Source organism: Micropterus salmoides, unplaced genomic scaffold (genome assembly GCF_014851395.1).
Source record: "Micropterus salmoides isolate LMB-PRFRI ecotype aquatic unplaced genomic scaffold, ASM1485139v1 Ms_hic_scaffold_9, whole genome shotgun sequence".
In the NCBI taxonomy this organism is placed as follows: domain Eukaryota; kingdom Metazoa; phylum Chordata; class Actinopteri; order Centrarchiformes; family Centrarchidae; genus Micropterus; species Micropterus salmoides.
This window is the reverse complement of record NW_024044681.1, coordinates 5,776,879-5,842,773: the sequence shown is the minus strand read 5'-3', so window position 1 is coordinate 5,842,773 and position 65,895 is coordinate 5,776,879. Positions and strand designations below refer to the sequence as shown.

At 46.6% G+C, this 65,895-nt stretch overlaps 4 protein-coding genes across 5 annotated transcripts in view; 1 reads left to right on the top strand and 3 right to left on the bottom strand.

Annotated features, from left to right (window-relative positions):
• The window catches only part of nhp2 (NHP2 ribonucleoprotein homolog (yeast)), a 5,693-nt gene extending 924 nt beyond the window's left edge, over positions 1-4,769 (bottom strand). The window contains exons 1-3 of the mRNA XM_038708250.1: positions 4,485-4,769; positions 3,419-3,488; positions 3,196-3,301 (exon numbers count right to left, since the gene is read on the bottom strand). Coding sequence (XP_038564178.1) covers positions 3,196-3,301; positions 3,419-3,488; positions 4,485-4,665 — 357 coding nt within the window. The 5' untranslated portion in view covers positions 4,666-4,769. The remainder of the gene's footprint in view (positions 1-3,195; positions 3,302-3,418; positions 3,489-4,484) is intronic.
• Positions 4,770-7,696: 2,927 nt separating this feature from the next.
• LOC119895266 (T-cell immunoglobulin and mucin domain-containing protein 4-like) lies at positions 7,697-18,992 on the bottom strand. 2 transcript variants are annotated; one of them, XM_038708248.1, is made up of 7 exons: positions 18,838-18,992; positions 17,745-18,083; positions 16,399-16,473; positions 16,228-16,289; positions 15,973-16,069; positions 13,990-14,017; positions 7,697-9,241 (listed from the first exon to the last, which is right to left on the bottom strand). In XM_038708248.1, exons 1-7 carry the CDS (start codon positions 18,869-18,871, stop codon positions 9,043-9,045), a joined length of 834 nt encoding a protein of 277 aa, XP_038564176.1. In that variant the 5' UTR covers positions 18,872-18,992; the 3' UTR covers positions 7,697-9,042. The 2 variants fall into 2 exon arrangements, with proteins under 2 accessions (XP_038564176.1, XP_038564177.1); XM_038708249.1 differs by having other exon boundaries at positions 16,399-16,470.
• A 6,051-nt stretch (positions 18,993-25,043) lies between these two features.
• On the bottom strand, positions 25,044-30,496 carry LOC119896195 (hepatitis A virus cellular receptor 1 homolog). Its single transcript, XM_038709699.1, has 8 exons — positions 30,317-30,496; positions 30,189-30,245; positions 28,155-28,338; positions 27,915-28,051; positions 27,731-27,787; positions 27,568-27,650; positions 26,570-26,681; positions 25,044-26,048 (listed from the first exon to the last, which is right to left on the bottom strand). Exons 2-8 carry the CDS (start codon positions 30,235-30,237, stop codon positions 25,966-25,968), a joined length of 705 nt encoding a protein of 234 aa, XP_038565627.1. The 5' UTR covers positions 30,238-30,245; positions 30,317-30,496; the 3' UTR covers positions 25,044-25,965.
• Positions 30,497-58,261: 27,765 nt separating this feature from the next.
• Positions 58,262-64,150, top strand: LOC119895461 (keratin-associated protein 5-5-like). Its single transcript, XM_038708609.1, has 3 exons — positions 58,262-58,322; positions 59,971-60,013; positions 63,499-64,150. The coding sequence occupies exons 1-3, from the start codon at positions 58,262-58,264 to the stop codon at positions 64,148-64,150; spliced, it is 756 nt and encodes a 251-aa protein (XP_038564537.1).
• The last annotated feature ends 1,745 nt before the right edge of the window (positions 64,151-65,895 follow it).

Genomic DNA, 65,895 nt, shown 5'->3' with positions numbered 1-65,895 from the left:
GAACAAACGTCCAGAGAGACGCTGCAGAACAAGTTTTTACCTCAGTATCACAGCGAGAGCGGTCAAACATCCATGCTAACGGCTAACGGGAGCGAGCTGGCTACCAGGAGCGAGGTGGCTACCAGGAGCGAGCTACCAGCTAAGTTAACTACTTTAATACTTTTAACAGTGTGACTAAATGTAAGCCAACCTGAGGACGTCCTGACAAAAACTCAGATAATTAACTATTTTCCATAAAAATGGTGTTTGAGCCAGCGGGGAAGAGCAAAACTACTGGAGACAGATAAAAATACTAAGACTTCCCTTTAGTGTCATCACAGCGGTTTACATTTAAACGGTTTGCAAATGCAGCGCTCCTGTACGGGCTCAGAGAAAAGAGCCGTGTTTCGCTGGTGAAAACAGAAAGTCGGGGACACACGTGAGCTAACGTGAGGTGGCTACCAGGAGCCACGCTGGTGAAAACAGAAAGTCGGGGACACACGCGAGCTAACGTGAGGTGGCTACCAGGAGCCACGCTGGTGAAAATAGAAAGTCGGGGACACACGTGAGCTAACGTGAAGTGGCTACCAGCAGCGAGCGGGCTACCAGGAGCCACGCTGGTGAAAATAGAAAGTCGGGGACACACGCGAGCTAACGTGAGGTGGCTACCAGTAGCGAGCGGGCTACCAGGAGCCACGCTGGTGAAAATAGAAAGTCGGGGACACACGCGAGCTAACGTGAGGTGGCTACCAGGAGCCACGCTGGTGAAAACAGAAAGTCGGGGACACACGTGAGCTAACGTGAGGTGGCTACCAGCAGCGAGCGGGCTACCAGGAGCCACGCTGGTGAGAATAGAAAGTCGGGGACACACTCGAGCTAACGTGAGGTGGCTACCAGGAGCGAGGTGGTGAAAACAGAAAGTCGGGGACACACGCGAGCTAACGTGAGGTGGCTACCAGGAGCCACGCTGGTGAAAACAGAAAGTCGGGGACACACGCGAGCTAACGTGAGGTGGCTACCAGGAGCGAGCTACCAGCTAAGTTAACTACTTTAATACTTTTAACAGTGTGACTAAATGTAAACCAACCTGAGGACGTCCTGACAAAAACTCAGATAATTAACTATTTTCCATAAAAATGGTGTTTGAGCCAGCGGGGAAGAGCAAAACTACTGGAGACAGATAAAAATACTAAGACTTCCCTTTAGTGTCATCACAGCGGTTTACATTTAAACGGTTTGCAAATGCAGCGCTCCTGTACGGGCTCAGAGAAAAGAGCCGTGTTTCGCTGGTGAAAACAGAAAGTCGGGGACACACGTGAGCTAACGTGAGGTGGCTACCAGGAGCCACGCTGGTGAAAACAGAAAGTCGGGGACACACGCGAGCTAACGTGAGGTGGCTACCAGGAGCCACGCTGGTGAAAATAGAAAGTCGGGGAAACACGTGAGCTAACGTGAAGTGGCTACCAGCAGCGAGCGGGCTACCAGGAGCCACGCTGGTGAAAATAGAAAGTCGGGGACACACGCGAGCTAACGTGAGGTGGCTACCAGTAGCGAGCGGGCTACCAGGAGCCACGCTGGTGAAAATAGAAAGTCGGGGACACACGCGAGCTAACGTGAGGTGGCTACCAGGAGCCACGCTGGTGAAAACAGAAAGTCGGGGACACACGTGAGCTAACGTGAAGTGGCTACCAGGAGCCACGCTGGTGAAAACAGAAAGTCGGGGACACACGCGAGCTAACGTGAGGTGGCTACCAGGAGCCACGCTGGTGAAAACAGAAAGTCGGGGACACACGCGAGCTAACGTGAGGTGGCTACCAGGAGCCACGCTGGTGAAAACAGAAAGTCGGGGACACACGCGAGCTAACGTGAGGTGGCTACCAGGAGCGAGCTACCAGCTAAGTTAACTACTTTAATACTTTTAACAGTGTGACTAAATGTAAACCAACCTGAGGACGTCCTGACAAAAACTCAGATAATTAACTATTTTCCATAAAAATGGTGTTTGAACCAGCGGGGAAGAGCAAAACTACTGGAGACAGATAAAAATACTTCCCTTTAGTGTCATCACAGCGGTTTACATTTAAACGGTTTGCAAATGCAGCGCTCCTGTACGGGCTCAGAGAAAAGAGCCGTGTTTCGCTGGTGAAAACAGAAAGTCGGGGACACACGTGAGCTAACGTGAGGTGGCTACCAGGAGCCACGCTGGTGAAAACAGAAAGTCGGGGACACACGCGAGCTAACGTGAGGTGGCTACCAGTAGCGAGCGGGCTACCAGGAGCCACGCTGGTGAAAATAGAAAGTCGGGGACACACGCGAGCTAACGTGAGGTGGCTACCAGTAGCGAGCGGGCTACCAGGAGCCACGCTGGTGAAAATAGAAAGTCGGGGACACACGCGAGCTAACGTGAGGTGGCTACCAGGAGCGAGCGGGCTACCAGGAGCCACGCTGGTGAAAATAGAAAGTCGGGGACACACGCGAGCTAACGTGAGGTGGCTACCAGGAGCCACGCTGGTGAAAACAGAAAGTCGGGGACACACGTGAGCTAACGTGAGGTGGCTACCAGGAGCCTCGCTGGTGAAAACAGAAAGTCGGGGACACACGTGAGCTAACGTGAGGTGGCTACCAGGAGCCACGCTGGTGAAAACAGAAAGTCGGGGACACACGCGAGCTAACGTGAGGTGGCTACCAGGAGCCACGCTGGTGAAAACAGAAAGTCGGGGACACTTCCTACATGCGACACGTCGGTCCCTGCAGGTTTGTTCCCGTCGCAGAGCACAAATCCTTTTTCACTCATCAGTTTATTTGCGGCAGCGAGCTAACGCCTTAGCCTCCGCTGGTTTCAACCAAAGTCCTCATAGGCAAGTCCTGCAACTTGGCGGCCATCTTGGCAACAGGACATAAAACCTGCATGTAGAAAATCAGCAGGAAAACCCGAGACCGTTTGAGGACTTTACCCCAAAACAAGATTTCAAAACCGTTTGCACAAGCTTTCACCACGCCGCCTTCATTTACGGCTGTATGCAGAGCGCCGGGGACGGGACGCCGTCAGCTCCTTCTGCAGCATCAAAGGCATCTGAAACTGAAGCTCAGCTGTTCATACAAGGCGTTACAGGGTTTCCCAGTAGAGCTCTATTCAGGACTCTTTACGTGGCGTCTCCGCTTCGCCTCCTCACTTCTTGAGAGCGCGTCTCTCCGGGATCAGGGCGCCACACTCACCATTTTAGAGGGGATGTAGGCGTACGGCAGGTTTCTGTCCTCACACATGACGGGCAGGTGACAGTAGACGTCGATGGGCAGCGTGTCGCCGGCCAACACCACGATGCTGCGGAGACAGGGCGGGGAAATAAATAAATCTACATCAAAGCTGCGTTCAGGTCAGCGTGCTCGACCTGAAAGTCCTTTAACGTGTGATGAAGAGGTAGAAACACGGCGGGCTCACCCTTTCTCCCCTTTGTTGATGAACTTCTGAACTTCTTTTACTCCTCGGCGGATGTTTTTCACTTTGGCAGCTGGAACGACAGAAAAGAGCGTTTAGATCCTGATCCAGTTTTATAGCAACACACACAGGAGGATGATTTTAATCTGAGCAGGAAATAAACTTCTTGTTTCTAAGACCGACACATTTTACAGATTTATTTATTTCTTGCAGAAGGCAGGACCCTCAGCCACCAATCCGTTCAAACCATTTCTGACAACATGAGGAGAAAAACTCCAAACAACAGATGTTTTAATGATGGGATGTTTGCCGAAATTATCACAAGAATCCAACGACTTGTAAAAGATCCAAGTGCACGACATACGACACATTTAACATCTGCTGACACGCGAGACAGCGTTAAAAAGGTCAGATTTTTAACAGAGTTTGGCATCATTTCCTTAAAAACACAAGACGTGTTAGAAATCCGTCACGGATCAGCACCAAATTGAATTCAGCGACACTGGCAGATAAAACACGACACGGGAAGAGTTTTAATATTTCCCTCTGCTGCCTGCACGAGGCAGGACCCTGAACTAACCATCAATTACAACGTTGCCTGAAACCATGAAAAGAGACGCTGCTTCCCGGAGAAAATGACCCAATAGTGGATCGCTGTGCACATTTCAATAACCTATCGTATGCCGAATTAATCAGAAGAAGCAGACGATGAGGAAAAGATCTAATTTTACAACACACAACGTCAGGAATATTTAGCGACACGCAAGACAGCGTTAAAACGTTCAGATTTTTAACCTAGTTTGGCATCATTTCCTTAAAAACACAGCGAATTCAGCGACACTGGCAAATAAAACGCGATACAGGAAGAGTTTCAATATTTTCAATAACCTGTCGTATGCCGAATTAATCAGAAGGAGCCAACGGTTCGTCCAGGACTCAACGTTACTCATAAGAAGTCAGTAGAGTCTGTAAACAAACACGAGAACTTTAAAACCTTTAAATGTTTAATGGAGTTCCGCAGGTCCTACATTAAAACAGAGGCCGGCTGTTCGCAGCTCTGTGCTTTTACCCTTTTTGACGCATTTGTAGAGCTTCTTGCTGAGCTTCTTGGAGGCCAGCGGCTGAGCGATGGGGTTCACGTTGGCGACCAGCTCGTGGTAGGACTTCTCGGACTTCTCGGACTTCTCGGGCCCTTCGGCCGCGGCCTCCTCCGCCTCCGCCGGAACCTTCTCCTTCTTCGTCTTCGTCATTTTCTGATCCAACTAAACGATCGATACCGGGTCCGTCGTGTTCTGATCGGACTTCTACCTGCAGCGGACTCACACGTGTTTGGCTTTCTTCTTCTTCGCCTGTTTGTGTGAAGTGTGCAGCCTGCAGCGCCCCCAGCGGCCCGGAGTTTTAGTGCATTATACCGCCACCTGCCGTGGAGGACTGATTCTGACCAGAAGAGACATAAATACAGAAATAAAGAAATGCTCAGTAAACAAATAAGCATCCGATCAAAGTACAAAAAAGACAGTAAATAAATAAATGTAGGCTGTAATTAAATTACACAATGAGACATAAATAAAGTAGATATCTCAGAGAAATGTAGCAGGCAGAAATATATAACTGTTGTGGAAATAAATAGGGTAGAAATACAAAGACAGACAAAAATGAATGTCCAAGAAATCCTACCTGGACCCACCTGGACTTACCTGCTGTTTGCTCTCCTGCAGATGGACGACGGCGGAAATTCACGACGAGAAATTAACGCAAGACGATTTCAGACGGTTTAGTTTCATTGGTTTGTAGTTTCGTTATGTACCTTTAACCGAGGTTTGGTCCCACGTCTCCGGGTCACCGGACGGCGTCCTTCTCCACTGGACCATCTTCAGCGCTGAAGAAGAGGACGGACCAGAGAGAGGAAGGAGATCAGGCGGAGGGAGGAACCTGCAGGAACTTCATCAGTCTGGTCTGAGGGACTTTTATAATACTCCTGTTGCTGAGCTGCCGGTCTCATCGTGTTCAGGTGGAACCAGGTGCTGCACAGGTCAGGAGTCCTGGATTCTGTCCAGGCGACCTGGGTTCAGGTCCAGCTCAGGGAGGAGGTGAAACTGCTCTTTCAGTTTCACAGAGGAACCCAGAACATGGACCGCAGAGTCCTGCCAGAGGGGGCAGCCTGAGACAGTCTTCTTCTGCTCAGAGTCCTGGTGGTTTACATTTGGTATTCTCACCTTCTCACAGACAGACTGACCCTTTACAGAAACACACTATAAACGTTTGTCACATGGAAACCTGAAATCTGATGTAAATATTTAGCTTTCACTGCTCAAACTGCCAGTTCCACACGTTCTTTATTGTTCTTTTCTATTTTTATATGCTGTCAGTTAGAGCGGCAGGTGGTTTACTGTCCCAGTACAACAAGTTAAAGAGAGAAACTGAGTTTTGTAGCTCCCTTCTGCTACGTAGCAGACAGTAAACATTAATACAGAAATAAACTGTGATCAGTGGAGCAGCAGGGATCGTCTGAGCTACAGAGAGCTGGAGGGGAGGAAGAAGGGCTCGTCAGTCGGCCGACTCCTCCAGATATCTGGCTGGCGTCAGCGATGTGTCAGAAATGTGTCGGCCACTAGATGGAGACAAACGTTGACCTCTGCTCAGATTTCAGCAGCTGCTTTAAGTCCTGCTGAATTTAATCCTCATCATCTGAAATAGTTTTTACACCGAGTAGAAACTCAGCCGCTGTCAGTCAGACAGCGAGCGACCAGAGCTCTCAGTACTCTGTGAAATATATTGTTTGTTTACAGTGAATTACTGACTAATAACTGCAGTAAATCCTCAGTAGTACAGAAAATCAGACAATAGTACTATAAAATAACAATATGTTGGATTAATCATATCAGCAATATTACATGAACGCACAGTTTTCACAGTAACACAACTGTAAAACTACATTATTTTACAGGATGGTGCTGCACATTAATCACAGTCATTACTTGTCTCACTTGGCCAGTAAATTCCTATAAATGTAGAGTCTGTGTACATTAAAACATATAAACTGTATTTTTACAGCGAGGCGTTGGCCCATATTTTCCTGTAGATTTAAAGAGGTGGTGTTCTGCTTTTTGGCTCTTTCCCTCTCCTTTGTTGAGTTTATATCTTTTTTGTGCATGTACCAGGTCTGCAAAGTGAAAAAGCGATGTTATTGCGATTTTAAATATATTGAGATATATTGCCATTTATTACCTTTTTCCAACTTCTAATTAGGTCCCTAAAGTCAAACTCTGTCAACATCTGTTTATCTAAAAAGATACATTTCTCTGTTTGTTCACTTTTTCAGTCCTTTATATGGTCCTGTTTCTAGTTTTCTAGTGGACTAAAAAAGCAATAGATTTTATTTTTCTAGTAATAAAAGTTCAAACTCCCATCTGCAATTTATATAATAAAATATCGATACTTGGCGTCCGTGTATCGATACAGTATTGCCATGGCAAATATCACGATACTGTGCTGTATGGATCCCCCCCCCCCCAGTAAATACCGCACAATGTGCTTTTTTAATCAACCGGCGTATCAATAGCTAACCTGGCTAGTTGTAAACAAACAGCTGGCTGAGGTTTTCCCACTTGTTCACTGGAACTGGTAAATAGAACGCAGCGTTTCTCTGGGTTCTATCTGCAGTGGAAAACGCAGCAGGGCCGAGTAGAGTCGAGTCTGTCGATTTGCGCTATGGTAGCGTTTTTCGGCAAGGCAGCAGAGATCGTCAGAACACCGGCAACAGTTCAGCGTTCAGTCATAAAAGACGATGCAGCTCCTGGAAATTCACAATCACAACCTGTAAGTTTTCTTGCCAAACGTTGGCTCACACAGCTAAAGTTACAGCTGTAATGCTGATGTTACACCTGATGTGAAAGCTACTGAGCAAACGTTCAAATTGTTCTAGTTTTTATGTAAAATTGAGTTGAAACATGGTGATTTCTGTAGAGGTTTATGGTCAGATGTGGAACAATGATGTTGTGTAACTTCTGCCACCTGCTAGGTTACGGCGTTGACTTGGATCTCACTACCTTCTCTGCTTGTGATTGGCTAGAAGTCCTTACCTGGGAACTGCGCATGTGCAACTCCCAACAAAGATTTTGTACAAGTAAGATGCATCACTCTGTAGCTCAAGAGCGGAGCGTCCAGCTGCAGCAATGTGAGGAATATATATGATATATGAGGAAAATAAACCATGTAAACGTGTTCTGGTACAACCTCTAATTAAGATCCAGAACCTGGAAATGAGCAGAGTACCTCCTCTTTAAAGAATACAATTCAATCTTTATTGTCCCACCAGGGGAAATGTGATTTGCAGAAGGGTTAAAACAAACATACATGAGACATGAACAAAGATAAGAACAGCTGTTACTGTTTACATCTAGTTGAAGTGGCAAAACTCAAAAAAAGTCTCTCCCGACTTTTTAACTAACATCATATTCATAACAGCAGCAAGGAGGCTGCTTTTTACAGAGCATATAGGCCATAAACGTTTCTTAACGCCACCGGCTGAAATAAAAAAATCCCACTTTTGTTTATAAGAGCAGGGTTCAGTTAACGCCGCTCTCTCCCGACAGGTCCAGCATCAGGGACAGCAGCTGCAGGAGTTTCTGTCTGTAAGTTTCACGTTGCTGCGCAGAGTTTACGACGTGTTCTTTGCATCTTAGACTGTGACACAGTAACGGCAGAAGCTGCTTCCAGCTGTGGACAGAACGCCTCTCTTCCTTTAGTGTTTGGCTCTCAGCTGACACGAACATCAGAAGGTCCGGAGCCGCTGAGGAGCCGTCGTGGATTCATTAACGCAGCGTTAGTAACTGTAATAATATTACTGTTTTAGAAAAGTAATTAGTTACACTACTGGGAAAAGTAATATTATTACAGCAAACTGACGCACATAACAAAGTATTTTAACCCAAAGCATCGTGCTGCCTAAACCTGACCAAACGGCAGCGTTTCAAAGTTAACACGCACTTTTATCAAGTCCGAGCGGACGTTGCAGATTTATTGTTGCTGACTTGAACGCGGAGCTCCAAAAGTCGAAAACGTTAAAAAGCCTCAGCGGGAGGTTCAGACCAAGTGTGACGAGAAGCAGAGGGAAACTCAGTCGAGCCAGAATTTAAAGTGAACCGATTCAAGCTGCAGAACGTGTTTTTAGTTTCCTCAATCACTCTGCTCAGTGCACCCTGGGAGTTTCTTATGTACACAAACTTGTGTCTTTTCATCCAAGAACCAGCTCTTCATCTTTAGTACTGAGGACTGAACCAGGCTGATCCGAGCCGCCTACGGGTCATGTGACGTTCTCTATGGGAACAATGAATGGGACTTTTTACTGCAGGGACCTGGGGCGCCACAGAATAGCTCCTCCAACGCTGTGCACACGGCCAGCCCCGAAAAATCAAACCGTCGTCTTCAACACATGAACATCAGCAAGTGAAAACACGGGACTCAGGACATTTCCATGTCCTCCGCGCTGCCCCTTTGAGAAGTCGTCCTGGTGGCGGTCTGAGCGACAGCAGGAGCCCTGAATGCTTCCTAAAATTGACATGGCGAGTTCATGTTTTATTGTCCAGGGCTTGTCGTCCTGCAAGTCTCCGGGGCAGCTCTGGGGCTCAGGGGCAGTACTCGTACTCGCCTCCGTCGTCGCCTCTGTCATTGTTTCTGTCGGCGCCTGCGTCACCGCCTGCGTCGCCGCCTGCGTCGCCGTCTATCTGGTAGATGTTTTCCACCGCCGAGCCTCCACTGTGGAGCTCCAGAGTGGGCGACGTTGAATAATACTGGATCGAACTGACGACCTGCTGCTGCTGAGGGCTGAAAACAGAGAAAGAACATTTTCATTCATCTTTTAATCGATTCTGTCGTTTCTTTGGGAACAATACTAGGTGATTTTCTAGGATGATTCCTGCAGGTATTAAATTAGCAGACAGAACACCGTAAGTACAAACTCATTTATTAGAACCAGCGCTTCTGGATCTCCAGGACAAAGATCAGAACCACGACTCACATATGAACCTTCGGACGCACAAGTTTTTTCATATATATATATTTCAAGCGTGTCTGTTCATCAGATGAAAGTGGGTCATGAGTATACTGTGGTTCAGGTTAACCAAAGTAAGAGGCATCTCGTGCGTGTGGTCACGTGATGCTGATTTTGGCATTTCCGTCCGAACATCTCCAGCGAGGTCTTTGAATGTCACATCAGTCAGAGAGGAAACCTCAGAGGTTTCCTTTGTCTTCGCTTCCAAGTCAGTTTTACAGTTTCTGTTTCTGGTAAAAAGAAAACCTGCTGCAGACGTCCAGCTTATTAAACTCTGGGGGGCTTTAGGCTGAGAGTCAGGTCCCATTCTGTGAGCCCAAATAATTAATAATACTATAAACGACGACAAAGTGACGTCTATGGAGAATCTCTGCAGACCGCAAACAGTAAGGAACTTTATTTACACAGCAGCTGTCACGGACTAGAAGAGTTCTGCACAGTAAAAATACACTAATAATAAATAAAACAACATGCAGTCTTCAAAAAGCACAGAAAGCTCATTCACCCTAAATGAAAACCATAATGCTAGTTGAAAGCTCGTCTAAAAGACGTGTCTGCAGGAGTTCTTTAAGGTTTCCGCAGAGTCCTCCAGGCTCTCGAGGCTAAAGGGAGACAGTTCAAGGCTCTCGAGGCTAAAGGGAGACAGTTCCAGGCTCTGGAGGCTAAAGGGAGACAGTTCAAGGCTCTGGAGGCTAAAGGGAGACAGTTCAAGGCTCTCGAGGCTAAAGGGAGACAGTTCCAGGCTATCGAGGCTAAATGGAGACAGTTCCAGGCTCTGGAGGCTAAAGGGAGACAGTTCCAGGCTCTGGAGGCTAAAGGGAGACAGTTCCAGGCTCTGGAGGCTAAAGGGAGACAGTTCCAGGCTCTCGAAGCTAAAGGGAGACAGTTCCAGGCTCTGGAGGCTAAAGGGAGACAGTTCCAGGCTCTGGAGGCTAAAGGGAGACAGTTCAAGGCTCTGGAGGCTAAAGGGAGACAGTTCCAGGCTCTGGAGGCTAAAGGGAGACAGTTCCAGGCTCTCGAGGCTAAAGGGAGACAGTTCCAGGCTCTGGAGGCTAAAGGGAGACAGTTCCAGGCTCTGGAGGCTAAAGGGAGACAGTTCCAGGCTCTGGAGGCTAAAGGGAGACAGTTCCAGGCTCTGGAGGCTAAAGGGAGACAGTTCCAGGCTCTCGAAGCTAAAGGGAGACAGTTCCAGGCTCTGGAGGCTAAAGGGAGACAGTTCAAGGCTCTGGAGGCTAAAGGGAGACAGTTCCAGGCTCTGGAGGCTAAAGGGAGACAGTTCCAGGCTCTCGAGGCTAAAGGGAGACAGTTCCAGGCTCTCGAAGCTAAAGGGAGACAGTTCCAGGCTCTGGAGGCTAAAGGGAGACAGTTCCAGGCTCTGGAGGCTAAAGGGAGACAGTTCCAGGCTCTGGAGGCTAAAGGGAGACAGTTCCAGGCTCTGGAGGCTAAATGGAGACAGTTCCAGGCTCTGGAGGCTAAAGGGAGACAGTTCCAGGCTCTCGAGGCTAAAGGGAGACAGTTCCAGGCTCTCGAGGCTAAAGGGAGACAGTTCCAGGCTCTGGAGGCTAAAGGGAGACAGTTCAAGGCTCTGGAGGCTAAAGGGAGACAGTTCCAGGCTCTCGAAGCTAAAGGGAGACAGTTCCAGGCTCTGGAGGCTAAAGGGAGACAGTTCAAGGCTCTGGAGGCTAAAGGGAGACAGTTCCAGGCTCTGGAGGCTAAAGGGAGACAGTTCCAGGCTCTGGAGGCTAAAGGGAGACAGTTCAAGGCTCTGGAGGCTAAAGGGAGACAGTTCCAGGCTCTGGAGGCTAAAGGGAGACAGTTCCAGGCTCTGGAGGCTAAAGGGAGACAGTTCCAGGCTCTGGAGGCTAAATGGAGACAGTTCCAGGCTCTGGAGGCTAAAGGGAGACAGTTCCAGGCTCTCGAGGCTAAAGGGAGACAGTTCCAGGCTCTGGAGGCTAAATGGAGACAGTTCCAGGCTCTCGAGGCTAAAGGGAGACAGTTCCAGGCTCTGGAGGCTAAAGGGAGACAGTTCCAGGCTCTGGAGGCTAAATGGAGACAGTTCCAGGCTCTCGAGGCTAAAGGGAGACAGTTCCAGGCTCTGGAGGCTAAAGGGAGACAGTTCCAGGCTCTCGAGGCTAAAGGGAGACAGTTCCAGGCTCTGGAGGCTAAAGGGAGACAGTTCCAGGCTCTGGAGGCTAAAGGGAGACAGTTCCAGGCTCTGGAGGCTAAAGGGAGACAGTTCCAGGCTCTGGAGGCTAAAGGGAGACAGTTCCAGGCTCTCGAGGCTAAAGGGAGACAGTTCCAGGCTCTGGAGGCTAAAGGGAGACAGTTCAAGGCTCTCGAGGCTAAAGGGAGACAGTTCCAGGCTCTGGAGGCTAAAGGGAGAAAGTTCCAGGCTCTCGAGGCTAAAGGGAGACAGTTCCAGGCTCTCGAGGCTAAAGGGAGACAGTTCCAGGCTCTGGAGGCTAAAGGGAGACAGTTCCAGGCTCTGGAGGCTAAAGGGAGACAGTTCAAGGCTCTGGAGGCTAAAGGGAGACAGTTCCAGGCTCTGGAGGCTAAAGGGAGAAAGTTCCAGGCTCTGGAGGCTAAAGGGAGACAGTTCCAGGCTCTCGAGGCTAAAGGGAGACAGTTCCAGGCTCTGGAGGCTAAAGGGAGACAGTTCAAGGCTCTTGAGGCTAAAGGGAGACAGTTCAAGGCTCTGGAGGCTAAAGGGAGACAGTTCCAGGCTCTGGAGGCTAAATGGAGACAGTTCCAGGCTCTGGAGGCTAAAGGGAGACAGTTCCAGGCTCTGGAGGCTAAATGGAGACAGTTCCAGGCTCTGGAGGCTAAATGGAGACAGTTCCAGGCTCTGGAGGCTAAAGGGAGACAGTTCCAGGCTCTGGAGGCTAAAGGGAGACAGTTCCAGGCTCTGGAGGCTAAAGGGAGACAGTTCCAGGCTCTGGAGGCTAAATGGAGACAGTTCCAGGCTCTGGATGCTAAATGGAGACAGTTCCAGGCTCTGGATGCTAAATGGAGACAGTTCCAGGCTCTGGAGGCTAAAGGGAGACAGTTCCAGGCTCTCGAGGCTAAAGGGAGACAGTTCCAGGCTCTGGAGGCTAAATGGAGACAGTTCCAGGCTCTGGATGCTAAATGGAGACAGTTCCAGGCTCTGGAGGCTAAAGGGAGACAGTTCCAGGCTCTGGAGGCTAAAGGGAGACAGTTCCAGGCTCTGGAGGCTAAAGGGAGACAGTTCCAGGCTCTGGAGGCTAAAGGGAGACAGTTCCAGGCTCTGGAGGCTAAAGGGAGACAGTTCCAGGCTCTGGAGGCTAAAGGGAGACAGTTCCAGGCTCTGGAGGCTAAATGGAGACAGTTCCAGGCTCTGGAGGCTAAAGGGAGACAGTTCCAGGCTCTGGAGGCTAAAGGGAGACAGTTCCAGGCTCTGGAGGCTAAAGGGAGACAGTTCCAGGCTCTGGAGGCTAAAGGGAGACAGTTCCAGGCTCTGGAGGCTAAATGGAGACAGTTCCAGGCTCTGGAGGCTAAAGGGAGACAGTTCCAGGCTCTGGAGGCTAAAGGGAGACAGTTCCAGGCTCTGGAGGCTAAAGGGAGACAGTTCCAGGCTCTGGAGGCTAAAGGGAGACAGTTCCAGGCTCTGGAGGCTAAATGGAGACAGTTCCAGGCTCTGGAGGCTAAAGGGAGACAGTTCCAGGCTCTGGAGGCTAAATGGAGACAGTTCCAGGCTCTGGAGGCTAAAGGGAGACAGTTCCAGGCTCTGGAGGCTAAAGGGAGACAGTTCCAGGCTCTGGAGGCTAAAGGGAGACAGTTCCAGGCTCTGGAGGCTAAAGGGAGACAGTTCCAGGCTCTGGAGGCTAAAGGGAGACAGTTCCAGGCTCTGGAGGCTAAATGGAGACAGTTCCAAGCTCTGGAGGCTAAAGGGAGACAGTTCCAGGCACAGCAGTAAGGTTCGATCTGCTGCTTGTCCCAGTCAAAGGTCTCGCAGCTGCATTCTGTACAACGAGCAGAATATTTCTTAAAACATTACAGGAGGGGAGAAACCTGCACTTATTCATCATATTCCTTTCAAACAGGACCCTCGTTCTGATGACTGCTGGAAATGTTTCATCTGAGTTTTCTCTGAAACTCACATGTGGTTTGTGGTTTTCTTTTTATCACTGAGTTTCAGTGTGAACACACCAACATGTCATCACAAACTGTGAAAACAACGCAGAGAAGAAGGTGGCGATAAGGAAGTGACGACGCAGAGCGTTGCGACCGTTTGCGGGGCGAGGTTCTCGAGGTTCCCGACCCTGAGGTGAAGCTGCCATTTCTCGAGGGCTCGTCTCGGTCGTGATTCATCATCGAGAAAAAGGCAGCTGCGCTTTTTATTTACCACATTTTCCAATCTGCTGATCTGTAAGCTGCATCGACGCTTCGACAGCTGCCAGATGAGAATTCACTTTGACACCACATTTGGAAGAAGTTGATCAACAAACAAAGAAAAAACAGAAGTTAAAAGCTGTTGCCCAATGAGAGTCACATGAACACTCACATTTTGTTGAGTCGCTTCCATCTTCTGCCTGCGGAGACACAAAAACATCAGAAATAACATTAAGGAGAAGTTCTGCTTTATTAAAGACGAGTTCCCAACAGCTTCCAACTTACAGACGTCATTCTGGTTTCACACGACTGATGTCAAACTCGGAAACTCAGACCCACGTTCCAATAGACTGAAATGATCCGTCTGAACTTTTTATTTCCTGTGCTGGGAAGGAAAACTCTGCATTTCACAGTGACAAGATCTGTCTAATAATCTTGAGAAAATGTCCTCATAATTATGAGACGTCTGTCTGATTAGTAAATATGTATCTCACGATGTTTGCAGAGTTAAAGAGATCATTTGTAGGCCTTTCTAACGGAGGCAGAGAAAGAGAAAGACAGACGCTGTGGCGCCTTAGACCACCAGGAACCTTATTATAGAGAGACCACGAAAAAAAAAAACCTCAATCAAAATCCCATTGGTGTAAAAACTCAACACTAAAATCTGAACATCCAGATTAGAAACAGGAACTTTCTCAACAGGATGTCGGGTGGCTCACTTTATGTTCAGATAAGAAGAGTTCAGTCTGTATTAACAGCTGAGTGTCTGTGAACACTTCACATGACCAGACGTGGAAAGTAACAAAGTACAGTTACTCACGTTACTGTAATAGATTAGTTTGTTTGTGTACTAAAGTAGTTTTTTGAACCTGTAATTTTACTTGTCTAAAATATTGTACATTTTCACATCACGTCCGTTACTGAGTAAAAAAACAACAGAACAGCAGCTTTATGATGCTGCGTTAAGTTACTGCTGCTGCAGCTTCACATTAAAAGCATGTAGCTGGCAAGTTGACTTTTATTTTATTTTAGATTTATCTTTATGGATTTAGGGCTGCCATGTTTTTAAGGAGTCTGCTCACATGGAAATAAATATGGCATTTGAAAGTGGGGCCCCCACAGTGTCTGCTTAGAACAAATGTAGTTGACCCCTGATGTAGAGGTCAGTGCTTCATTGGTGGTTAAAAATGAGTTTTCATAGTTTGGTAAGATGCTTTGCTCCAAATAGCCAAAACGACATCAGTGCATGACAATGTTTGTTGGCATCAGCAACCTGCTGCTATCTAGTTCTTTATCATACTAAAGCTCGTGTTGTCCCGTTAAAATGACCACCTGTCTGAATGTAAACAAGGAAATGAAGCAAAAATATTCTCAAACTCTTATATTATTATATTATAACATTAAATTTCATTGTTTTTCGCCATTGATTTGTCAAAGTATCTGTCAAACAAACAAAAACTGAATCAAATCAAAAGACTGCAAATTAATTAAATAAGTATAATACATCTAAATAAGCTATTAAATCAATTTAAATTAGTTATTTTAGGAGGTTAAAAAAGAGTAAATTTTAAATGAGCTACTTTTTACTTTTACTTGAGTAGATTTTGATCCCAGTAACTTTATTTGTACTTAAAGGTTCATCAAAGTAATTGTACTTTTACTTGAGTAGAATATCTTTGTTCTCTTTCCACCTCTGCACATGACTCAAACCAAGGTCAGCTGGTGGTTTGAAAGAGGACATTCAGACCGGAGAGACCATCTCTCAACAGGGAGGACGCTCATCCTCCACCTGCAACGCTGTCCTTTCATCTCTTCACAGGAGGCTGAACAAACGTTCACATTCGGCCTCAGGTGACGACGCCAACGAACCATCATCTTGATAACGACCCCGCCAGCCAGTCAGAACTGAAGTCGTTCTCTTCAACCAAGTCCGGCTGCCTTTGATTTTTATCTAAGTAGGACAACACTGACCTGGATGACTAAGAAACCTTCACAGATAACTTGACCTCCGTCGTGACCACAGGCTCCACTCTGGGTTAAAGCTGAACGCCTGTCTGAAGTCAGCTAAGGCTAAAGACGAAACCGAGTTAAACTTCCCTCGCTGTTGTTGTTGTGGCGACACGCAGACAGCCGCACGTCGTCCTGTGTAACTTACCGATAATGACGGCCCCGGCTGCCGTGACCAAAGCCAGCATCCCGAACAGAACGACCACCAGGACCACAGTCACTCTGCTGCTGCTGCTGCTGTCCTGCTAAACACGCAAACACACACGGAGACACATCAGTGGACGCTACTTCACCTAGCGTGCTAGCGTTAGCAGACACGCCCACCACGCGTTACTGTTTTACAAACGAGAATCATGAATTCATCGTTTCACAGTCAGACTTTGAGCTTCCACTCTGCGCTCACCTCGGCCACGACGCTGCTGCTGATGGAGGGAGTCAGGAGACGCTCTGTGGAGGTCATGTGACCTGCAGGACGAGGAAGTGAAAGCAGATGTTTCCAGCAGCGTTATGTCACAGTGAAGAAATAAACCTGATCTGGGTTCAGAGGTTAACGGGAACAGATCTGCTGAGTTACCTGCTGAGTGCGAGGTTTCTGTCGCCTCTGTAGACGTCTCTGTGCGAGACGCTGCTGACGTGGTCGCCTGTGCTGCTGAAACAGAAATCAGTGTAATATTAAAGTGTTCATCTGATCATCTTACCGTCTGAAACCCCCTTCACGCTGACTTACAGTGAAACCACATGGTGAATGATTCTGGATCTGTTAAACGCATGAAAAGAAAGTACTGCAGTAAACGTACTTCACTTGTCCCTGTTCATGTGGATTTATAGTGTAAATTTATAGTTTTCTTTGTGTGTTGAGAGGAAACAACCTGTGATTCACGAAGCAAAGACAGGCCGCTTCGTGGTTCGCTGTGGTCAGTGTGAAACCGACATAAAGAGCTGGATACTTAATTAAAACTCTGTTTATGTGAAAGTGAGATTCTTTGATTTCCTTCCTGAAACGAACGAGAGGGCTGCGCAGGACTATCTGTGAAAATGAAAAAGAGACTTTAAAGAAAGCAGAAGCTGGTCAGATACGTGAGAACTGAAAGGTGAACGTGCTCCACCTCAGTCCACACAGTCGGCGTGAAAAGTCGTGTTTTCTGCTCTTCTGAACAGACACCTGAAGTAAAGCAGGAACTCTGATTGGACAGAATCTGATTCGGAGCCTCAAACATTTGGCCTCACATGAACCTGCTGACAGCCAACACGTTCTCAGCTCGTCCCCTTGGCGTCACTTGGGTACCTTTAGTTTTGTTTTGCAACAATAAATATGCATCGTCAGGTTTAGCAACCAAAACTTTAGGAAAACTTCATGGTTTAGTTTAAAGTACGTGCCTTTAAGCTGAGTAACGTTACTTCTCTAAAACAGTCAGTGACTTTGAAAATGAAAGTCCAGCTTCTGGCCCACCGTCCCCTCAACCACCTCCTCTCTCTGCTCTTCTGTAATTTTACATCCTACACCTGCTGTTAGCGTTAAGAAACGGCCCTGCAGAGCTTGAGCTGGTTCACCTCTGTGAGCATGACCCAGAGAGGAGGCCCTGTGGGGGTTCAGCCCTTCATTTGCTATCAATGTCCTTTAAATAAAAGGAACAGGTGCCTCCTCACACCTGATGCTGGTGAGTGAGGAGATGAAGTCGGACCTCCGAGGCGTCACTCTCGGTGTTCGTCCTCACATGTCCTCTGACTCATCACACCTCTGAAGAACTGACTGTCTGCTGCATTGCATCATTTTAGGGGTTTGTGAGCCAAAAGCTTCAGTTTGCTTCCTGTTGTTATCTGTGAGATCAGGCTGTAAAACACTAAGATCCTGCTGAGCATCTATTCTGAATAAAAAAACATTTGTGCAACAACCTCAGGGTTTATAAAAGAGTGTCTCACCTCTCTCAACGATCAGATCCAAGTGATGTTTGTCATCATTGAACCATCCAGGTATCTCCACCCTGCACCCGTACCATCCAGCATCTGTCTCTGTGAGGTCCAGTATGGTCAGAGAAACATCACCTGCCTCCAGTCGTCCCAACTGATACCTGCTGGAAGCTCTGGTTATCACTTTATGTCCGTCTGTGGAGACGAGCTGGTCGCTGCAGCCAAACTTTGGTAATTCACCTCGACCCCAGCAGACATGCTGCGCTCCATGTTTGCTGATGTCATATTTACAGGACAGAGTGACGTTCTGACCTGTTTGACCAACAACTGAGCTGCCGTCACTTTCACCGACTGTGGAGGCAGAAAGAAAGACAGAGTTTAACCGCTCAGTTCAGCAGCAGAGACCACAGCAAGTCTTTCTTTAAAATATCTCAGGCGTCAGATCAAAGTGTCAGCTTGTCTCGTTCTGTTAGTTCTGTTTTTAAAGATGCAACAAGCAGACAGCTGCCTGATATTTATCTGAGATTCTTCGCCTGTGACAGGTGGATGCTTCACTCTGTCCGTCTTTGCTGAGCTGCGAATCAAATTTACCACAAGAGAAAATAAAAAATAAAACCCACTATATCTTGGTTTCGTGCTGCTCAGCAGACGACCGCTATCTGATTTTGATCAGCTATTGTGATTCTGACGGGCTGCAGCTGTTCTACTTTTACTATGTCACAGCTGAAAATGACGTTTCCTTCTACATAACTTATTATAACTAATACTAATATTAGAAAATGACAACGAAACAGTTGGTTTGGAGGGAAAATCCGTCCTGAATAACCGACATGAAGAAGAAACACGGTGTTTTTGTAAGTAATAGTTACAGATGCATCAACTAACTGTTGTTCTTTTCCTCAACATTATATTACTATATAATTATTTCTATTACTATTACTATAATACTACTACTGCTACTGCTAATAATAATACTAATACATGCAACATAGAGTGAAAACACACCTCCAGAGGCTCCAGAAGAAATAAATAAACCTGAGTTTAATCTGCTTCATCACTTTAAAAGAAACGTAATAAATAAATAAGGTTTGTAGAGTTTGAGTACCTGCGAGCAGAGCGAGCAGCAGAACGAGCTTCATGATGAACAAAGTCACAATGACAAACTGTGTTCACGCTCACACCACATTTAAACACCACAGCACACTGTAAAAAATGATCCGCTGCTGCTGCTGAACTAAAAACCACAACTTGGCTTGAGAAAATATGCACGTCACACTGAAATAAGAAAGAGTGGCTCACTTCCTGTACAGACAGCAGCTTCATGAAGCCTTCAGGAGGAAGAGGAGAGTTAGCAGCTTCTGTGAGTCATTAAGTAAGAGACGAAAAATTAGAACTGATCATCTGTCATGGTTTTGGGTTCTGTTATTTCCTTTCCATTTGTGTGTTTTCCCACCTGTTGGACTGTCTGACCCGTCCTAAAGAGTTTCACCTGTGTCTTGTTATCCTTTCCTCTCTTGCGTATTGAAGTCGGTGTGCTCCCCTTGTTTGTTGTTATTCATCTTCATAATTTTGCGACTTAAAGCTGCGTCCTCTCTAGCAGCCAGCAGGGGGCGACTTAAACCTGCGTCCTCTCCAGCAGCCAGCAGGGGGCGACTTAAACCTGTGTCCTCTCTAGCAGCCAGCAGGGGGCGACTTAAACCTGCGTCCTCTCTAGCAGCCAGCAGGGGGCGACTTAAACCTGCGTCCTCTCTAGCAGCCAGCAGGGGGCGACTTAAACCTGTGTCCTCTCTAGCAGCCAGCAGGGGGCGACTTAAACCTGCGTCCTCTCCAGCAGCCAGCAGGGGGCGACTTAAACCTGTGTCCTCTCTAGCAGCCAGCAGGGGGCGACTTAAACCTGTGTCCTCTCTAGCAGCCAGCAGGGGGCGCCTTAAACCTGCGTCCTCTCCAGCGGCCAGCAGGGGGCGACTTAAACCTGCGTCCTCTCTAGCGGCCAGCAGGGGGCGACTTAAACCTGTGTCCTCTCTAGCAGCCAGCAGGGGGCGCCTTAAACCTGCGTCCTCTCCAGCAGCCAGCAGGGGGCGACTTAAACCTGTGTCCTCTCTAGCAGCCAGCAGGGGGCGACTTAAACCTGTGTCCTCTCTAGCAGCCAGCAGGGGGCGACTTAAACCTGTGTCCTCTCTAGCGGCCAGCAGGGGGCGACTTAAACCTGCATCCTCTCCAGCAGCCAGCAGGGGGCGACTTAAACCTGCGTCCTCTCCAGCAGCCAGCAGGGGGCGACTTAAACCTGTGTCCTCTCTAGCAGCCAGCAGGGGGCGACTTAAACCTGTGTCCTCTCTAGCAGCCAGCAGGGGGCGCCTTAAACCTGCGTCCTCTCCAGCGGCCAGCAGGGGGCGACTTAAACCTGCGTCCTCTCCAGCGGCCAGCAGGGGGCGACTTAAACCTGTGTCCTCTCTAGCGGCCAGCAGGGGGCGACTTAAACCTGTGTCCTCTCTAGCAGCCAGCAGGGGGCGCCTTAAACCTGCGTCCTCTCCAGCGGCCAGCAGGGGGCGACTTAAACCTGCGTCCTCTCTAGCAGCCAGCAGGGGGCGCCTTAAACCTGCGTCCTCTCCAGCAGCCAGCAGGGGGCGACTTAAACCTGCGTCCTCTCTAACAGCCAGCAGGGGGCGACTTAAACCTGCGTCCTCTCTAGCAGCCAGCAGGGGGCGACTTAAACCTGCGTCCTCTCTAGCAGCCAGCAGGGGGTGACTTAAACCTGCGTCCTCTCCAGCGGCCAGCAGGGGGCGACTTAAACCTGCGTCCTCTCTAACAGCCAGCAGGGGGCGACTTAAACCTGCGTCCTCTCTAGCAGCCAGCAGGGGGCGACTTAAACCTGCGTCCTCTCTAGCAGCCAGCAGGGGGCGACTTAAACCTGCGTCCTCTCCAGCGGCCAGCAGGGGGCGACTTAAACCTGCGTCCTCTCTAGCAGCCAGCAGGGGGCGACTTAAACCTGCGTCCTCTCCAGCAGCCAGCAGGGGGCGACTTAAACCTGCGTCCTCTCTAACAGCCAGCAGGGGGCGACTTAAACCTGCGTCCTCTCTAACAGCCAGCAGGGGCGACTTAAAGCTGCGTCCTCTCCAGCAGCCAGCAGGGGGCGACTTAAACCTGCGTCCTCTCTAACAGCCAGCAGGGGCGACTTAAAGCTGCGTCCTCTCTAACAGCCAGCAGGGGGCGACTTAAACCTGCGTCCTCTCTAACAGCCAGCAGGGGCGACTTAAAGCTGCGTCCTCTCTAGCAGCCAGCAGGGGGCGACTTAAACCTGCGTCCTCTCTAACAGCCAGCAGGGGCGACTTAAAGCTGCGTCCTCTCCAGCAGCCAGCAGGGGGCGACTTAAACCTGCGTCCTCTCTAGCAGCCAGCAGGGGGCGACTTAAACCTGCGTCCTCTCTAACAGCCAGCAGGGGCGACTTAAAGCTGCGTCCTCTCTAGCAGCCAGCAGGGGGCGACTTAAACCTGCGTCCTCTCTAACAGCCAGCAGGGGGCGACTTAAACCTGCGTCCTCTCTAGCAGCCAGCAGGGGGCGACTTAAACCTGCGTCCTCTCCAGCAGCCAGCAGGGGGCGACTTAAACCTGCGTCCTCTCTAGCAGCCAGCAGGGGGCGACTTAAACCTGCGTCCTCTCCAGCGGCCAGCAGGGGGCGACTTAAACCTGCGTCCTCTCTAGCGGCCAGCAGGGGGCGACTTAAACCTGCGTCCTCTCTAGCAGCCAGCAGGGGCGACTTAAACCTGCGTCCTCTCCAGCAGCCAGCAGGGGGCGACTTAAACCTGCGTCCTCTCTAGTGGCCAGCAGGGGGCGACTTAAACCTGCGTCCTCTCTAGCAGCCAGCAGGGGGCGACTTAAACCTGCGTCCTCTCCAGCAGCCAGCAGGGGGCGACTTAAACCTGCGTCCTCTCTAACAGCCAGCAGGGGGCGACTTAAACCTGCGTCCTCTCTAGCAGCCAGCAGGGGGCGACTTAAACCTGCGTCCTCTCTAGCAGCCAGCAGGGGGCGACTTAAACCTGCGTCCTCTCTAACAGCCAGCAGGGGGCGACTTAAACCTGCGTCCTCTCCAGCAGCCAGCAGGGGGCGACTCCAGCGGCTGCAGAAAAAAGTGTGATTGTCTCTGAGAAAATGTTTCTACGCTCCCATGGCGACCTGTCAGTCAGGCTACAGGCGACTCGTATCCGCTGCTCTGTGTACATTTAACCAGCGCCTCTGAAAAAGCTTATCAGGAATCTGCTGCTCATTTTTCAGTAATTACGTTTTGTTTTAAGCCTGTTTGTCGCTAGCTAAAATTTGCATCACAGCTAATGTTACAGATGCACCTTGCTAACCAAGCTAGCTAGCTCCGCCCTCTCGTCCGTTTATGGTCACATCTGCTTCCAAAAAACAAGGTTTTAAAACAGTTGTTCACAAACCAACAGGTGACGTTGAGACGGCCACGTCCACTTCTTTTACACTGTCGGAGGTTCCAGCCCTGTTTCCTGTGTTTTGGCCGATTCTTGAATAATAATTCATTCTAATTATCCTGAAGGTATCTAATATCGTTATCCACCGTGTTATTGCTGCGTCCATTTACATCGTTAAATCCAAATTCTTCCACATTTGTTTCAACGCAGTAAAACTGATTTGCATTTTCTGATTGTGGTTTGCTCAACGTCACACTGCCTCCTAGTGGACTCGTACGTTATTCTCCCTGTAAAAAAAGTGCGTGTAAATGCTCTGTATTTGTATTGCGCCTTTCTAGTCTTTTGTGACCCCTAAAATCGATCAATCAATCCAACACACTACATCGCATTTACCCAGTCATACACTGAGCCTAAGTGCTCAAACTGAACATTCACACACATTCATACACATGCAGTTCAGGGATCAGTATCTGGCCAAGGACACTTTGACATGACAACAGCGCTCTACCTCCTGAGAGGGAGCCGCCCCAACAACAGGAAAGGAACAAACTGAAATGTGTTAATTCAGACTCTTGCAGACCACTGAAACCATCCAGAACACCTTAACCACCATCTAGTAATGCCTTAGCAACCACCCTAACAACTGTTCTACAGACGCTGCAAGAAAACCTAGATCCTAAGTCAAAATTATTACAGATGTGGTTTCTATCATAGAAATCTCATTAGAATATCCTAATTGTGATGAATTAACTCATATTTTAAGGCTATGACTAACTGAGCCTAAATGATAACATTAAGCTCATCCATATATTATTATACTTCCGCTCCAGAGCTTCTTTCTCTGCAGTGTACGGGGCCAACACACGAGGGCCAAATGGTTTTAGGGTGTGATGAGCACACCACTTCCCGTTGGCAGTATTAGTCATCAGCTGCTTGCTGTGTCTGAACCTCGGACTCTTTGAGTTTCACTTCTCCACTTCACCTTCTCCCATCTATCTTTAATCTACTGTAAAAAAAGAAATCCATAGTTTATTCACAATAAATATTCTCCTACAATGTAAAGACTGAATGCATATACAGTCTCCCATATATATATATATATATATATATATATTATATGAGTAAATATAGAAAATATAGAACTATATGTACATATGGGAAAGAACCATAAGTGACTTGGAATAATGTGCAATAAAATCTCAGATTAGAACGTGTATATCAATTGATAAAGTTAAGGGCTTCATAAAGAATGTGGGGAGGGAGGCATGTGGTTGTTTTTCTTGTGTTTGAATAGCTGTATGTGCTTCCTGGTAAAATAAATAATAAAATATTTATATATACATAAACTCAGCAACAAAAAGATATGTCCCTTTTTCAGGACACAGTTTTTAGAAGATAATTCTGTAAACATCCAAATAACTTTACAGAACTTTATTGTAAAGGTTGTAAACAATGTTTTTCATACTTGTTCAATGAACCAAAAACAATCAGTGAACAAGCACCTGTGGAACAGTCGTTTAGACACTAACAGCGTGCAGACGGTGGCCAATTAAGGTCACAGTTCTAAAAACTTAGAACCCTAAAGAGACGCTTCTGAAAAACACAAGAAAGATTCCCAGAGTTCCTGCTCATCTGCATGAACGGGCCTCAGACATGCTGCAAGGTATGTCGTAAGGGTGGTGATGGCGCAACGGATAAGACGTAATAAGACGTAAATGGATAAGAGGCACACGACCTCTGACATGTAGAGAAACTGTAAGTCACTTTGGATAAAAGCGTCAGTTAAATGAATAAATGTAAGGCGGCGTCAGGGCTGCAGATGTGGCCAGGGCAATAAAATGCAATGCCCCTACTGTGAGACGCCTGAGACAGAGAAGACAGCTGATGAAACACCTGCACAGGTTCAGTACATCAGAACATCACCACTGCAGGACAGGATGGCAACAACAGCTGCTCGAGTTTCACCAGGAGTGCACAATCCCTCCATCAGTGCTCAGACTGTCTGCAGCAGGCAGAGAGAGGCTGGACTGAGGGCTGCAGGCCTGTTAAGGCAGCTCCATAACAGATTGCATCACCGGCAACCTCTGGGCACAAACCCACCTTCGCTGGACCAGACAGGACCAGAAAAAAGGGCTCTTGTAGGTCGGACTGAAAGAGAGGGGTAACATCTCACAGCAAGAACTGGCCAATCTGGTGCAGCTGATGAGGAGGAGATGCAGCTGCAGGCCGCAGCAGATCCTGATGGTACTTTAGATTTTGACCTTTCTTTGTTCAGGGACACATTTTCGTTAGTCACACGTCTGTGAAACTTAATTCAGTTTAGTCGTTGAGTCTTTTTATCAACACATGCTGAGATTGCTGAAAATAAAAGCAGTTGAAAGTGAGAGGACCTTTCTTTTTTGCTGAGTTTATATGTCTATCCATCGTCAACCGCTTATCCTGCGTACAGGATCGTGGGGGGCCAGTACCGGTACACCCTGGTCGCCGGTCCATCGCACACCTAAGGACAATTTAGAGCCACCAGTTAATCTAGTCGGCATGTCTTTGGACAGTGGGAGGAAGCCGGAGCAGCCGCAGAGAACAAGAAAGGCTGAGACGACCGGGGTTCAAACCCACGATCTGCTTGCTGTGAGGCGACAGTGCTAACCATATATATATATATGAATGTAACTTTAATCATTTATAAAAGTTTTTAATGATTTAACACTTTGGTCACACTTGTTAATAATAATAGAAGGATGATTTCTGCAGGATGTGAGACTGTTGGTTTGTTATTCTGCAGCTCACAGCGCCCTCTGCTGCCACAGGGCAGAACTGCAGCGGGTCCACAAGGCGATCAATGCTCCTGATTAGAATCATATTCAGGTGATCGAATCCACTTTAGTTTCCTGAAAAATCAAATATTTATTATGTTTCAGTGGAAATCCAAAGTACAAAAAGCCTCCTAAAATATGTTTTAAACGTTCACATGAGAGTAGCAGCCATTAAACACAATGTATTAGTACTGCAGAGTACAACAACACTAGTACTGCAGAGTACAACAACATTAGTACTGCAGAGTACAACAACACTAGTACTGCAGAGTACAACAACATTAGTACTGCAGAGTACAACAACACTAGTACTGCAGAGTACAACAACACTAGTACTGCAGAGTACAACAACATTAGTACTGCAGAGTACAACAACACTAGTACTGCAGAGTACAACAACATTAGTACTGCAGAGTACAACAACATTAGTACTGCAGAGTACAACAACACTAGTACTGCAGAGTACAACAACATTAGTACTGCAGAGTACAACAACACTAGTACTGCAGAGTACAACAACACTAGTACTGCAGAGTACAACAACAAGTAACATATTTGTAACTCATTTATTGTTATTTTCTTTGAAACTGTTCAAGCTGAAGAGGAAAACAGGAAAATATATTTTATAAACACGTCCAGGGGAATAAATTCTCCTTCGGCTTTACTCTGCTGCTTTCAAAAGGCCACACGGAAGCTGTTGGACAGAAACTGAGTACATTTACTCAGCTGTATTTGAGAAACCTTCAACCTGGGTACCGTTTTAAATAAACAATAATAAAAACAAGGAGCACGTGGAGGCAACGTTTGAGATAAGCAGACTTTGTTTCATGTTTGCTTGTTGTTGTTGGATCCTGTTTCTGTTTTCGATCACTGCACCTTCTCTGGATAACTACGACCTGCTGAGAACCTCCACTGTGTAATGTTCAGGATGTGGATCGATGACGTCGTCAGCCGCAGTCCTCCTCGCGCTCTGATTGGTTCAGCCTGCTGTCAGTCTCTACACGGAGCGCTCCTCCTCCTCGCCCTCTGATTGGTTCAGGCTCCCGTCAGTCTCTGACCTCTGCCTGTAGATCCAGACTCCTGCAGACACAAACACACCCGTTACTGGTTCAGGACTCTGAGCTCTGAGCAGCCGATCAGAGTCAGTGTGTGCTGATGCTGATGGAAGGTCATGAGCTCTGATGCTACGATTCACCAGGTAAATAAAGAGCAGAGCCTCCATCTGAAGCCAGTAAGTGTTCTACAGGTGAACGTCTCCTCTTTACATTCCCCCCTTCACTCGCACACCAATGGAGGCACTTTAGGGTTCAGTGTCTTGCCCGAGGACATACAGACTGGGGGAGTCGGGGATTGAACCACCGACCATCGAGCTACAGACCCTCAGTGATGCGAGATGTGTCAGGTGTTTGGTCTCGTTTGGTTTGTGTGCAGAGTTCTGACACAACAAGTCAAATTCTGAAATCTGAACTGAAACCTGAACGCATCATGTCCTGATGGGGACTCTGAGGAACTGAGGTCACCACGAAGGGCCAGAGAAGCTGTTCAGGGGTCAAGACCTGGATGTAGGGTTCAGGTCAGAAGGTGTGTGTGTGTGTACTGACTATAACAGGTGGTCAGCAGCAGTGCAGGTATGAAGACGATGAAGGAGACTCTCACTGTGTTTCCAACGAAGCTCTGCAGACTGTTTAGCTGCTGCTGCTGCTGGACGGACGCCTGTCAACAAACAAACTGTGATCAGCCATCTGATAATAACGCCGATGGTTTTATAAAATGAGTTTCTTAAAGTCCTGCTTTATCTTTTATTGCTTACGTCACAACATTTATATTCTGAACGTCTGTTTCATACGATCGTGTTCCTGTGCATTCAGACCGACACGTATTCAATATTCGTGTCGCTTTTACGAGTTTTATCGCTGGACTTGTTGCAATAAACGGATCAAACTGATGCCGAAACAACGACAACATGATGCAGATTTGTTAAACATATAATTTCATTCTTTGTCAGGTGTGTCAGCAGGACGACAACTGTTAAAATGTTAGTGTTTCGGCTCGATCGGGGCTATGCTATGCTAACGTGCTCACAGTAAAGTACGACGACAGCTGGAATAAAGTTACAGACACATGTTTTCAGAACTCAGCAGGTTGTTCAACCTCCTCGCTTTCTTTTCTCTGATGTCCAGTTCTGTTTTTATACGAACATGAAGTAGTAGTTTCACACTGGGTTTTCACTGACGCTAACAACAACAGTGGAAGTCGGAAACACACAGTGGTGACTTTGTATGTGTGTAACTGCGCCCAACGCTCGCCTCGCGTTTGGTCTGAAAGCACCGTTAGAAACAACCAATAAAAGCACGTGTTTGGGGAGCGCCGTCGTTTAATGTTGTTGCTGTTGTTGATGTTTACCTCCTCAGGCGGTTAACCGCACCTGTCCTCGTCTGCAGGTGTGTAAATGTGGGCGTGGCTTCTGACCTGACCAGGGTCCGAGCAGGATCCTTATTAAACATTTGTGGTCAAAGTTCCCTGAATATCAGTAGTTTGCAGGTAAACAAACTATATCCATCTTTAATAACTGTGTGGAGCCGGAAACCGTCTGTGGTACCTGAACCTGCGCCACCATTGGCCCTGTGGCGCTCTCCCCTGTGACATCATTTCCTGTCTCTGTCAGACGCCCTCTGGTGTAACCTGCAGACAGGTGACAGAGTCTCAGTTAGTACAGAACCGAGCCTGAGGATCCGACTCTGGGTCTGGAAGGTGCTGGTTACCTGCTGTAGTGCGTGGTGCGTTCGGGCTCCCGGAGGTTTCAGAGACCACAGAGCGAGCTGCAGGAGGACAGACAAAGAAACATTAGAACACCAGCTGATCCACATCGCCGGTCTCAAACACACAACCAGAGACCCTGAAGGCCCGGCTCTGGTCTGGTCTGGACTGAAGAGGTTCTGGACGTACGGGTGATGATGATGAGGTGAACGGTGGACGTCTGGTCGTTGAACAGGCCGGGCAGCTGGACTCTGCAGTGATAGAAACCAGAGTCTGACGTTCGAGAGTTAAAGATGTCCAGAGAGGAGGACGAGGACATGGAGTACCTGCAGAGCCGAGACATCACAGTCCTCAATTCACCAAACGCTCAGTGTGTCATGTAGAACTACAGTACCCATGAGCCTCAGCGGCCTGAGTCCGGCCCCTTACCTGTATGACCTCCTGTAGGTGACCTGCTCCCCGGCGGCGTTGATCACGGCGTTGTGGCAGGTGAACAGTGACGGCTTTCCCCTCCCCCAGCACACCTCCACGCCTCCCTGACTCGCCGCCTCCGAGAGACACGGCAGCGTCACCGTCCTCCCGGCCACGCCCACCACTGTCTCCGCGGTGACCACTGACACAAACACACAAATCCCAAAGGTTTCAGGTGCCGAAATCAAGCGGTTCTGCCACCCTTTATAAAAATACTCTGTCACGAGTAAAAGCAGAATTCCCCCGTGTACCCAGAGAGAGAACGAGGTGCAGGAATGGACCTAAATGGGTACAAATACTTTGTCGCTCCAGCTGTACCTCTAAAAGAACATCTGTGCACCCCAGTGTCAAAGTCCTTATAGGCGGGTCCCGCCACTCGGCCGCCATCTTGGCAACGCTCCCTGGCAGCGACTTCGGACTAACAAGACCAGAGAGCTTCACTCTCACTGGTCACGGGACATAAAAACTACATGGACAGAATCAGCAGCAAAATCTGATGGAAATCTCTGGAAGAGACGACTTTGCCCCAAAATAAGGTTTAAAAAGCGTTTTTCACGACCGGTTATACTTCTACTGCGCGTGCGTCACGTCTACCTCGTATGCACAGTAGAAGAATAACAGACCCGTACGTCAGTGGAGCCACACGATTGGCTGAAATATGTTTCCCGCTTTGGCTGTTAAAAGCAGACGATTGGCTTTCTAGCGAGAGGGGCGGGATAACCGCCGGATAACATCTGACTGACTGATGTCACATCCTCAGATGGTGGACGTGTCACCGTGGAGAGCTGAAGCCGGATCTCTCAAACCAAAGGCACGTGTCTTATCCACTGGACCATCACCACCCGTTGCCATCGTGGTGGCGGCGGATCTTGCCTCTACCTGAAGCTTGTTGAAAGTACAGTAATGTAGCCTTTGCTGTCAGCAGTGATTCTGTACCTTAAACAAACGTCCATGGTTAACACCATAAGGACCATTTCCGTACCTTACAGGGTACTTTTTTGGACAAATATACTTTAAGGGAACAGAAATGATGTACAAATACTCTGTCACACTGGCTGGGTATCGCTACTCGATACCTTTAAGATATCGACTTCGAGTATCAAAACCTGTCCAGTCGCACGAGTGCTGCATTCTTTTTGTAATCAGTATATTTGTATAGTGTTGCTTGCAGCCAAACATGCAAGCAACACATGTTTTTGGTGGATTCACCACTAAAGGAAAAAGCAGCTCTTCTTGATTAATTCAAAGTTAACAAAAGTATTCTCCGTGATTTACTCAACAAACAGATCAAAAACTTAATTTAAATTCCTTTTCCACAGCTCACGGTGGTCACTAAACTATTTCACTCCTCCTCTCTCATTCAAATACAAAAACACCTCTCAAGCTGTCGCCCCTGGACTAAATAAGAACAATAAAAATAACAATCAACTACTTTGGCTTCAAAAGGTGGCATTTTACACAAGGTGCTGAATGAAGTACTCTGCTAGTATCAGTCTCAGGGTTTCTGTTACTGGAGTTTTAAGGCTCATGTTCATCAGAAACATCACCTTCCTCACCCGTTTCTTACACTTATTTAAAGGAAAAAGAGGCAGATTTAACCACAGAAACCAAAACACCTGTTCAGCCTTTCACATGTTTCTGAGAGACAAAGACAGCTGGACGAGTTCTGTCATATGGTGCTGTCGTAAACTTTATGTTCACGTATCCAAGAGATGGCTTTTAGTTTATTTCTTCGGCCTCACATTGATGCCAACAAAGAACAGTTGATCAGAAACACCGAGCCTAGACCGATCGGTCCTCCGTGAAGGTTATCATGTTCACGTCACCTGTGGAGGACGCCAGTTGTGCTGACCTATACTGTGTTTCTATTATTTTGTCCAACCCTTCATATGAACAGTAGTGCCCTCGGTCTTTAGTCCAGCCTGTCTCTTGTGTCTCACCGGTTAAACTCTGAACACCTGGCAGGGGGGAAAGCTTCAGGTTCAGACTCACCTGTGACGACGCAGACGGAGGTGAAGGTGTGAAGAAGCAGCGACAGCATGTTGTTTCCTGCAGAGAGAAGACGAGTCAGACAGATGGACAGAGGACAAACCAGACGGACGGACGCAGGGAGGACGTACCAGACGGATGGACGAATCAGACGTACGGAGGGAGGATGAATCAGACGGTGGGGGACGAACCAGACGGACGGACGCAGGACGAGTCAGACAGACGACTCACTGCTGCTACTTCTCTTTTCCACTCATCCTGATATTTATAGACTGAAGTTTCCAAACAGGCTGAAACACAAGGAACAGCAGCGGAGGGAGAAGTACTATCACTGTGTACAAATACTCTGTTACCACTTCAATAGTACTTGAGTAAATGTACTTGGTTACTTTCCAGCGCTGAGAAACACAGAAACATGCTGTTGCTCCAACGGTTCTGATTGGCTGGTGTTTTGTTGGCGTGTTCTGGCAGGAAGTTGTTAGTATAATGTTTGAGTGACGGATCAGGACACGTTGCTGCCGGGTTTCACCTCGTTAACTCTTCCAAGGAAGGCTAAAATCAACTGGACTAAAGATACTCACAGACCTTTTGTCTCTCATCTGAGAGACGTCTTCAGTTCTTCAGTCAGAAGAAGAGAACCTTCACAGAATCATCAACTCACTGTTTCTGAAATTAGCTTTAGCTTCATGTTTCATGTTTAGTTTGCAGATGACACCACCCTCATTGGGCTCGTCTCAGGTGGGGATGAGTCCGCCTACAGGTGGGAGATCGACCATCTGATGACCTGGTGCAGCCAGAACAGTCTGGAGCTCAACGCTCTGAAGACCGTGGAGATGGTCATGGACTTCAGGAAGAGCCCAGCCCCACCCTCCCCCATCATCCCGTGTGACTCCCCCGTCGCCACTGTGGACTCCTTCTGCTTCCTGGGCACCATCATCTCCCAGGACCTCAAGTGGGAGCTGAACATCACCTCCCTCACCAAGAAGGCCCAGCAGAGGATGAACTTCCTGCAGCAGCTGAAGACGTTCAGCCTGCCAAAGACAACGATGGTGCACTTCTACACCGCCATCATTGAGTCCATCCTCACCTCCTCCATCACCATCTGGTACGCTGCTGCCACTGCCAGGGACAAGGGCAGGCTGCAGCGCATCATTCGCTCTGCAGAGAAGGTGATTGGCAGCAATCTTCCTTCTCTTCTGGACCTGTACGCCTCCAGGACCTGAACCCCTCCAGGACCTGAACCCCTCCAGGACCTGTACGCCTCCAGGACCTGAACCCCTCCAGGACCTGAACCCCTACAGGACCTGTACGCCTCCAGGACCTGAACCCCTCCAGGACCTGAACCCCTCCAGGACCTGAACCCCTCCAGGACCTGAACCCCTACAGGACCTGTACGCCTCCAGGACCTGAACCCCTCCAGGACCTGTACGCCTCCAGGACCTGAACCCCTCCAGGACCTGAACCCCTCCAGGACCTGTACGCCTCCAGGACTCTGAGGCGAGCAGGAAAGATTGCAGCTGACTCCTCCCACCCCGGACACAAACTGTTTCAGACTCTCCCCTCTGGCAGGAGGCTGCGGTCCATCAGGACCAAAACCTCTCGCCACAAAAACAGTTTCTTCCCGTCTGCAGCCTCATCAGCAAGACCCGGGTCTCCTACTGACTCTCCCCCCTTTCAAATTATACAAATGTCTCTGCACATGTTAATATTATTTCATTATCATGCACGAACCTGGAACATTGCACATATTTGTTGTTAATTGTTAATTGTTGTTGTTTTGTTTTTTATTATATATATATTTTTTTTATATCGTCAATTTATATATTTATGTACACAACACTCTCTTCCGCTGCAACACGTCTGCACAAAACACACCAGAATAATGCACATGTAAATATTTGCCATGCTGTTCTTTCTCTGCAAATTATTTTTCTCAATTCTTCTATTATTCTTATATAACTTGCATTTGTTTATTCCATATTTATATATTTCTACAAATATTTATGTCAACTGTATGTTTGTCTGCGTGTAGCACCTTATCGGCTAAGCAAATTCCTTGTATGGGTAAAACAGTACTTGGCAATAAAGCTCAATCTGATTCTGATGTAATGGTATTTGTTTAAAGAAGGCTAGTGAGCTAAGAGTTAAGATCTACCTACCTGCCGATGGTGATGACAATAGATTCCACATGTTGTTTTGTGCAGAAACTGGATGTTGTCAATAAAGTTGATTATCATTTATCAAACAAAACTAGAACGTGTGTGAAACCTATTAGCTGTAGCTACTGCTGCAAACTGCTGCTCTATAAGCAATTTTTCAAATCCGTTTTGATATATTTATCTTTACTTCCAGGTCACCTGACCCACCTGTCTCAGTTTCCTTAATGTCTTTCTTCAAGCGGTGAAAAAGAGGAATTTGCAGAAAAAGAAAACTGGTCATTTGAGTTTGGTTTGCTGTAGGTTACCATCATATCAGCTTTAAATCTAACACACTAACCCTCCACTGAGGAAGATGTTGCCTTCTTGAGAGAGAAAAGGCTTGTGGATACTTTTTGATGCCTATTCTGTGCTTATGGAGATGAATATGCACGACTAGGAGCAGGTTAGATTATTTGCCAAAATCTGCCCTCTGCACTCAGCTGGTCATGTGACAAACTGATGAAATCTCCATCAGCTGTAAAACCCTTCACTTTGGAAGAAAATATGTCAGCAGCAATTTTTATTCACAGCATTTTCCTCACATGCCTCACGTAGAACTTGAACCCTCAACCTCTGAGTTTCAAGGGCAAGACCTTAACCACAGGACTATTGAGGCACTGTGAGAACAATACTTCAATGTTTCGTCCTTAACTGATCTGTGTGGAGGACATAAAATGACACTAATGCTCCAGTAGGGGGCAGTCGAGGACCACAAACGGCTGACACACCACTTTGATGCTTATAAAAGTGATTTCTGTGAAGTCTAGTTCAGAGTTGGAGAACGAAATAAAGACAGCAAACCAGAAGTGTGAAGAAACACTGATGTCCATGTAAACATTTCCAGACAGACAATATACAATTTAACTCCAGCAGTCAGCAGGAACTGAACATCGTGTTCAGATAGCATCAAGTTCAAACACCAAACAGCTGCGCAAAACTCTCAAGCTGTGACCAATTACAACTTGCCTGAGGTGGGGATCGAACTCCCGTCTGGCACCATAAAGTCATGCATTTAAGACTGACCCTCTATCAACTGAGCTATAGAAGCTCACTGCTGGTGACGCACTCTAGCTGGTCATGTGACACGCTGATGAAATCTGCAAAAAGCTGTAAAAGCTTCACTTTGGAAGTCAAATCAAAATGCACATCTGCCGTAGCAGAAATCTTTTAAAGTTGAGTAGGTTAGAAGAGAGTTGAGTCTCTGCTCTCAGAGGAACACATTCATTTTAAAATGCTTAAAAATATTAATCTAAAATCAACCATTACAGACATCAGCAATAAAAACAAAAGAACACATCTCATTAGGAAAGATGTACATTTTGAAGGTACAGGAGGAGATAGACGCCAGAAAAAAGGCGGAATAACTAAAGAATAAAGAGCGAAGACAACAGAAAACCAGTCTCGCTAGCTAGCTTTCTTCAAGCTAGCTAGCTGGACCCACCTGGACTTACCTGTTTGTAGATGGTGTTCACTTGGTTGAAGGCGCGAATCCACGTTGAAGCGAAGCGAACGCAAGCGAGCGAGCGGCGGGTTTTAGTTTGATTTTAGAGTTTTTGTTTGAGGTTTTTGAGTTTAGTTTGTTTTTGACCACACAGACACACACACAGAGTTATTTGTTACGCACCTTGAGTGGGATTTGAACCCACGCTGCCGGCGCTTCAAGGCGACGTCGTCCCCACTGGACCATCCTCGCGGTGACGTCAGAAGTCGTCAGAAGTTCAGGGTGAAGGAGGAGGCTGCTGAAACGTCACCTCCATCGACCTGCAGAGGAGCTGACGTCACCAACATGAACCTGAAACACTACGGGGTGACGTAGCGGATTCTCCTCGCCGCCGTGACATCAGCCATCGGCTGGTTTACAAGCTGCTCTGTAGGTCAGAGGTCACGGCTGCTTCTTCACCAGAAGCAGGATGAAGACACCTGAACCTGATTTCAACTTCCAGCCCAGCAGGTGAAGCAGGAAGCTCCAGGGACGCTACTTTGATCCGAGGTCACCAGTGGTCCAGTGGTCCAGCTGAAAAGCAGAACTATGTTTATCAGAAGGTTGGTGGTTTGATTCCCAGCTCCCTTGAGGTGTTTTGATATATTTATCTTTACTTCCAGGTCACCTGACACACCTGTCTCAGTTTTCTTAATGTCTTTCTTCAAGCGGTGAAAAAGAGGAATTTGCAAAAACAGTAAACTGGTCATTTGAGTTTGGTTTTCTGGTTGTTGATTCGACACAAACAGAAACATGGATCTGAGATTCTGTTTTTGTTTTTTGTTTTATTATAAAATGAAGAAACAAACTCTCAAAGCGTCACCGGAGACATGTACTTAAGTATCCTGTAGCGCCTGTGTCTGAAAGATGTTTTTAACTTTCTTCAGATCAGATGTGTTGAATTGACATGAAATGTCACCAATGCACCAGCAGAGCGCACTCTAAGACCACAGATGGCTGACACAACTCTGATATAAATGTATTTTCTCTGAAGTCTAGTCCACTGCTGCAGGATGGGATACAGACACAGCAAAATACATTTAGGAAAGAATTATTTTCATGTAAACATGTTTAAAATTTAGAAAGCCTGACAATATACACTTTACATAATCAATGAATTGATGTTAAATAGATCTAAGTCATAAAAGCAGGTGAATGTTTTTTGCAGCAATGCTTCATGTTGAGTTTATTGAGAGCTTTTACTTTGAAAAGTTCTGAAAGACATTCGAAAGAGACTCTGGCTTACTTGACACCGTCAGTAAACGTGTGATCAGATTCCCCTGAATTTCCTCAAGGAAATAAAAATAAGTGTCCACAGATTTATGAATGCGGATCAAATGCCGGGATGCACACGCTTTATTGCGAGGATGTGAAACAGTGTTCTCATTCATAGTTTTCAGGATTTACTTATTGAGGTGGAGACAAGACTGAGCTGTGTGAGGGGAGGGATTCCGCAGAAGGTAAAAGTAAATATTCCTGCAGTCGAGCGGCGGCAGGGACCTGGAGGTTTTTAAGTGGTAGAAATGCGTCAACGGACGCTGCGGCGTCATATGGATCGGATATGCCCAGCGTTTGCAGTTTGTGTTCATATCTTTCGTTTTCTTAATTTGAAAGGTGATCCAAATAAAATCTGCGGCCTTCGCAGCGTCTCTACGGGGGAGTCGTGGTGTTGGTCTGTTGTTTTGCCCTCCAGGTCACCGCGCATGTCACGTGACTGAAAACTATGAATAGACTAGATGTCTGTGAAGATTCTCAGTCATCCAGGTCATAGTTATCCAACGTTAAAGTCAAGGGCCACTGGACTTGATTGAAGATACTGGAAGACGTTTCGTCCCTCATCCAAAGGACTTCTTCAGTTCTGACTGACTGGCAGGGAAACTCAGCTGTTTAACCTCAGTGGGGTCGTTGGCCCCTATCCGAGAGGTTTGCGTGCCCCGGTGAACCTGGAGGCTGTGTTGTCTGGAGCCTAGTGCTCCTGGTAGGGTCTCCCAAGGCAAAGTGGTTCCAGGTGAGGGGCCAGACTGACAATGGTTCACAAAGACCCTTGATGACAAAATGAGGAAGAGGAGGAGAGACCCTGCCCGGAGGAAGCCCAGGCCCCCGTCTGGAGCCAGGCCCAGAGGGATGGCTCGTCGGCGAGCGCCTGATGGTCGGGTTTGCCACGGAGCCCGGCCGGGCTCAGCCCTAAGAAGCAACGTGGCACCCCCCTCTCCATCCTTTGGACCCACCATCCATCGGAAGATCCGCAGGGGTCGGGTGCGCTGCCACATGGGTGGCAGTGAAGGTCAGAGACCTCGACGGACCAGACCCGGGCGGCAGAGGCTGGCTCTGGGGACGTGGAACGTCACCTCTCTGTGGGGGAAGGAACTTGTGCGGGAGATGGAGCGCTACCAATTAGATCTGGTGGGGCTGACCTCCAGTCTCGGTTCTGGAACCGTACTCCTTGATAGGGGATGGACACTATTCTTCTTCTTCTCAGCGCGTGTGGGCAATGATGGAGAAACCTGGAAAGGCGTGATTGGGAGGAACGGCCCCCCTGATCTGAACCAGAGTGGGTGTTTGTTGTTAGACTTCTGTGCTAGTCATGGATTGTCTATAACAAACACCATGTTTCAGTTTTGTAATCGTTTCATCTGATTTGAGTCATCTTAGTAACTCTAACTAAGACTTTTTAGGTTTTTCAGTATATTTACATAACAACAATAACAACTCTCCATCTGCTGCATTACATGTACCAGGGTATAATATCTTTAGAAGGGGCAGATCTGAGGGAAGAGGGGTCATGATTTACATAAAAGACCACATTATTTGTCATCAGATATGTTGGCCTTTTGACCATGATCTGGAGTATATTGGGTTGAATATATTGCTCTCATCTGAAATGTCTTTTATGCTTATTGTTGTATATCGTCCACCCTCTTCTAGTAATGATTTTCATATCACTTTTAAAAAGCTACTTTAAGCATGTGATTTTAAAAACAAGGTAATCTGAACTATAACTGGTTAAATAAGGCAAATAGGAAACCCCTTAAGCACATCACAGACACTCTGGATTTTACCCAATTGTTGGAAGGACCCACGAGAATAACCACATCAACTCAGACACAATTAGATTTAATATTCAGTAATAAGCCTGAATGAATTGTAAAAACTTTTAATTTTATTACTGGACTGGCTGACCATAATCTGACATTACTGTCAAGAAAACTTACAAAAAAGCGTTTTCATCATCCTAATAAACCTGTGGAGCAATTTAGGATTCCAAAGAATGAAATAGATAATTTTCAAAGGGCAGTACAGCAGACTACATGGTCAAATATACTAGGGAGTAACGTAGAAGAAGTTAGTAAGATGTTTGCTACCAAACTACAAAGTTTAGTTAAGGAGTTCTCTAGAAATGTAAAAGGAAACAAATGCACTCCCTTGGCTTAATACTGACATATTTAATCTGATGAAAGAAAGAGATTCAGCTTTGAAAAGATCATTAAAAACCAAGTTATATAGTGATAGGCATAGGTTCACTTCATTACGTAATCAAGTAATCAAAGTGATCAGAAAGGCTAAAGCCAACTTTTTTATAACAGTTATTAATGAGGGAAAGTTTATATACAAAGTTGATATGGGAACAGATTAAGAATGTAATGGGAATTAGCCATAGGCCCAGAAACCAGTTAGAATTGAACCTGAATGGTAAATTAATACAAGATCCAGCACAAATAGCTGTAGCTTTCAATGAATATTTTATTAATTCTGTGGATGAAATCGCACAGAATTTTCATCCAACAATTGGAGATATTGTTCAAATAGATGAAACTAAGCTTTTTTTTTAGCATTCAACCTTCAACTGTAATTAAAACCCAGGCAATTATTAATTCTTTTAAAATCTCAACAGCAAAAGACATTTATGGAATGGATTCTAAAATGCTAAAATCCCTGAAAGAACACCTAGCATACCCTATCACACAAACTGTTAACCAGTCAGTATTAGAGGGAATATTTCCAACTACCTGGAAGACTGCAATTGTAACTCCTATATTTAAATCAAATGACCCTTTGAACATATTTAACTATCGCCCCATCAGTATTTTACCTGTGATATCCAAGGTTGCCGAAAAATGTATATCAGAGCAGCTTGTCTCTTTCTTTAATAATAGTCCATTTACTCTTCATCCGATGCAGTTTGGCTTCCAGGCCCATCACTCTGCAGAAACAGCCAACTGTCTCTTTTTAGAGACTGTCCGAGCAATGGTTGACAAGGGAGGTGTTGTTGGTGCTGTATTTTTGGATCTTCGTAAAGCTTTTGACAAAGTCAACCATTAGGTCCTTATTGCCAAACTCTCTACTTTTAATTTCTCCTCTTCTGCAATTAAATGGATTGAATCATACTTAACTGGTAGAACTCAATATGTTTCTGTGAACAACCATCGTTCATTAGTCTGTAACTTACGCACAGGGGTACCACAAGGATCGATACTTGGTCTGCTTCTATTTGGCTGCTGTCAAACTAACCACAGCTATGGATCAGATCACCGACTGGCTAAATCGTTTGTGTCTTCAACTAAATTTAGAGAAAACTGTGGGAATGTTTTTCACAAAGAGACAATGTAACACTGTGTCAAATATAACGATTTCAGGTCAAAACATTAGGATTGTGCCACAATTTAAGTATTTGGGCGTTACTATTGATTCTAATCTTTCTTTTAAAGCACATATTGAGAAATTGTGCAATAGGGTAAAGTTTAGATTAGCTAATTTTAGATATACTCAAAATGCACTTTTAATGCTGCAAAATTAATCATGGATGCCATGATTGTGTCACATCGAACATATTTTTTGACAAGTTGGGGCCAAACTAATAGCTCATCACTAAAGCCACTAGCAACTCTTTACAAAAAAACATCACTGTATTATCCGTAATAATCATAAACTGTTGAGCTGGGAAGACGTAATCAAATACAAAAACATTTGTTTGGTCTACAAAATTTTGCATAATATTGCTCATGCTCCTTTTAACTCATTCATAATTCAACGTAATAATAGCAGTCAGACTAGAAGAAGCACCACACGAGGTGATCTCCTTAAAAACTGGCTGTCTGACAATTGCAATTGCAATGTATTTGATGTGACATGGTCATGGTACTGCAATTTGACTTCTGCTGCCTGCCTCCATGTTATGTCCTGTATATGCTTCAATGTGGCATTTGTGTAAATATTTTTGTACTGTTTTAATGCATGAATTGTTGCTGGGGTTTTTTTGTGTGTTTGTCTCAATTATGTGTCACACGCTTAGTATGTCCACTTTCTTCTGCTTAGTTTTGTTATAAATATAATTGTAATGTATTTTATTGGATGTTTGCCTATTGACAAATTGGCCGGGGACAACAGTTGGAAATTAAACGTAGAGGCTAAAGCTGCTCTTTTTATCAAAAGGGACTGTCCACAATTTTATAAACAAATAAACTGAACTAAAACGCTGTTGTTAACTTTCTTCAGATCAGATGTGTTGAATTGACATGAAATGTCACCAATGCACCAGCAGAGCGCACTCTAAGACCACAGATGGCTGACACAACTCTGATATAAATGTATTTTCTCTGATGTCTAGTCCGCTGCTGCAGGATGAGATAAAGACACAAAAAATAACTACGTTTAGAAAAGACTCATGTCCAAGTACACATGACTGCATTTAGAAAGCCTGACAATATACACTTTACAGACTAACTACTGCAAGTCACTAAGAACTGAACATGTTGTTGGTTTCATTAAGTTCAAACACCATCCCGCTGTGAAAAGTTAAAAGCTGTGATCAATGGGCACTGTTTTACAAGTTGGGATTTGAACCCATATCTGGCGCCATGAGTTCTGCTTCACATCCAAAGTGAGCTACAGAACAGACCTCTGAACGAATTTGACCTTTTCTTGATGAAAAAAGGCATTTGCTATAAACATTAAGCCTCTCAGCATCATGTGTCCACACTCCAAACAGGAAGAAGATTTAGCAAGTTTAAGAATTGCATGGACGAGGAGAACTCAGGAGTGCAGGAGTCAACCAGAGCACGACTGTAGGTTACCATCATATCAGCTTTAAATCTAACACACTAACCCTCCACTGAGGAAGATGTTGCCTTCTTGAGAGAGAAAAGGCTTGTGGATACTTTTTGATGCCTATTCTGTGCTTATGGAGATGAATATGCACGACTAGGAGCAGGTTAGATCACTTAAAGTCTAGTTCACACCACACGATTTTTAGCCCGATTTGCCGCTCGGCGACCGTCAGGCTGTGATCGGGAGTCAATCGGCGGTCGGCAGTTGTTATGTGTGAACTACACAACGACGCATCAAAATGGCTCCACATTTCGTGTAGTCTGCGCCATAAAGTCATGCATTTAAGACTGACCCTCTATCAACTGAGCTATAGAAGCTCACTGCTGGTGACGCACTCTAGCTGGTCATGTGACACGCTGATGAAATCTGCAAAAAGCTGTAAAAGCTTCACTTTGGAAGTCAAATCAAAATGCACATCTGCCGTAGCAGAAATCTTTTAAAGTTGAGTAGGTTAGAAGAGAGTTGAGTCTCTGCTCTCAGAGGAACACATTCATTTTAAAATGCTTAAAAATATTAATCTAAAATCAACCATTACAGACATCAGCAATAAAAACAAAAGAACACATCTCATTAGGAAAGATGTACATTTTGAAGGTACAGGAGGAGATCGACGCCAGAAAAAAGGCGGAATAACTAAAGAATAAAGAGCGAAGACAACAGAAAACCAGTCTCGCTAGCTAGCTTTCTTCAAGCTAGCTAGCTGGACCCACCTGGACTTACCTGTTTGTAGATGGTGTTCACTTGGTTGAAGGCGCGAATCCACGTTGAAGCGAAGCGAACGCGCGGCGGGTTTTAGTTTGATTTTAGAGTTTTTATTTGAGGTTTTTGAGTTTAGTTTGTTTTTGACCACACAGACACACACACAGAGTTATTTGTTACGCACCTTGAGTGGGATTTGAACCCACGCTGCCGGCGCTTCAAGGCGACGTCGTCCCCACTGGACCATCCTCACGGTGACGTCAGAAGTCGTCAGAAGTTCAGGGTGAAGGAGGAGGCTGCTGAAACGTCACCTCCATCGACCTGCAGAGGAGCTGACGTCACCAACATGAACCTGAAACACTACGGGGTGACGTAGCGGATTCTCCTCGCCGCCGTGACATCAGCCATCAGCTGGTTGACAAGCTGCTCTGTAGGTCAGAGGTCACGGCTGCTTCTTCACCAGAAGCAGGATGAAGACACCTGAACCTGATTTCAACTTACAGCCCAGCAGGTGAAGCAGGAAGCTCCAGGGACGCTATTTTGGTTTGGGGTCACCGGTACACAGCGGTGGCTCAGTAGCTAGAGCGGGTGTCCACTTATGAGAAGGTTGGTGGATCAATTCCCGGTTTCCCCTGAGAGCCCGAACGCTTTGTGGATGTGAGTGAAAGGTGCTGTACAGATCTTTTACCATTTTAAGAGGTGACAGCAGGTCTGACTCTGAGCTGAGGATGATGATGTTACGGCGACGCTGTCCGTGTTTTGATATATTTATCTTTACTTCCGGGTCACCTGACCCACCTGTCTCAGGTTTTTTAATGTCTTTCTTTTGACGGTGAAAAAAAGGAATTTGCTAAAAAACAAATCTGGTCATTTGAATTTGTTTTTTTTGGTTGTTGTTTCGACACAAAGAGAACAGAGAGATTCTTTTTTTGTTTTTGTTTTATTATAAAATGAGACAGATACCAGAGTATCACAGGGTCGGTGGTTGGACTCCCCGCTCTTCGTATTTGAAGTTCTCCTCTGGTTCCTCTCTGCAGCTACCAGTTGTGTCCACTAGAGGGCAGCATCAGTCAGAGTCCTGCAGCTTCAGGAAACCAGCGACACACACCACAGCTGTGTTTATGAGCCCGTGTATGTTTTAATATTTTCTGTCATCAACCTGCCAGAAACAGATTAAAGATAAGTCTGTTTGGCTAAATCTGGTACATTTACATATTAGACTGAAGTCCTCATGATCATTAATGTGCTCTGTCTCTTTAAATAAATAACAAACCAAAACACACACACACATTTTAACCATGAAAGAAAGTAATGGAGGGACACAAACGTTAAAGATGCAGTAGAAATCAGGGACGAGTGGTCTCCTCTTCACAAAGCAACCCACATCACTCAGGTCCCAGAGGGGTAAAGAACCAGCGTCTCTGGCTGTCAGTAACAGCTGTACTACTGCAGAGTACTGCAGTGCTACTGCTCTGCGACACGTTTAGCCTCCTCTGGGGCATCTCAAGCTTGAATCAGAATCAGAAATACTTTACTGATTCCCAGGGAGAAATTGTTGTGTTACAGCTGGGGCTGCAAATCAAAGCATCAAAAAAAGAAATAGAAAGAATAATGAAGTTGGCCTGGAGAAGATACAAAAGAGAAAATATAAACATATGAACAGGAGTGTGTAAATATGTGCAGTATTCCACAGTGTGGGACAGAATTGGGAAGAGTAAATAGTTCAAGTTCAAGTTCATTTTATTTATATAGCACGTTTTATAGCAGCCACTGACTGACCAAAGTGCTTTACAGAACTACAGAGTTAAAAGACAATAATACCATGCATAACAGCACAGCATAGAAAAGTACAGCAAAGTTAAGAACAGCTTTAAACAGGAGTAGCCAAAGCAGTATCAGACTCGTCAACAATAACAATAAAAACAGAAATGCCAGTATCAGACTTAGATAGAAAAAACAGCATCATACTCCAAGGAGAGAAAAATTAACAAAAAATATATATAAACAACCTTATTTATAGGCCAAGGAAAACAAGTGCGTTTTTAAAAGTGACTTAAAAGAGGTCACAGAAGGGGCTATCCTAACTTCTGTGGGCAAATTGTTCCACAGGCGAGGCCCAACCACAGAAAATGCTCGATCCCCTCTGCGTTTAAGTCTGCAGTGAGGGACTAATAACAGATTCTTTTCACCTGATCTCAGACTTCTCGATGGAGTATATGGTTGAAGCTTTTCAGATAGGTAGCACGGTGCTTGGTTGCATAGAGATTTGTACACAAATAACAGGATTTTAAAATCAATTCTGAAATTAATGGGCAACCAAGAGACCTCAGAATTGGGGTGACATGGTCACTTTTCCGACTATTTGAGACCCGAAAACAATGATCTCTGTTTTGTTTTCATTTAAAAATAAAAAATTTTGGTCCAGCCAAAATTTCACTTCATCTAGACAACCTAATAATGATGAAAGGGCAGAGGGATCATTTCTCTTGAGTGGAACGTACATTTGAGTGTCGTCTGCATAACAGTGAAAAGATACCCCATGTCTTCTTAGAATGGTGCCCAGTGGTAACATGTATAGGGAGAAAAGAGACGGCGCTAAGATAGATCCTTGAGGAAGGCCACAGGTTAGATGCGCAACAGAAGAGGAGCAATTTCCTAAATTTACTCTGAAAGTACGACCCGAGCGATAAGACTGGAACCACTGGAGGACAATACCTTTTAGCCCCACATCATACTCTAGTCTGGATATCAGGATAGAGTGGTCGATCGTATCAAAAGCTGCTGATAGATCCAGAAGAACAAGAGCCACAGAGTCACCAGTGTCTGTGGAACGATAGATGTCATTTAAAACTCAACAGGGCAGATTCAGTACTGTGAGCAGACTTAAAACCAGATTTAATTTTTTCAGAAATATCATTGCATTTTAGAAAGAGCTGGAGTTGGTCAAAAACAACTTTTTCTAACACCTTCGAAACAAAAGGCAATACAGAGATAGGACGGAAGTTATTTAACACGGCAGGATCCAGTGAAGGCTTCTTGAGTAGCGGAGTGACAGTGGCCTGTATGCCACCAAATTAATATCATCAATTTATTTAAAAAAGGCTGACCCCACACTTTTTCACAGAGCCAGTGGTAAATAGAGAGTTGGAAAGGATTAAAATCCCCAAGCACCCGCTTCAGTCAGGCACAACATACTCAGAATCAACTGAACTGATTCTGAACCGAAAACTAAGAGCTTCCCTCCTCAGGCTCCGTCAACTCAGAGCTCAGGGAGAAGCTCAGAGTTTGTTAAACCCGCTTTCTGAAACAGGGCCCTGGGTTGTTGTTGCTATTGATGACGATGGTTTGAGTCCACAAGAGTTCGCAGAGCACCGGCAGGTATTAGCAGGTGGCTGTGGCCACCATGTGGGGCTGCTGCCTTGATGTAAGAACAGGGAGGACCGAACCAGCTCTGTGATATCAGGAACATGGAGGACCGAACCGGCTCTCTGACATCAGGAACATGGAGGACAGGACCGGCTCTCTAGTATCAGGAACAGGGAGGACAGAACCGGCTCTCTAGCAACAGGAACAGGGAGGACCGAACCGGCTCTCTGACATCAGGAACAGGGAGGACGAGACAGAACCGGCTCTCTGACATCAGGAACAGGGAGGACGAGACAGAACCGGCTCTCTGACATCAGGAACAGGGAGGATGAGACAGAACCGGCTCTCTGAAATCAGGAACAGGGAGGACAGAACCGACTCTCTGACATCAGGAACAGGGAGGACGAGACAGAACCGGCTCTCTGAAATCAGGAACAGGGAGGACAGAACCGACTCTCTGACATCAGGAACAGGGAGGACGAGACAGAACCGGCTCTCTGAAATCAGGAACAGGGAGGACAGAACCGACTCTCTGACATCAGGAACAGGGAGGATGAGACAGAACCGGCTCTCTGAAATCAGGAACAGGGAGGACAGAACCGACTCTCTGACATCAGGAACAGGGAGGACGAGACAGAACCGGCTCTCTGACATCAGGAACAGGAAGGACGAGACAGAACCAGCTATCTGACATCAGAAACAGGGAGGACGAGACAGAACCGGCTCTCTGACATCAGGAACAGGGAGGATGAGACAGAACCGGCTCTCTGAAATCAGGAACAAGGAGGACAGAACCGACTCTCTGACATCAGGAACAGGGAGGACGAGACAGAACCGGCTCTCTGAAATCAGGAACAGGGAGGACAGAACCGACTCTCTGACATCAGGAACAGGGAGGACGAGACAGAACCGGCTCTCTGAAATCAGGAACAGGGAGGACAGAACCGACTCTCTGACATCAGGAACAGGGAGGACGAGACAGAACCGGCTCTCTGAAATCAGGAACAGGGAGGACAGAACCGACTCTCTGACATCAGGAACAGGGAGGACGAGACAGAACCGGCTCTCTGAAATCAGGAACAGGGAGGACAGAACCGACTCTCTGACATCAGGAACAGGGAGGATGAGACAGAACCGGCTCTCTGAAATCAGGAACAGGGAGGACAGAACCGACTCTCTGACATCAGGAACAGGGAGGACGAGACAGAACCGGCTCTGTGACATCAGGACCATGGCAGACCGAACCGGCTCTCTGATATCAGGAACAGGGAGGACAGAACCGGCTCTCTGACATCACCTTCCTTATGTTCTTCCTTCCTTCCCTACTTCCCTCCTTCCTTCCCTCCTCTCTTCCTTCCTCCCTTCCTTATGTTCTCCCTTTCTTCCCTCCTTCCCTCCTTCCTTCCTTCCTCCCTCCCTTCTTCCCTCCTCCCTTCCTTCCCTCCCTTCTTCCCTCCTCCCTCCCTTCCCTCCCTACCTCCTCCCTTCCTTCCCTCCCTTATTCCCTCCTCCCTCCCTTCCCTCCCTACCTCCTCCCTTCCTTCCCTCCTTCCCTCCTCCAATCCTTCCCTCCCTTCTTCGCTCCTCCCTCCCTTCCCTCCTCCCTTCCTTCCTTCCTTCCTTGCCCCCCCCTGATCTCCATCGCCGCTGACAGAGGGAACACTGGGGGGTCAGAGGTCGGCTGTTCTTGGCCTCTCTCTGGGCCTTTGTGCCACATTCTTCTCTAATCACATTCCTCCTGCTGGAAACATAAATACATCAGATATTGACACAACATATTAAACTGATCACGCAGATTAGCTCCCAGCATGCATCTGGTGAGATCCTTCCTCCAATCAAACATGTTTACATTCAGTTACACAGATGATGTTGAAATATCAGCATGGGGGCAGTCTAGCAGTGCATGATGGGAAATGTACCCCCTGCTCCACCTAGAGTGCATGATGTGTTCAGGAGGAGGAGGAGGAGGAGGAGGTGGAGGAAGAGGGGGAGGAAGAGGAGGTGGAGGAAGAGGAGGAGGAAGAGGAGGTGGAGGAGGAGGGGGAGGAGGTGGAGGAAGAGGGGGAGGAAGAGGAGGTGGAGGAGGAGGTGGAGGAAGAGGGGGAGGAAGAGGAGGTGGAGGAAGAGGAGGAGGAGGTGGAGGAAGAGGGGGAGGAAGAGGAGGTGGAGGAGGAGGTGGAGGAAGAGGGGGAGGAAGAGGAGGTGGAGGAGGAGGTGGAGGAAGAGGAGGAGGAGGTGGAGGAAGAGGAGTAGGAGGAGGAGGAAGAGGAGGTGGAGGAGGAGGAGGAGGAAGAGGAGGTGGAGGAGGAGGGGGAGGAGGTGGAGGAAGAGGGGGAGGAAGAGGAGGTGGAGGAGGAGGAGGAGGAGGTGGAGGAAGAGGAGTAGGAGGAGGATGAAGAGGAGGTGGAGGAGGAGGGGGAGGAAGAGGGGGAGGAAGAGGAGGAGGAGAAGGTGGAGGAGGAGGAGGAGGAGGAGGAGGAGGTGGAGGAGGAGGTGGAGGAGGAGGAAGAGGGGGAGGAGGTGGAGGTGGAGGAGGAGGAAGAGGGGGAGGAGGAGTAGGTGGAGGAGGAGGTGGAGGAGGAGGAGGTGGAGGAGGAGGTGGAGGAGGAGGAAGAGGGGGAGGAGGTGGAGGTGGAGGAGGAGGAAGAGGGGGAGGAGGAGTAGGTGGAGGAGGAGGAGGAGGAAGAGGGGGAGGAGGAGTAGGTGGAGGAGGAGGTGGAGGAGGAGGAGGTGGAGGAGTAGGAGGAGGAGGAGGAGGTGGAGGGATCCCGTCAGCTACGCTCAGTTTGGGGAAAGTTACTGAGGAATTGCAACAGGTAACTTTTTACAGTGTAGTACTACTTCAGTTATTAGCGGTATTGAAAGTACCTCCCTCTGTTCCTCGGTCCTGCTCAGCAGCTCATGTTAGAAATGAATCCACAACCAGCTGAAACACCGCAGCCTCTCAGAGCCGAGGACGCCGCAGGACAGGATCTGAAAGACAGGATTTCACATCAGGGGAGCTGAAAGGAAAACCGGGGACATTTTAGGTTTGGCGGTGACTTTGACTTTAAAAAATATAATGTTATTATATGTGAAATAAAAAAGGGACAATTTCGGTTTTAAAATCTGTTGAATATAACTCTTCTGAATTTAAAGGTATTCTAACAGATAAACAGGACCAGTTGGTTCACAGCAAGTTAAATAATGCAGAGTCATAACTGCAAAAGAGATTTTGTCTTTATTTTATACAGAAGTCAGCAGTAAGTCATGTTAATCAGAGGCTACCAAATATGAACAAGGATATTAGACATCCTCCCACCAAACACATCCTCCATCAGCAGCAACAGGCTTCTGTCATTGGCTACAGTCACTAAGCGTCCGGCCTGGTTACTCTGGAAACTGCAAACTCTGATTCTTCCGTTAAAGAAAGGTTCAAACCTCTGCTGTCACCACGGACATGAAGTTTGTTTGTTTGATCCAGATAAAAGAGGCCGGGCGCTGCAGCTTCAACACGCTGCGCGTCCTGTCTGCTCTGCTGATTTCAGCTCTGTTAACAGCTGATACTCAACTCTGGTCGCCCTAATTTAACACAATAAAAAATAAAGCGAGTCTCTTTTCTGACTTTTCCTCTCTCTCTCCTGATGAGTGCATCTCTGGCAGCAGCGGTCTGAGTTTGTCTCGAAGTTTCACGCTGCTGCTTCAGATGCTTCAGTAAATCACATGTAGAATTGTTGAAACAGTTGAAATCTTTTTGCTGCTCGCACTTCCAGCTGTGGACAGAACGCCTCTCTCCCTCACGTTCTGGCGTTACTTGGATTAGTAACTTTAATAGTTTACTGCTTTGGAGACAGTAATCCCTTAGTTACTGGGGAAAGTAATAATACTACAGTCACTGTCTGCCTGCAGGATCTAGAAAACTAAGAGTTTTGGTCTTGACATTGTGCAGAAGGATCGGTTCTCCTGACGTCTCTACATTTAATGAAAGTTTTGGTCTCCGAGCGTTTGTTTTTTTAACACATCAGGTCTGTTCTAAGTGGCAGAGATGCAGAAATCGTTGTTCATGCTTGTTGCAGCAGCCTTTTCTCTTGTCTTCATCATAAAACCTTAAAACGTCTCCAGGCTGTGCAGCATTCAGCTGCTGGGCTTTTAACTAGAACCAGAAGCTCGGGTCACCTCGCTCCTGTTTTAGCCTCTTCACGCTGGCTCCCTGTTTGTTTTAGGATTGATTTCAAGATTTTGTTGATTACTCTTAATGATCACTTTCATGTGGCTCGGCTCCTGCTTAGAAATTAGACCTTTTAACTCCTTACGAACCTCAGCCAAAGTTGAGATCTTCGGGGCCGGGGTCTTCTGTCTCTTCCTGTGTCTGTTTAGAACTAAAGGGGACGGGGCCTTTTCTGTCGGGGCCCCGAGGCTCTGGAGGAAGTGAGGCTCTCAGAGTCACTGTCTTCTTTTAAATCTCTTTTAAAAACACACGTCGGCTCGTCCTGATTTGATCTGAGTTGCCTGTTTTATCTTACGGTGTTAATGTCAGTCGTATAAAGTTTATTCTGGTCTCGTGTTTACAGTCAGTCTGTTTTATTCACTTCATGTGAATTCTTTTTCATTTGTGTTCTGCATCAGGTTTTGTCCTCATGTCTTTCATCTTCGGTGGTGCGTGGCCTTTTTCACCCTGTTTACCTTTTGTAAAGCACTTTGTACTTTGTGCTATTTAAATAAAGTTAATAATACAGTTTTTATTTTTACTAGTATTTTCATTGTGATTAAAAAAAGTGTTTCCTGGAGACCCCTTCAAACCAACCCTTCCCCCGAACATCTAAAGAGTTACGGGCCCTGCAGTTTGTCCCCAGGAGGAAGGCGAGTGTCACCTCACACACAAACACACAGAATAAAACTCTCAGAGCGGAAACAAACACCCGGCTGCAGCTTTATGGAACGTTTAGCGCTCGTTCAGAGGAAATGAGATGTTAATAATTCAGTCGGTGAAGTGGACATCTTTCAAACGTCTCCGGATCATCTCACTCCCGGCAGCTCGAGGGCCATCGAGCGCCGCACGTTAGCGCGGTGTTAATTAGGCTGCGGGCCTGTCAGCGTGACGCTCGGCTGATGGAAGCACTCAGCGCTAACGCCGCTCGCTCAATCTGCCCTCATTAGCATGATGTAATTAGCATCTGCAGGCCCACAGCGCATTTCCACTGTTAGCGTGATGCTAATGGGAGCTGGAGAGGCTCTGACACGGAGGCTTGATAAACGGACGGGGGGACGGAGGAGGAGGACAGTGTGCATGTCAGCCGTTGCTATGGCAGCAGGTGTGCAGGGACAGATTGGTCATAATGTATAAAATGGATCTGATCCGGGGTCAGTCCTCATTCTGAGTCCCATTCTTTGGTGTTCGCGCCCCCCTCCCTGACCGAGTGCGTCGGGGAGCTGCAGAACAAAAGTAAAATGTTTTTACTCCATCAGACGGAAACCGATCTGAGGTCTGATCTGCTTTGAGTGGCTCTAAAAGAGTCGGCCCCTGTGAAGTCGGTGTGCCGGCTCTCTGATGTGGAGTGCTGCTCACTATTCATTTATTCTGCCAGCACTCAGAGCTGTTTACGAGTCAGAGGAGATGAAACCACAGAATCCTTTTAAAGCACGAGAGGCCAGACTCCAGCGGCTCAGCGCGCTGTTTGGTCTGCTGTAATGAGAGCGTGCTTCCTGCCGCTTCTCCTCAATGTGCTCCGAAATGTCCGAGTGGCCCTGAAGGGCCTCGCCGCTGCTGACTGACGTCTGCTCGGGGCCGAGAGTTTAGAAAACAGACGTCAGAACCAGCGGGGGAGAGAAGCCACGTACATTTACTCAAGTGCTGTACTTGTAGGTACACTTTTGAGGTAGGTGTGGTTGAGACGCTTTTTGCTTCAGTAACTATAACTCACTGAATTTTGTAGCTCGAGTTCTCGTTGTAACACTTTAAAGAAATGTTAAAAGAAATGTTACAGCCCACCCCACCTCTGTCAGCCAATGTTTAGCTAACTGTATTTCCATAGTGGTTTCAAATTAGAAAGGAAAAAATGCATCACATGTTGCCTGAGAAACTACATTTCAATCTAATATAAATCAAACAATTCTATCTGCAACAGTATAGATACTAAACAAAAAATAGTCTTGGTCAAAAAATCAGTTTTTTCTCTCTATATTCTGAATGCACCTCTTTCCAACCACCAGGCCTGATCAGGGAGGAAGCAGGTAAATACTGAAATGATCACTTGACTCCTATCTTATCTCTATTTGGTGGAATTGGAGTTGTAATTCTCCCCGTGTTACAACCATACCGGTCTCCCCTACCTTGGGTATTTTTGTACTACTCTATACTCTGTACACCTCAGAGGCCTCGCTGCATGTACTTTCTTTGCAGATTGAGATTTTACAAACATGTGATCAGTTTATTCCTAAACGTAAAGACTAAAGGCCGACTCCGTCTTATTAACTGCGCATCGTCTAATAATTCAGAAACATTTTTCCTCTCCTGAAATATTCGCGCATGTCTCTGTCTCCTCGGCGCCATCACAGCCCTGCTGGCAGCTCCTGACCACTTCAGAGACCTGGAGCTTCTGAAATAACTGGGAGAGGGATTCTTAGCTTTAAGAATTTGATAACTTGCTTTTATTAAGTTTTCTTAAGTTTAAAAGTAGGAGGAAATATCATGAATTCTCAGCACTTCAGACTAAAATGGCACTTTGAGAAGCTTGATAAATACAGGCCCAGGTGGAAAAGTTCACTGTGAGAACCAGACTGAGATTAAAGGCTCTCAGGAAACCTTTGCAGGTGTTTTGAGTTAATCAGCTGATCAGAGATCTGCTCAGGTCGACGTTTCTGTTTACTTGTTATGTTATGTAAGGCTTCACACGTTGTAAAAAAGTTTTATATCTTTAAATACTTTATGTATGGAATATCTGAACGCTTCACTTTTTAAAGAAAATGACAGAAAGGAAATGAACATATTCTGATGCACCTGTACTTTACTACTTTAATACTTTAACAACATGTTGCTGGCAGTACTTTTTTACTTCTACTTGTGGAATCTTGAATGCAGTACTAAGGTAAAGGGTCTGAATACTTTGACGTGTGCTCTGGCTGTGAGCAGATCTCTTCTAACCCCCGTCCTCCTCTTATAATGTGAGTTACACAGATCCAGATCTTTGCTCCTGAGTCCACTTCCAAAAGTAAGTCCAAAACTTTATTATTTTGCTGCATTAAGGATTTACGCAGTTTTATCCTGAAGCTCACTGATTGATGTTACTTATAATTAAACGTGTTACATCAATAAATCTGAGCGGCTGCAGCCAAACGCACTGAGGGCTGCAGAAAGGAATCAATAACATCGATCGATACGTCAAAATAAACACAAATGAAGTGTCATGATCTGATTAAACAGCTCGTTGTGGTTCACAGGGAAAGAAAGACGCTCCACTTTCAGCTGTGCTGTTTCTGCTGAACGCAGCACGAAGCTTCAGCGTGCAGCTTGTATAACAGTGTAAAGTAGTGAGCGTACAGCTTGTATAACAGTGTAAAGTAGTGAGCGTGCAGCTTGTGTAACAGTGTAAAGTAGCGAGCGTGCAGCTTGTGTAACAGTGTAAAGTAGTGAGCGTACAGCTTGTATAACAGTGTAAAGTAGTGAGCGTACAGCTTGTATAACAGTGTAAAGTAGTGAGCGTGCAGCTTGTATAACAGTGTAAAGTAGTGAGCGTACAGCTTGTATAACAGTGTAAAGTAGTGAGCGTGCAGCTTGTGTAACAGTGTAAAGTAGCGAGCGTACAGCTTGTGTAACAGTGTAAAGTAGTGAGCGTGCAGCTTGTATAACAGTGTAAAGTAGTGAGCGTGCAGCTTGTATAACAGTGTAAAGTAGTGAGCGTGCAGCTTGTGTAACAGTGTAAAGTAGTGAGCGTACAGCTTGTATAACAGTGTAAAGTAGTGAGCGTGCAGCTTGTGTAACAGTGTAAAGTAGTGAGCGTGCAGCTTGTATAACAGTGTAAAGTAGTGAGCGTGCAGCTTGTGTAACAGTGTAAAGTAGTGAGCGTGCAGCTTGTATAACAGTGTAAAGTAGTGAGCGTGCAGCTTGTGTAACAGTGTAAAGTAGTGAGCGTGCAGCTTGTATAACAGTGTAAAGTAGTGAGCGTGCAGCTTGTATAACAGTGTAAAGTAGTGAGCGTGCAGCTTGTATAACAGTGCAAAGTAGCATGCTTGTGTAACAGTGTAAAGTAGTGAGCGTGCAGCTGGTATAACAGTGTAAAGTAGTGAGCGTGCAGCTTGTATAACAGTGTAAAGTAGTGAGCGTGCAGCTTGTGTAACAGTGTAAAGTAGTGAGCGTACAGCTTGTGTAACAGTGTAAAGTAGTGAGCGTACAGCTTGTATAACAGTGTAAAGTAGTGAGCGTGCAGCTTGTGTAACACTGTACAGTAGTGAGCGTGCAGCTTGTGTAACAGTTTAAAGTAGTGAGCGTACAGCTTGTATAACAGTGTAAAGTAGTGGGCGTACAGCTTGTATAACAGTGTAAAGTAGTGAGCGTACAGCTTGTATAACAGTGTAAAGTAGTGTAAAGTAGTGAGCGTACAGCTTGTATAACAGTGTAAAGTAGTGAGCGTGCAGCTTGTGTAACACTGTACAGTAGTGAGCGTACAGCTTGTATAACAGTGTAAAGTAGTGAGCGTGCAGCTTGTGTAACAGTTTAAAGTAGTGAGCGTACAGCTTGTATAACAGTGTAAAGTAGTGAGCGTGCAGCTTGTGTAACACTGTACAGTAGTGAGCGTGCAGCTTGTAGAACAGTGTAAAGTAGCGAGCGTGCAGCTTGTAGAACAGTGTAAAGTAGTGAGCGTGCAGCTTGTGTAACAGTGTAAAGTAGTGAGCGTGCAGCTTGTATAACAGTGTAAAGTAGTGAGCGTGCAGCTTGTATAACAGTGTAAAGTAGTGAGCGTACAGCTTGTAGAACAGTGTAAATCTGCTGTCCCTTCAAAATAACATCACACAGCCGTTAATGTCTAAACCGCTGGCAACAAAAGTGAGGACACCCCTAAGTGATAAAGGCCAAATAGTACCCAAAGTGTCACTGCATTAATCCTCTTGGGCATGGAGTTCAGCAGAGCAGAGGAATATTGTTTATTTCTAAAGTTTTTACCTCCACCTGCTGTGTCACCACTCCTGACTGTCTAGCGCCCACTTCTGAAATGTACAATTTTTGGCATGCAGATGAAGACACAATCAGTCTTAATTTCTAAATGCGTCACTCACGATGACGACACGTTGATTTAAAAATCAAATGAAAATAAATAAATAAATAAAGTAGAGTAAAGGTGACTGTGGAAGGCTTTTGTCTCTGCAGCTGCTGACAGGAAATCAAAACAATTATAGAGCTGAAACCTGCAATAAACCAGGGTCCTCAAAGGCAGCAGACAAAAGACTAATAAAGGACAAAGGAAGCAGCACACACACTCTGCAGCAGCCCACCCTCCTGCTAACACAGCACATTTTTTATTACATTGCACCGGTGCAGCGAGCCAAACAGAATCCATAACAGTTCAAATTTGTAGCATCTCTGCATCAACACCTCCTCCTCCTCCACACACTCTGCGTCAGAGACCTGTGGAGGCTGTGGGGCCCTCGAGGAGCCTGTAGGAGTCTATTTTCTGCCAAAGCTTCCCTCAGCTGGAGAAAATAACTTGCAGCGTTGTTGCCGGCCCTCGTGTTTCAGCAGTTTTCTGACACTGAAGTCGTTCGCTTTGTTTTTTGAGGTTTGTTTGTGTGAGTGTTTCAAACTCTCTGACCTGCACCGAACAGGAAGCCACGAGAGGCCGCTTCACGTCTCCTTCGTCTGATGAACACACAAGACAACGTTTCTTCTTCTCTGGTGTCCGAGAGGGAAGCAGTCCGTGCAGCAGGACTTTTCTTTTTCAGGATTAGTTTCGTTGAGCTGATGTCCACAGGACTCCAGAGTAAAAGATTCTGTGTCTCAGTGGGACTGTCCTGTCAAAATAAAGGTTACATAAAAAGTAGAAAAGGATCCAACACATCATGTTTATACCCACATATGTACCCTGAGTATGCACATATACAACTCTGCAGGTTTATTTCTGTGTCTCAATTCAGGTACTTCCTTGAATATACTAACTCGCAGTACACTGTGTACTTACTTGCTTAGTGTGTTAACTTCGACAGGGTGGTGTTGTCTCTGTTGTGCACTAACCCGAAATGACTATTCCAAGATTGCACCCCCCCCCCACCCAGCACAGAGGCCTGCAGAGCTCCAAAATAACTGCCAGGCTTTATCACCCAGAATAAAATGCTCAGAATCAGGTTTAGTGCCAAGTTCAAACTTACCAGTAATTTTCTTTGGTATGTTGGTGCATAAATAAGAATGACATAAAATCAAAGCAACAGAAAGCAAGTACTGTAACCACAGCTGGCCACTAACAATGTCTGATATGATAATGATAAAGTTAGGACACTCCCCTTTTCAACTATTTCTGTTGTATATGTATTTATTTTTTTAAGTTTCACAAACCAAGAAGTTTCTGTACAACAATCAGCCACAACATCATGCCCGCTGACAGGTGAAGTGAATAACCCTGATTGCTGCTGGTCACCATGGCACCTGTCAGTGGACCTATCAGGCAGCAGGTGAACATTGTGTCCTCAGAGCTGATGTTAGAAGCAGGAAAAATGGGCAGCGTGAGGATCTGAGCCACTCTGACAAACTGTGATATCTAGACGGCTGGGTCAGAACATCTCCAAACCGGTCTGCAGGGATCAGTACCGGCAACCGGCATCAGAAAGGCCTGAGTCACGGACAGACCTCTGCTTTGTTTGGATATAAAAGCCGACCCAGAGTGGGCTTTCATCCTGTTGGACAGGTAACAACGAAAAAGCTTTATTTCATTTTCAGGTTTGTTGTAAAATGTTGGCACTTAGCGCAAAATGCTTGTCAATAAATAAATGGTGTCAGGACAATTTCCCACTTTGTGTTCACCAGAGTTAGGTGATGTATTGGTGGACTGGGTCATCCAGCCCACGGGCAAACGTACCAGGACGAGCGAGGCAGGCTGAGCTTTGAGGACCAAGTCGTTTCAGGTGTTTGGGTAGCGTTAGCAGAGAATAACACAGATTTGCTTTTAAAACATTATATACAAGCACTGTCATCCTGAGCTGGATGCGTATTATTAAACCTTCATGCTACGGTGCACACTGCTCACCTGATGGGGTAACTCGTCCTGCAGAGTCAGGTACTACAGCTCCCACGGATCATTGGTTTTCACATCAGCGCCGCACCACGGTGAGGAATCACTGTCTGGTTCCACAGCCTCTCTACTGACACTCCATGCTTCTACAAAGGTGTGTGCACTTTATGACTGAGCTTTTATCAGTTACATCAAGGAGGCAGCTTACACATGTAGTCTTATTTTAGTCGCTCTGGTTCCATGTTGGTCTGCATTTAATAAGAAACGTATGAGACGTTTCATTCAAACATTCTGTTTTGTGCTGCCTCAGGGCCCAGGATGTGGTTCAGGATGTGATTCAGGATGTGGTTTAGGATGGGGTTCAGGATGGGGTTCAGGATGTAGTTCAGGACGTGGTTCAGGATGGGGTTCAGGGAAAGGAAGTCGGCTGTCCCTTAATTTTCTTTCCTGAACCCTCAGTTCCATAAACATTATTCTAAAGCTTGAGGGTATATCTTATTAAAATAAACAGTGTGTGGCCCCTTCGTTGGGCAGTCAGTGCACTTTCAAAGCTGGTCAGGGTCCCTGCAATCATCAAGTTGGACTACTATACTCCTGTTTTCTTAAAATGGTCTGCAAATCTGGTTTAAACCTACGCCTCAGTGTTTCTCACAGGATGAATGTCTGTCCAGGACTTTAAAAGTCCACTTTGATGCATTTTTTAAGAAAAGAAAAAAACTATTTCTAGCAGATGGAACGTGTTCAACGTGTCGCGCTTTCCCAGATCCAGCTAACGCTAACAGCAGCAACGCCTCAGGTCCAAAACACAGATGAGCTGACGTTCACCTTTTATACTGAAGGGAAACCGACGATGGCTGCAGATGAGACGAGTCCCAGAGACGCCGCTCTAGGACAGAGACTCCTCTCACTTTAGAGACATGAAGGGGAAGAGGAGCGAGGAGGAAGAGGAGGAAGGAGATCTGTGCTGAAGGAACCAGAACCGAGATTCTACAAGAACCAGAGTCTATAAGTAGAATCAGAATCAGCTGAAATGATACCCAACGGTTGGTAATGTGCACAGCCTGCCAAAACAACACAATTAACAGATTAATCGAAAATAATTTTAGATAAGTTCAGATGTGAGCATGGACACAGTAGTCATATCAACTTCCTGTTTCATGGTGAATCATCAATTTTCAACGCCACGGACACGCCCTTTGATGAAAATTCACAGATAGCACAACTCTTTATTGACAATGCCTTTTAGAACAGACAGGAAAAAATTAAGTCAATCGGTTTATTTCTCCAGGAGTTAAAGTACGGAAGCTGTAAATGGCCAAAAAACACATTAAATTCAAAATGGCCGACTTCCTGTTGGGGTCATGGAACCACTCCAAGAGGAATGGTGAAAGAAAGAAGAACGCTGCTAGCGAGCCATTTTGCCTCATTGGTGCATGAAAACCTTAAAACACGTGAATTTTCGTAGGGTTTGAATTTTCTGCAACGTTTTGTGAGTTTTCCAGAAAGAGAAAAAGAATTCCTTCAGTTTCAAAAGGTCCTCGGGCCCTCATAAAGGATCAACATTTTGTTAATAATGAAGTGAAACACTTCCTGAGTGCAGCTGCTTTGGTTTCACCATGACATTAAGACTTCGGGCGACCGGTTCATACACAATAAATCAATGTAACAGGTGGTATTTGACGGTTCAGGTGTTTTGTTTTCAGGGTTTCCTGTTTTACTTTGAAGTCCTGTTCCTGCTGTTGTTGTGTTACTTCCTGTCTCTCTCTCTCTTCCCTGATTGGCTGATGTGTCTCACCTGTGGATTTTAAGCTGTTCTTTGTTCTTTGTTCGCCCAGTGTTGATAACATCGCGTGTTTTGGCCTTTCTTTGTCCTTTTGGATCTATGGATGTATTTATAGCTTCACCGCACTGAGTTCAGGGACTACACTGTTTTCTGGATTCTTGTTGCTGCACCTCGGACTGCCAGCGTCCACGCCACTTCTTCCTCCTCCTCATCAGCGTTCCCCCTCGCACTGCAGGACATGTTTTATCTTTTTCATACTGATGAGCAAAGATGTCCGCTCACTCCCTTTTTCAGTTTGTTCAAACCGGTGAGCGAGCTCACTGAGCACACGCTCGTGTTGTCTGTGATCTCAGATGAAGGACAAATGAATCTTGTGGTCTTCTGGAGGTTATTATTAGGGTAAGCTAAGAAATGGCAGCTCATCTAGCTCGTTGCTTTACCTGAAAGAGGACGGGCGTCCTGGTTGCTTTCTTCCATCTTTACTCGTCTTCCCTTTAACAGAGAGACAGTCACTGGAAAAGGGTTCGGATCAAAGAGCAGCGACCTTTGAGAGGATCCACCAGCCATATCAACCTGACCGGGTACCAGGGCGGGTGCTGAGTGAGCTGGCCCAGCTTTGACTTAATTCTGCCCCTTTTCTGGTCCGGTCTGGACTAAATGGGACTCCTGTTGGCCAAGAAACAGAAACCAGAGACTGTTGAGCCCACATCTCTACAGAGACCTGAACGATCAGGATCTCGGATCAAGCGCTCGGCAGGCGGTCCGTGTTCTGAGCTCTCAGTGCAAGAGTCCCGCCAGATGAGAGGAGATGATGCTTGATGCTCAGACTCAGTCAGGATGGACTCTGTTTCCTAAATGTCAGACTGTTTAATGTGAAGATGGAACTTTCATAATATCATCTGGTTTCTGCTGTTTACTTTCACTTGTTTTATTTTATTACACATTTAACTCTCTGTTACACTCTGTGTGTGCAGCATGAAGGACTACAACCTTGTGTTGTATAATGACAGATGAACTGCCTTGTATTGTTCTAGTATTGTTAGTCTGGTCGTTCAGAACATGTACAGTCGATTACAGATCCGGAGCACGCCAGACTTGTGGTATTATGGGACAATGTTTTGTTCCAAAACTGGTTTGCCACCCACAGTTCTCAGTTGGGAACCTGCCCCCATCTTCACCTTTTCTGAATCCTGCTGCGGAAGTTCTGGCAGCCTGGAGCTGGAGAGGATACGATCGCCAACCCTCGGCCCTGCATGGCGTCTCTCCAGGCGCTGGAGGAACCACCTGGGGACGCAGACACTGCCTCGCTCCAAGGTGGGATACGCCACTTTAGAATTTATGGCCCTCGCTTTGGCCAGAGAAAATAAATCCTGCGATGTGGTATTGTGTACTGTGGCCAGACTAAACTGGTTTACACACTGTTTCACTGAGTTTCCTCGTGTGCTGCCACTACAACACATAAGAAAGTTTCGTGTTTCACCATCGCAGTCGTGTTTATGGTGCACATTTCATCCTGTCAGCTGATTACTTTCACTCTGGAACATTAAAAATTTGTTATATCCACTCAGGTCCTGTTCTGAACGAAGCGTTGTATGGAAGATTTTATTGGTCTTGAATATTTATAACCCACGCACTATGATGTAAATATGTATATTTACATTTGGGATGTGTAAAATCATATCCACAAAAATACAGAGTGGCTTCTACACACAGAACAGTTTTAGCACATTTGCAGATTGCTTTCTGTGAATTTGCAGGTCACGTTACATTTGTAACTTCCTTTTTACGCATTTGTTGAATTTTGTCCACTCCAAACCACAGAGATCTGTAAAGAGAGGTCTGTAAGTGTGACAGCAGTTTATTAGCTACACCAGCAGGTGGCGCTAGCGACATTGCCTCTCATGAGTTGTAAGAATATCCACTAGGAGACAACAACTTCTGCTTCTGCTGGACCACTGGACTCTACTCCGTCTAAACGTTTCTGTACAAGGGCATATAGTTTACTATTGAATACTTTATAACTGTAATTGTTTTACATTTATATTTAAATAAATAGATAGACTACATTTTGAAAGTACTGTTGTACCTACTGTTTGTAAACCCTATGTATAAGGTTACGGTCCTCAAAAGTCCAGTCAATGTCCATTTTCCGTTGGGCTTTTGCATGAAAAACTGTATTTTAAGGCTCATGAGTAGCGTTTACATGACACCTCAGCAGCTCCATAAGATGAGCAGCTACTTGGAATTTGAGTAGGATAGAGCAAAGTCCAGCAGAAGCAGAAGTTGTTGTCTCTTACAGATGATCCTGGGTACCGCAGTGGATATTCTTACAACTCATGGGAGTTAACGTCACCTGCTGGTGCAGATTAATAAACTGCTGTCCCATTTATAGATCTCTGTGGTACAGAGTGGACAAAATTCCACAAATGCGTAAAAAGGCAGTCACAAATGTAACGTGACCTGCAAATTGACAGGAAATGATCTGCAAATGTGTAAATAACACTTTGGATGTGAAATTAAAATATGTGTGTACAGAGGAAATTGTACACATTTGCAAATCACACTGTATTTTTGTGGAGAAAAACTTTTACACAACACAACTGTAACAATACATGTTTTGGGTAGTGAGATATTTGAACATCATCGTAGACATTTGTGGATTGTTTTCTGTGGGTTACAAATATTAACGTCCAATAAAATCTTCCAAAGCGTTGATGATGTGTTCAGAGCATTTTGTGTGTGCAGTTCAGGAGCTGTGTGAGGAAAAACCTGGAGAAACAGAACTAGAGAGAGAGCGATGGAGCATGGACGCCGCTGTGAAGTTTTCAAGGGTCTCAGCGAGGGATTAAAAATAGTCTGCAGCCATAAACAGTGTGTGTTTCTGCCCAGCTGGCGTCTTTCCGTCTTTTTAAGGGAACAAACAGTGGAAGCGTTAATTCTGTGATTCTTCATCTGCTTTCAGACTCCAGCTGGACCTCATCTTCATCATCTTCATCCTCATCTCCACCTGCTGACCATCATCCTCATCTTCATTGCTAAATCTGCTCTCTTCTGTTTCTCCTCTGAATCATCCTCTTATGTAACGTGACCATCAGCTCTGTGTTCAGAGGGATAAAACTTTCTCACCCCTCCTCCTCCTCCTCTTCCTCCTCCACCTCCTCCTCCTCCTCTTGGCTGAACAGGAGCAGCTTGAGGATCTCTGGAAGCACGTTGTTGTCTCTGCAGAACTTCATGTAAATTTAGTTGTTTTCTGGGCCGAGCGATCAGCTGCAGCTGCAGAGCGGCGTTTTATCAGAGCGTGTGAATCTCTAACGTGTCTCAAATCTGACGGATGATGTGGAGAATATTTAAAGCGTTAGAAGAATCAGACGCGCTGTTCTCTCTCAGTAGAAAGCTCCTCTTCTCTGTTCTCCTCTTCCCCCCTCCTCCCTCCTCGTCCATCCATCAGCGGTGAAACTCCCACCAGCTGTACGAGCGGCTGCCGCTCGCCGCCGTAACTCAGCTCCAGCTGGAGCGGGGGAGGACAAACTGCACCCGAGAGGAAACTCAACAAATAACTTTCAGATCTGAGAGTGTTCTCTGAGCTCCTGCAGGTGGAAGAGACTGAACGCTGCTGATGGACTCATCTCGTTATGTAGATCATGAAACATCACACTTACAAACAAAGCCCACAGCTTCTCTCTGCTGCACCTTCTCTTGCTCTCTAGAGAGACTGAACCTGTTGCTTCACTTCATTCAGCCGGTTAAAAGAAAAGGAGTCCGCCTGAAGCCGTGTTGGACCTGCGTTTAACACCTGAGTGACTGAGATCTTTATCAGACTGTCTGACCTCTAAGCAGCCTCTCCAGGATTTCATGTTGCAGCTACACAAGTTCAACAATCCCTGTGAGTTCAGAGCGACTTGACCTTCTGACCTCTCATCGCCGTTTCCACGTCAGCAAACTCGCTTCTTTGTTTAGAAAACTCAACTAGCTTTATCACCAGCTGTCCTTTTCAGACCATGTTGCTGCTGTCTCTCGGTCGTGCCGCTTTGCTCTATACAACATCAGGAAAATCAGGCCCTACCTCACTCAGCACGCCACCCAGCTGCTGGTACAGGCCGTGGTTATCTCTCTGCCCTCCTAGCAGGTCTCCCAGCTTGTGCCCCAACAAATGGCTCCCCAGGGCCTCCAGAATCAGATTCAAGTCACTAATGCTGCATACAGAGCTACTGCGTCTGCACCATCTACCTAAACTCCATAATCCAAGCCTACGATCCTTCTGGGCCGCTACGCTCCTCCAGCGAACGCCGCCTGGCTCTGCCTCCCTTCACACAAAGCAATCCCAGTCCCTGTTCTCATCGGTGACACCACGATGGTGGAACGAGCTGCCGCACGCCATCAGAGCAGGCGTCCCTCTCTAACTTCAAGAAGCTCCTGGACACTCTGCAGAGAAGACTTCCTCTGATAACACCTCTAACCTCTGACCTTCTATCTTCTTACAAATATCATGTATTAATTGCACTTTTTGTTAACTCTAACTTCTTCCTCCAAGTATTTACCCCACTGATGTGACATGTAGTATTTATTGCTACTTTTATTAATATGTATTGTCAGTTGTAGATCTGTAGTTGATGCTCTGTTGATGCTTGTATGTTGTTCCTCAAATGTAAGTCGCTTTGCATCAGACACGTGTGATATGTCTCACATTTACCTACAGAAATCACAGCAAAGGGCCGTGAAGACCAGGATCCAGATCTTCTTGTTCTGCAGAAGGTGCAGGATCGTGGTCGGTCATAAAGGAAATGGTCTCCTGACAAACACTTTGAGAGAGAACGTCAGAAACACACGGAGGACGTCAGAGAGACGCTGAGACACAGGCTGCAGGACAGAACCAAGGTCAGCTCCTTTAAATCTGCAGGATCAGGGTCGCCAAGTCCTGGAGGGACTGTTTAATGATTCAGCTCTACCTTTGCAGTTTTCACTAACTCTAATAATTTAATCACAAAAGAACAACTGTCAGTGCTGTTGATTAGAAAAGCTGCTGCAGTGATCTCAAAAAGGCAGCGAGACCCTGGAGGGCCCGAGAAGGAGTTGTTCCTACTTCTGAAGCCAAATAAAGAATTTAAAAACCCTTTTTTAAACAAACCAGAAACAAACTGAACTACTGAGAGTGAACAAACCCAGCGCTCTGACTGACAGGAGTCTCCGTCTGCACTGTGAAAGTTGTAATTCCAGGAATGTATGGCTGAAATTTAAAGGGACATGCTGCCATTTTTAGCCCGGCAGTTAATAATCCAGGGTCACAGCGTGGAGGGGAAGAAGTGCAGCATTCATTCCACATATTCTCACTCTGCTGGGCTGTTTTTAGAGCTTCATCCTCCATCATGAGAAGACTCGCACGCAGCGAGAAGATAAATCATTCTGTCTCCATTAAAAGCCAAACTGGTCCTCCGTAGGGCGGATCCAGCACTGCCGCTGCTCCTACAGGAACTAGCTTTTTGCTGCAGGGAGGTCAGAGGTCACAGCAGAAACTCACGATCACCTTCACCTCTGAGGGACCCAGAGAGAGGCTCGGCCCCTGAGGGGAGAACAAACAGAAAGGACGCGTTTTAATGTTAAAGGAAGAGTCCAACAGGAACTCCTCTTCCTCATCTTCCTCTCTGACAGCCAGACGTTCAGACTGACTCTCATGTCGTCCACACGTCACGAGTGAGAACGAGCTGCTGATCACATCTCAACAATGAAAAGGAAATGGAGCGTGTGGCAGAACATCAGAGTGAAGTGACCAAATCCACAAACAGCTGAGCATTAAGCAGTAAAATCAGGCAAAACGCCTCCTCCCGCTCCCGGTGGCTTCGAAGGCCAGAGGACGGATCAAGACCGGGTCCCAGAGGGACGTGCCCGGCACATTGTTGTGGTTCTTTATTACTGGTACCTCTCATTGTATACATGGTTTTATTATTTGTCTTCTGTAAAGTACTTTGTGACCTGTGAACGGTTTCCTGGGGCCCTCCAGGGTCCCGCTGCCTTTTGTGATCGCTGCAGCAGCTTTTCTAAAAAGTGTTTTTTTGTGATGAAATTGTGGGAATAAGTCACAATGGAAAAGTCACTGCAGCACAGGTCAGAGTGGTTTCTCATCCGAAAGCAAAACCAGATCCACAGTTTAGTATGGAGGAGGAGATCGAGGCCCACAGGTCTCCTCCTCGTCCTCGTGCTCGACCTCGTCCTCGTGCTCCCCTCGTCCTCGTGCTCCCCTCGTCCTCACGCTCCCCCTCGTGCTCCCCCTCGTGCTCCTCCTCGTCCTCACGCTCCTCCTCGTCCTCACCTCGTCCTCACGCTCCCCCTCGTGCTCCTCCTCGTCCTCACGCTCCCCCTCGTGCTCCTCCTCGTCCTCGTGCTCCCTCTCGTGCTCCCCCTCGTCCTCGTGCTCCCTCTCGTGCTTCTCCTCGTGCTCCTCCTCGTGCTCCCTCTCGTGCTCCTCCTCGTGCTCCCTCTCGTGCTCCTCCTCGTGCTCCTCCTCGTGCTCCTCCTCGTGCTCCCCCTCGTGCTCCTCCTCGTCCTCGTGCTCCTCCTCGTGCTCCCTCTCGTGCTCCTCCTCGTGCTCCTCCTCGTGCTCCCTCTCGTGCTCCTCCTCGTGCTCCTCCTCGTGCTCCCCCTCGTGCTCCTCCTCGTGCTCCCCCTCGTGCTCCCCCTCGTGCTCCTCCTCGTCCTCGTGCTCCCTCTCGTGCTCCCCCTCGTCCTCGTGCTCCCTCTCGTGCTTCTCCTCGTGCTCCTCCTCGTGCTCCTCCTCGTGCTCCCTCTCGTGCTCCTCCTCGTGCTCCTCCTCGTGCTCCTCCTCGTCCTCGTGCTCCTCCTCGTGCTCCCTCTCGTGCTCCTCCTCGTGCTCCTCCTCGTGCTCCCTCTCGTGCTCCTCCTCGTGCTCCCTCTCGTGCTCCTCCTCGTGCTCCCCCTCGTGCTCCCTCTCGTGCTCCTCCTCGTGCTCCCCCTCGTGCTCCTCCTCGTCCTCGTGCTCCTCCTCGTGCTCCCCCTCGTGCTCCTCCTCGTGCTCCTCCTCGTCCTCGTGCTCCTCCTCGTGCTCCCCCTCGTCCTCGTGCTCCTCCTCGTGCTCCCCCTCGTGCTCCATCAGTAACAGCTCGTTGTTTCGGGCTCTCCTGCACGGCTGAATTCAGCTTCTCGTCATTTCACATCATCTATCAAAGGTAATCTTTGGACAGCTGCAGAATTGGATGGCCAGGAAAAACCATTCCTCACACAAATCATGTGGTGACACCTGAAATACTGCGCCGTGATTGGACGAGCGCTCCAAACTGATGACGGAGGAGTCTCAAAGTTAAAGCAGACAGTTTAGTTCGTCATCTAAAAATGCTCTTGTTCGTTAGAGTTTGGCGTTTGAGTGGCGGATCAGTTTGCAGGAATCAGCTTCCAGATGTTGTGAACGTGCAGCTGATCAGTGAACTTCTGCTCCTCCTGTTTGCTGCTGTGACTCCAACAACTTCTTCTTTTGCGTTTTCATGGATCAGATTTCTGCCATTTTTCTGTGACACCGAACATAAACCGGCTCAGAGACAGACGTGAATGATGATGGAAAAATCGTCCCGCTGGGAAAACGCCGCGCATATTTGACAAGAAAGCCAATGTGAACTGATTAAAGGCTGCCGTTTCTGATTCGTCTCTGCTTTCCCGAGCTTTCAAGGCCGCGAGCTGCTGGTGTGTTCAGTCCCTGGTGTGTGTTATTGTGTCGGCAGCGTCCGGCCTGCTCGGGCCTGATATGCAGAGCAGATCCTGCAGGAACCATCAGTCAGCAGCTTTTATGGCAGCTGAATTACAGGCAGCGAAGCCACAATGAGGCCTCTTATTTTAGCTCCTGACTCAAACTGTGTGAAGGTTAGTAACAGCAGCCGGGATGGCGACTCTGGACATTCAACACATCTGTCATGTTTTATCTTTTGGTTTCTCAGAACCATGTAAGGAGTCCGATTATATTTTACATGTTTCTTTTAAAACCAATAATGAATGTATCCGACACCAGAACTGATCCTGTTCCTCTGCAGTGAGGGGACCAGATTCCTGAAAGGAAAACTGGGGACATTTTAGGTTTGGTGGTCAGTAGGTTATTAAAAAATATAATGTTATTACATATGAAATAAAAAAGGGGGCAATTTCAGTTTTATAACCTGTCATAGATAACTTCTGAATGAAATTGAGTCATTTTGAGGGAAAAAACTGCATGTTATGTGTTGTTTTGGCCATTTAAAGGTGTTTTAACAGGTAAACAGGACCAGTCGGTTCACAGCAAGTTAAATAATATAAGAGATCTTGTCTTTATTTTATACAGAAGTCAGCAGTAAGTCATGTTAATCAGAGGCTACAGTCTGTTTTCCACATATGAACAAGGATATTAGACATCCTCCCACCAAACACATCCTCCATCAGCAGCAACAGGCTTCTGTCATTGGCTACAGTCACTAAGCGTCCGGCCTGGTTACTCTGGAAACTGCAAACTCTGATTCTTCTGTTAAACAAAGGTTCAAACCTCTGCTGTCACCACGGACATGAAGTTTTTTTGTTTGATCCAGATAAAAGAGGCCGGGCGCTGCAGCTTCAACACGCTGCGCGTCCTGTCTGCTCTGCTGATTTCAGTTTAACAGCTGATACAGTCTGTGATTAACACACAGGCTGACCCTGAATAGTCGAAGCTGCAATACTTCGATGGGCGGAGCCTGATCGACTGTCAATCTCACAGTCGAAACTTCGCAGCGAAACAAGGATAATGCCATTTTGGCGATATGGGGGTGCGCCGCGTCTGATTTTACATAGAACTACCAGTTTTCTCCCAATAAGTTAACACACAGCCTGTTACAATTTACATTTCAATGTTTAATGCTGTAAATAACAAAATGTGAAAAGA

What these genes read in the sequence shown, in the direction of transcription:
- LOC119895266 (XM_038708248.1), bottom strand. Translation starts at nt 18,871, where the DNA reads ATGAAGCTCGTTCTGCTGCTCGCTCTGCTCGCAG. An exon ending in GCTGCTCGCTCTGCTCGCAG is followed by an intron (nt 18,084 to 18,837) that starts GTACTCAAACTC and finishes CTGCCTCCACAG; the next exon opens with TCGGTGAAAGTGACGGCAGC. An exon ending in GCAGCAGCGTCGTGGCCGAG is followed by an intron (nt 16,070 to 16,227) that starts GTGAGCGCAGAG and finishes TTGCGTGTTTAG; the next exon opens with CAGGACAGCAGCAGCAGCAG.
- LOC119896195 (XM_038709699.1), bottom strand. Translation starts at nt 30,237, where the DNA reads ATGCTGTCGCTGCTTCTTCACACCTTCACCTCCGTCTGCGTCGTCACA. An exon ending in CTCCGTCTGCGTCGTCACAG is followed by an intron (nt 28,339 to 30,188) that starts GTGAGTCTGAAC and finishes TGTTTGTGTCAG; the next exon opens with TGGTCACCGCGGAGACAGTG. An exon ending in CAATGGTGGCGCAGGTTCAG is followed by an intron (nt 26,682 to 27,567) that starts GTACCACAGACG and finishes GTTTGTTGACAG; the next exon opens with GCGTCCGTCCAGCAGCAGCA.
- LOC119895461 (XM_038708609.1), top strand. Translation starts at nt 58,262, where the DNA reads ATGGCGTCTCTCCAGGCGCTGGAGGAACCACCTGGGGACGCAGACACT. An exon ending in AGACACTGCCTCGCTCCAAG is followed by an intron (nt 58,323 to 59,970) that starts GTGGGATACGCC and finishes ATCTGCTTTCAG; the next exon opens with ACTCCAGCTGGACCTCATCT. An exon ending in TCATCTTCATCCTCATCTCC is followed by an intron (nt 60,014 to 63,498) that starts ACCTGCTGACCA and finishes CTCCTCCTCGTG; the next exon opens with CTCCTCCTCGTGCTCCTCCT.